Source organism: Anoplophora glabripennis, unplaced genomic scaffold (genome assembly GCF_000390285.2).
Source record: "Anoplophora glabripennis isolate ALB-LARVAE unplaced genomic scaffold, Agla_2.0 scaffold3, whole genome shotgun sequence".
Lineage (NCBI taxonomy): Eukaryota > Metazoa > Arthropoda > Insecta > Coleoptera > Cerambycidae > Anoplophora > Anoplophora glabripennis.
In genome coordinates, this window is record NW_019416486.1 from 1,144,100 (window position 1) to 1,204,652 (window position 60,553).

The 60,553-nt window shown below is 33.3% G+C and overlaps 4 protein-coding genes and 1 long non-coding RNA gene across 5 annotated transcripts; 2 read left to right on the forward strand and 3 right to left on the reverse strand.

Annotated features, from left to right (window-relative positions):
- The first annotated feature begins 14,146 nt into the window (after positions 1–14,146).
- LOC108917794 (yemanuclein) lies at positions 14,147–35,862 on the forward strand. The gene is made up of 12 exons (XM_023454685.1): positions 14,147–14,372; positions 18,283–18,393; positions 19,304–19,573; positions 19,642–19,704; positions 19,788–19,980; positions 20,039–20,221; positions 23,070–23,268; positions 23,326–23,565; positions 23,617–23,700; positions 26,434–26,779; positions 27,396–28,328; positions 35,768–35,862. The coding sequence occupies exons 1-11, from the start codon at positions 14,205–14,207 to the stop codon at positions 28,239–28,241; spliced, it is 2,703 nt and encodes a 900-aa protein (XP_023310453.1). The 5' UTR covers positions 14,147–14,204; the 3' UTR covers positions 28,242–28,328; positions 35,768–35,862.
- Positions 31,591–33,915, reverse strand: LOC108917804. Its single transcript, XR_001964809.1, has 3 exons — positions 33,595–33,915; positions 32,951–33,063; positions 31,591–32,570 (listed from the first exon to the last, which is right to left on the reverse strand). It is a non-coding gene; the product is annotated as an uncharacterized LOC108917804 (long non-coding RNA).
- A 164-nt stretch (positions 35,863–36,026) lies between the features above and the next one.
- LOC108917304 (39S ribosomal protein L19, mitochondrial) lies at positions 36,027–37,446 on the reverse strand. Its single transcript, XM_018723841.1, has 6 exons — positions 37,261–37,446; positions 36,994–37,209; positions 36,801–36,934; positions 36,539–36,698; positions 36,265–36,442; positions 36,027–36,205 (listed from the first exon to the last, which is right to left on the reverse strand). The coding sequence occupies exons 1-6, from the start codon at positions 37,313–37,315 to the stop codon at positions 36,076–36,078; spliced, it is 873 nt and encodes a 290-aa protein (XP_018579357.1). The 5' UTR covers positions 37,316–37,446; the 3' UTR covers positions 36,027–36,075.
- A 1,074-nt stretch (positions 37,447–38,520) lies between these two features.
- LOC108917751 (NADH dehydrogenase [ubiquinone] 1 alpha subcomplex subunit 9, mitochondrial) lies at positions 38,521–40,668 on the forward strand. The gene is made up of 6 exons (XM_018724504.1): positions 38,521–38,599; positions 38,739–38,938; positions 39,000–39,296; positions 39,409–39,539; positions 39,739–39,900; positions 40,158–40,668. Exons 1-6 carry the CDS (start codon positions 38,563–38,565, stop codon positions 40,525–40,527), a joined length of 1,197 nt encoding a protein of 398 aa, XP_018580020.1. The 5' UTR covers positions 38,521–38,562; the 3' UTR covers positions 40,528–40,668.
- Positions 40,669–42,868: 2,200 nt separating this feature from the next.
- Positions 42,869–46,726, reverse strand: LOC108917230 (synembryn). Its single transcript, XM_018723730.1, has 8 exons — positions 46,528–46,726; positions 46,330–46,469; positions 46,036–46,266; positions 45,786–45,981; positions 45,391–45,732; positions 44,579–44,822; positions 44,206–44,429; positions 42,869–44,142 (listed from the first exon to the last, which is right to left on the reverse strand). Exons 1-8 carry the CDS (start codon positions 46,603–46,605, stop codon positions 43,969–43,971), a joined length of 1,629 nt encoding a protein of 542 aa, XP_018579246.1. The 5' UTR covers positions 46,606–46,726; the 3' UTR covers positions 42,869–43,968.
- Between the last annotated feature and the right edge of the window lie 13,827 nt (positions 46,727–60,553).

Here is a 60,553-nt window from a genome sequence, read left to right on the forward strand (position 1 = left end):
TAGTTGTTTTCCCCATGGCACACTGCAATTAATTTATTTTGCTATGTAATGAAAGTTGAATTTGGAGCACGTTGGGAATGATTGAAATCGATTTTACTGGAAAACGGCACATCCTAGTGAAATTTAACAAGAGGACCTTTTTTATGTTAAATACTTCAAATTTCAATATTTTCGAGTCAGGAACTAGAAAAAATTGACTACAAAAAAGATATGATTAAATTTGTCCCTGGGTCCTGCATTTTCTCACGCCCCTGTAGCAAATTTTGAAATGTATTTTATGAGACTTATTAAGCACGTCAAGGTTAATATCTCACCAAAATTTCGTGACTTAATGTCGAGCCGTTTGGATGTTACGCATTAAAAACTGTTTCCGAGGTTACCCCTTTAGGAGAGCGTAGCTCCCTTAGGAGCCGCCACTGACAAAAATTGTACTAAAGTTTTCGTCATTTTTGGACTTGTTTTACAAGCTCAGAAATTTTGAATACTTATTTCAGTTACACCTTGTATAATGGATAATTAATTATAGTGACCGTAATAAATTGTACAGTTAAATAAAAAAGAAAAGAACTTAAATAGTTGATTTTAACTGACGAAGATTAAAAGTGACATTTAAAATGTTTTCGAATGGATGTTATTCTGGTTTTGCACGACAATACACTTTTTACAAAATTTCTGCATATACCTATATACTGCAGGAAGTTTTTTTGGTATTTTAATATGTACATAATATACAGTCGCGAAAGTTATTAACAATTTTGGTGTAAAATCTAAGAATATTTAGGAGGAAGTTTATTTTTTCTTAAATGTGTGCTAAAATCGATGCAACGAAATTTCTGATCGTGTTCATTTTCCTAATCAGAATGTCTGACTATAAAGATATAGGGTTTCGAATTTAAAATGGATACCTAGCCTTTGTAAAGTAAATGCATAATACAAAATAATTTCTCAGATAACGATGCACCAAATTTATTTCTTCACATCACAAAATTCTTTGTAATTATACAGAATATCCCATTTGTTCTGGACATTATTTCACTTGGCACAAGAAGTGAAACACCCTATATGTTACTAAATTTTTTTAATTTTAAAGCTTACTTTGATATACGATATTAGGTGTTAAATGTACTGTTTATAATATATAATATTACATCAATTATAGAAAACCTATTTTATTCATTACTTAGTACATGCCAAATATATAAATATCAATTATGGAAGTTTCAAGTTTTAGGCCATGCATAACTTGATTTTTTTATATATGCTAAATTTGACACAAACATGTACAGAATACAATTTTTTCTATTCTGTTAAGATACGTGGCAGAATGTTATATTTATGAATAATCAATGTTTAAGCCTTCAATAAGGTCATACCAGCAAAGAGCGACCTGCAATTTCGAAGGTACGAGCTCTCGCCAAACAAGCAAACCCATTTGTATAATTCAATTGTAGGTCAAGGCATAGTAGTTGTTTTCTGCAATATCATCAATTAACAATCTTCATTAGTTCATTATATATTCAGTTCATTATATATTTTTTTATCTTGTCAATAACTATTTTATATGTACACAACTTGTTATCTAATATGCTTCATAAAGTGTCCAGATGACTGCTTGTTATCACACCAACACAAAAAATATATATTTTTGGTATTTACGCAAAATACCAGCAGGACCACCGTTCTATTTTTATCCAAATTTTAATATAAATACACTGCTGTCTTCCATAACATATTTGGAAATAATGAAAAACGTGCAAGGTGAGTGGCTTTTAATATATATTTATTATTGCCCACAAGAGAGCGATCAATATTTTATGAGTAGGCTGACAGCTACTTCATATAGCGAGAGTGATGTATAGCTAATCAATCTTTAATTTTTTTACACAAACACGATAAAACTTGTGTAATTTGAGACTTGGTGTTATTAATTTAGTGCACATTTTAGTAAAATTAATTTTCCTCCGAGTAGATAGATAGGGCAATTACGTGCAAAATTGCTGAATAGGTCGGTTGTGTGTAGATCTAGGTGTGGGTAGTAATAAGATAGCTTCGATAACACAGTTCCACAAAATAAAAAAATAATCTTGTTCAAATGACCAGAATACTTTATTCCCATGTATTTTAAGCCGCTGAATACGAATTCGATGTCAGAATTGTCCCAGCAAATCAGCAGAATTTTCTAACATCAAAAAACCCACAAAATTGACAAATCAACATTTAAAGTCGTGGTATGATTTATCAGCGGCTGAAATGAGTGATCAGATCTTTATATTTCCATATATCTTGACCTGCTGTATGCTCCTTATGTATTTTGACGCGTTGAATTCGAATCCAGGGGATTGTAGAGACAGAAAGAATCATTATGGGCAGAAAGTATGGCCAAAAATAACAGATTTCCATCCAGGGAACATCATCCAACCCTTAGTTGATTCCAGGAACTTTAGGATTATTTTGCACGTAATGAAAATACTGGCGAGTAATTCCCACTTCGGCTGCAGTACGTCGAAAAACATATAGATACATGGTCCTGTTGTAACTTCCATCCTCTTTTTACAATTGTTCCAAATGCCCCTAAAGAGGAATTTTTCTTATTTAAGGGTGGTTTTTCGGCGATTTAAAAAAATTAGGGTGTGATGGAGCAATTCTGGCTCTGGATTCGGATTCAGCGCGTCAAAATATATATGGATACATAACACCAGTCTTTGGAACAAACTACTTTTCTCTTTTTGTGGGTCTGTGTAATTCTTATTATTCTAAAATTCGAGAATATTAGTGATTTTAAGCTATTTTTTCAGGTAAGAAAATTCTACTGATTTGTTTTGGAAATTCTGACAACGAATTCGGAATCATTGGGTCAAAATACACGGGTCCACAATTTTCTATCGTTGTTAAATCATACCTGGATCATAAAAGTTAATTTTTGTTTAATTTTGTGGATTTTAAAGATTTTCTTAAGGTTAGGAAGGATTTTTGATCTTATGGGCCTAATCAAGGGAATATAAAAATCTGATCAGCCGCTGATAAATCATATCTGAATTTCAAATGCTGATTTGTCGATTTTATGGGTTTTTTTAATCATTTTCTGTTGCTATTTACTGCGTCTCAAAGTACATAGGAATAATGTATTCTGCTTATTTGACAATACTTTTTCCTTATTTTGTGGGGCTGTGAATTGACAGAATTCAAATCTAAAAGAAATGGTTTCTTAACTGTACAAGTTGGGAGAAATCTATATTTAGATATGTATATAATTTGTTATAAATTCTTGTGAGATGGTAATTTTCTTACCTGTATTTACTTATTCTGCTTTGCTTCTTCTTTGTATCCTATTTTTCTTCTTTATTGTCTGGGCGCCAGCTCACAAGAGCATATAGTTTTCATTCAAATTTTGCTTGTTATGTTTATAGAGAAAGTCTTTGAGAAAAAAAAATTATTTAAGATTCAAGCAAATTTTTATCTAATGTGAGTAGACTTACCTCAGGGTAAGGTCCTGAGAAGATTAGTATTTTGATTTTAAAATATTATACTGATTAATGAATTTAGATACTTAATCTTGAGGAGGAAAAGACAAAAAAATTATATTTGAATTTTAACTGAACACAGTTATTCTATTTCTCATAAAAAATTATTTCTAATTCATTTAATTATTCGGATTCACTATATTTCAAATTAAAATAAAAATTATGTGATTGGCTAACACATAATTTATCTTACTATTTATCCAAAAATTTTCAATCTTCTATCAATAGAAGTATTCTTAAATTAAACCTACGCCACTTCCTCTACTCTAACTTAAACTAAATTAAATATTAAAAACACAAGTCTGTATTATATTAGGGGTTTATACCTCTTTACCACTGTCTAATACATTAATTTCTTTTCTTTTTGATCCTTTATCTCCTCTATTTCTTTCCTGTACCTGTTAGCACTACTTCTGTACCTGACTTGTCATCTGTCATATATCACCTTGTTGTTTGTCTCCTTGCTGATATTTCTATATTACTATTCCCTGTCGGTGACTTGGATTAGATCTGTGTTGACTCGAATCTGGGTAATACTCTATAACAGTTAACATTGTTTTGTTATTGGACTTACTTAAGTTTATATTGTCCGTGATCTTCAATTAATTTAGTTCTTGACCGTTTTCTTCTACTCCTTATAAATGTTTTTTTTTTATTGAATACATTTGTAACCCGAGGTATTATTTCTTTATTTATCTATCTACCGCTATGACCAGTATCACAACGGTATTAACTGATAAAAGAGTTTACTATTAACTTCTCGAAAGGGACTTTATAATTATTATTACACTTTAATTAATACGTAGGGACTTAGAAANTTTGTAACCCGAGGTATTATTTCTTTATTTATCTATCTACCGCTATGACCAGTATCACAACGGTATTAACTGATAAAAGAGTTTACTAATAACTTCTCGAAAGGGATTTTATAATTATTATTACACTTTAATTAATACGTAGGGAATTAGAAAAGTTGTATGTTCAGAGAACGAATTTCAGGCACTTACCATCCATTGCTTACGTAGAATATAATCCAGTGACAAGCTGTACAGGGTGACACTGAAGTTGGAAGAACAAAGAGAAACACCATAACTTTCCAGGAAGGGTTTCAATAACAATAAACAAAACAAAATAACGACACAACGGCTCGAACAACATTATTAATTTATTTATCTACGACTATTTAATAATAGACGCATTATAATTGTGATAGTAAGTACATAATGTAACTCATATTACACACCCGTGGAATATGAGTTTCATATTCCACAGGTGTGGAATATGAATTTTTATACGTATCCCTTATAGCTTCTGACCGCGCTACAAAATAGAATCGAGCTTGCTTGAATTATTGTTACTATGGTAACTAATGTAATTGATTTGACAACACTTCGCAAAATAAAACATTTTTGACTTTTGCAGTAATTTTGCAGTTTAATTCTGACAGTGAAAATGAAATTCGATGCACCCCTCCTGAAATTCGTGAAGCCGCGAAATTAGCATCATTGGAATTACTTCCAGAGAAATCACGAAAAAATTACACAATTGTATATAACAGCTTTATGGACTGGCGACTAAAAATTGGCACAAATTCGTTTTCCGAAGACACTTTGTTGGTATATTTCAAGGAATTGACAAAAAAATGTAAATCGTCTACATTGTGGAGCCATTATTCCATGCTTAAGAGCACACTTAACCTTAAACATAATATGAATCTTACGCAAAAGTTCGAGTTTATTAAAAAGGCAGTCAGAAGGCTACCAACCCAAGAAATCAAAGGCATTTACTGGAGATGAAATATACAAATTTATAACTGAAACACCGGATACTAAGTCGTAGATAAAGTATAGTATTTGCCTCGCGTATAATGGCTATATTACACTCGCCTACGGNGGGAATATCGGAACGCTTTGGCATAACTATGCCATGTTAATAGTTATCTAATGGACTGAATTTACATTTATATAAATAATTCTGTGACTAACTGGACTTACAAGTAACCCTAGCCTTCCTCTAGTAATTCCGTGTAGCGATACGGAACGAATTAGTCAATCTTATTTAATCTGTTCTTATAGCTTGGAAAATCCGCCTAAAAACCAGCTGTTTGATCTATTATTCTTTTCCAATTATTATCAATTTAACAACTTATTTAAATATCTTGGAATTCCTACGTGTTCTTTCGAATGCATTTCGCGCGTTATTAGAGATATCGATTTTTCTCTTTATACCAGATGCTCAACACATGGTCCCGACAGTCTAAGTGAACTTATTAAAAAATATTGCTAAATTTCATAAGGCCCTCTCCGAAGGACGGCCTTGTGGCGACGCTAAACCTACTTGAGAGCCCTTAACTTTCGATAATTAGTGTTGACTGAAATATTTAACTGTCTGAGTTGGTCCATCCGTACTGGGAACGAACAAATAAATTACCACGCGTCCCGACTTTTGTTACACATTTGTTTCTTTCTGGCAATCAAATTATCTTCCCTTTAAATTAAAACATTTTGTTTTCCAAAACTTTAGCTGTCAGCTTACCAATTTATTATTTTTCTTTCTCAGTTACCTCACTCTTTTCCATTTCATGTTCCACTAATTTTTTTAAATCACTTGCTAATTCTATTAATCCACATTTTTATTACCAATCACATTTTCAATTTCGAATATACTTATTACATTATATTTCTTTAAATTTTGTTTGAAATTAATTTTTTACGGAAATTTTTAATTGATAAAATAAAAATTAGTATATGATTTTTATTTATTTTATCTTTTCTTTCTCAATTTTAATCATCCACTGTACTCCTATGGGTCTGGTATGTAAGTTTGAATGAAAGTCGCATTTATACGGAATATTATAATTGCACATTTCTTCATATTTCAAACACATTTTGAGCATACAACTGCTATGCTTTTCTAATTAAAAACATAAGCAACTTTCCTAGAAGTAGCGGATTGTTGTATGAATTTTTACGTAGGTAATTTTTATTTGAAAATATTTGAATATTTTGAATATGTATTTGAAAATATTAATATTTATTTCTGTAAAATAAAAATTAGGTAAGTATTTTAAAGAGTCTGGACCGTATCGCGCTCTGACCACATTTTCAACTCGACCCGTCGGTATAGTAGCGATATGTTACCTTACCTTCAGTTAAGGTTGTAGAAGATTCTAACTTTTCGTACGGGCCCTTATGTGTTAATTGCTTCTACTTTATTAATTTATTGTGGTAAGGCCCAAATGCTCATTTTCCGGCAAATAATTATTATATGCGATGCAAGTTCCATATAAAGGCCTCTAATGACGGTGGTTTGTAATAGACGTAATTAATACTTTAAAGGCTAATAAGAGGTGCGGGATGGCAACTTCGGGGCCGACTCCTAGGGTAAATTAGTTTATTAACTTTGCGGAACGGGTCACGCTCACATTAGGATGCCGGTACGAAATAACAAAAATGTTTGCAACTAGAAGTTTTCAGTTATGTTCAGGGAACATTTTTTTATTAAAATAATAACGTAAATAATAATAATAACATTGACGGAAAAGTGCTCTCATTTTTTTGCTCGCAAATTATTCTAGCGACAACAAATCTTTGCATAGTACAAGGTTACTGCCATCAACAGAAAATTAATTTTTACAGATTTTTTTGTCTCTACGAACGAAACTAAATAAAAAAACCTTTAATGATGTCCGTCACTGCCTATCCAACCATTTGAATATATTTCGTTAAAATATCGCAACCTTTTACACTAAAATGGGCTGGTGCCCCATTATACAAAGCTGAGCCCTGATACCTAGAGGTACATCTTTAAGAAGTACTGGAAGTACGTCTTCAAGAAAGTGGGGGATCAATTGAGTGGAATTGAAAATTCAGAGAAGACTATTGTCGATGATGAACTTCGGTCAAGACATAATTAATTATCAATTGCCAAGGAAAAACATCGTCAGCAAACTAGATCTGGCTAGAAATCAGTTTTACTTTTCTCGTTTTAGAAAATTTTCAGTCTCTACTCTATCTCTAACTAAGAATTAGTTATGGTCCCCTTATCCTTATTATTAGGGGGAGGGAGCAGATAAATGTCCATTTTGCCCAATGCACCACACATCATTGCCCCAAGAAATTACTATGCTACTAATCAACCACTTAGTACTTTCATTCCCTTAATTCTTTAAGAAGATTAATATGCGTAACGGATACAGATATGTCACAACCTTTTTACGTAGTAGTATATGGTAATGTTTCCAGTATTACGCCTCACGCAAAGTCAGATATGGAAATAAGTGAATTTATTAAGAATATCGTTTTATCCAAAGCGGAAAAGCTAGAGTAAATACAATACTTAAATACACGTGTACAGGATGTGACAGTTTCGTAATGTACTAAGAGGAAAATTACGATGATTAACGTTTTTAAAAATATGTTCTTCAAAACATCATAGATTGTACATCTTTATATTTGTAGTAACAGGAAAAACTCCTTAAAGTCAGGTTAGTTGGTTAAAAGTTAGCCCTCCACTGAGACTTCTGCTCTATTTTAGCCCACAATTTTGGAAATCCGTTTTTATTTCCTTTCAGCCTTGTTTGAGGTGATATTGAAAAAGAATTTGTCGATATGTCCATAACATTTAATTGGAAGTAATTACCATATTTTTTTATATATATTTAATAAAAACCGGTAATTTTTTGTATATCAGTTGAGAACTAAGTATTCGCGTTAAGCGCATAAATTCCACCATTAAAATTTAATACTGTTTTTCAGCTCGGTATGCTGTTCCGTCTGTAAATAACAAAGGGAAGGAGAAAACGTCGAATCTCGGTGCTCTCCGACAGATTTCAATTACAGGAGAACCGTTTAATTGAGGCCCCAGGAAGAGATTGAAAACTAAAGCGCAGAATTAGGACCGCTGTAGTTCGTTTGTAGGGTAAGGTTTATGTCTGCAGCCAATTGGATGTGCTTGTTCTTCTAGAAGTTGTAGCTGGGCGGATGGCCAATTCAGCAATTGTCTACAGGCGAAGACAAACCGTTACAGCGACGTCTCCACCAGGACATCGTCAGATTACTTCAGGAGATTTATCGGTCTAATTAAAAAAGGCAGAGGACCAAGGACATTTGTTTCGGTTCTCGCTGATAAATACAGATCAAAGTTAATGGCAGCTTTAAGGAACGCAGCTTTAGAAATTAATGGCATCGGGATAATATATTTACTCCAAATAAATTCAAGGGATTTCTAATAAGTCAGCATTCAGCATAAGAAGAGTGAAATCATTAATTAGACAAATATTATACACGGGATAATTCAAAATCAGTGAATTAATTAAAACTAATTTACTTTGTATAACTAAATTCTTTTTTCCAATGTTTATTGATGATCAGTATCAATGCAATGTAGATTTTTCGATATCATTTGATAAATTTGATCAGGAAATATTAATAAGAGGACTGCGTTTTCTATGCGCCTAATAAACCGGTAGATATGTAACTCTCTAGTTCGCTCCATTTCGCACGACAGTGCCTCTTTTGACGTGCTCCTGAACTACGGTCCGTAAAGAAACGGTCGCCGCATAAGTCAATCAGCCAATAAAAAACAAATACGTCACCAAATTCCTCAGTTTATCTTTGTTCAACCGTCATCTCTTTCTGACTCATTGCATATCCCATAAGAAAATAAGAGGACAATTTAAAATTGTCACTATTCTTGTACCACGCTGCTTTTAAAATAAAATAATAAATTTAATTAGTTATGATTATTGTTAATCAATAGGTAATTTGAGTCTAAAATATACAAACTGAACCTCTACATTGGAATTTGGAAATAAAAGGATGAAATGTGAAATTGTACCCAAAATACCCACCACGATCGGTCACCATTGTTGACGTTTGGTTACATAATTAAACTAAAATTTGTGTTAATTTTATTACAGATATCTATTAATATCCATAATCTCTAATAAAATGAAGGGGGAAGTGAATATCAATTTAGACCTATCTTAATATTCTCTTGCCTCCAAAATAAAAACTATACAATTTATATGATCTTATTGTATCTGCTTTTGTCTTTAGTTAAATTTCAAATAACTTACCAAAGTACTTTAAATCTTTATAATATGCTACAACATAATTTATTTTTGTACGTACCAACTACAGTTATCATATTTATCCTTTTACAGTTGATGTTCTGAATTTAAAAAATTCTTAAGTTTTTACAAGTAGGTAACCTATACAGTAGTTTTTAGCCTTGAAAGAATTTTTTTCGGTGTTCGGAGTTAAATGGAGGAATAAAAGGCAAGGAAGAAGAGGAAAAGTTATTCGCACAGAACTTTTGACATAACATTTAATTTTAAGAAAAAAAGTTTTACAAAAATATAAAATCACATTTCGATAGATACTTAAAATTTCCTATCGCTTTTCTAACAATCACATCAATTTGTTATACAACAATAACAATAAATTTAGTCCTTGTGAAGTTAATGCAATCAATTAAACTAGAAATTTAACATTTAACCTGTTTTCTTTAAGTCATTTTCTTGATAAACTTAATTGCTCTGCTTGAAGATCGCGTTCAAAGTTTGAGTCTTCAAAATGTTTACTACAAATATGCCCAGTTAATGATTAAACAAATCGCGTCTTTTGCACCGTTCCACCCATAAGTTTTTTATCCTTGGGAAACACATTAAATCAAATTTTTTAATTGTCTCGTTTAGCACTATAAAAATTATTATTGCAAATTGCAACACTATACCTCACTCCTGGCATTTTTATGTGATAAATTAATAGTTTATTACAGTACAGTACATTACACCATCAACTTATTAAAAACTATTATCAATGACTAACTAATTACTGCAATATACCCAAACAACTGTGAAATATTTACTTAAATACTTTGAAAAATTAAAAATTACTAGTTAAGTCGTATGTAAACAAACATGAATCCTAAAGGTTAGAAATCTTGTCACATGGTATGAGATAAGCCACGCCCATAATTTCTGTCTATTACTCGACCGTCTTTTTTACGGACCGTGCTCCCGAACTACTTCACTATTTGTGGTACTTTAAAATCCATGTTATTTAATGTTATTTTAATTATACAGGTTACTTTGATTTGTAGGTCATTATCGTAATAAATAAAAAACAAATGCTGATAAATATTTTTACACTTTGTTTTTTAAACACCATTGAATATCGCGCTAGGATTGCTTTTTTCAATTTTTGAATATTAATTTTGCAAGAAAACGTGTACACTGTTCAAGCAAAAGTATAAATGATCCTGTTTTTTCGACTTCAATACAAAATATATTAATAAATGAATAAGGCAAAAAATAATATTGAAATAAAGAAAATACAGTAAAACCTGTTACGTTTTTATATTTTATTAAAATCGTGATACTTTAATTTAAATAAATCTGAATATTTAATAGTGTCAATACTCCAATTTAAATAAATCTGGCCCGACACCATCTCCTCTAAAGGAGCACAAGTGTCACTTGAAAAATAATAGCGAGGAAAAATCAGCAGTTGCGGAACACAGGACAGGACACCCGATATAACTAATACCAAAATTCTAGTAGAGAGAAGATTGTAGCCAAAACTCGATGTCGGAATACGCAAAAATTTGCAACAGATTTCAATATGTCGTCCATCAAGGTCATAAATCTGTAGAAATTGACGTTACTTCAGGAGTACCTACCTTAAAGTTTTATCCTTGAGTATATTTATAAAATGTGCAATCGATAATAATTTAACAGTAAATGCTTCATTATATGTTTTTACAAAATTTGTAATATCAATTACTGTCTTCGTCTTCAACAAAACCTGTGCGTTTAAATAGTGTATCAGAAATAATTTATATTTAAATCCAAATAAATGTACTGTTTCTGCATTTACCACTAAACAAAATATGACATCTTCGTATTCAGTTACCCCAATCGGTTCTACAAAATATTTTTCCCTTACCTTCGCTAGTTAATAGGCGTAATATTTCTTGTTTTACTTTTTTTATTCTCCACTATACAATTAATCGCAGAACTCGCAGATAACAATCTCTAGCAATTGGTAAACAATTTTTGAGAGAGATATTTATAATTGTTGAATTTAAAGAATATACTTTCACACTCTGTATCTCATAAACAAAAGATGCCCATGGTTCATAGGAAAAATATCTATTTTTTGAAGTTTTATCAGTTCCTGAACTTGTGGTACCTTTATCCAAAACGCCTTATATATAACTTTTTGTATTTTTGTTGCTTTTTTCCTTAAAAACAAACATTATTTTTTATAGGAAATGTCAAAATAAGTACCTTACTACAAATAAAACTAAGCCATAAAAAAATTATAGAGTGTAAAAAGTTCTGTAAATTAAAAATCTTTCGAATACACTTTTAAATAAAGATTTTTGGTTTACGGAACATTTTATAAAATATATATCTTATTATTAGCTATCGTGTTTTTTTCTCTATTGTAATAGTATATTACGTAATAAGTGTTGTAAAAAGCATTTTACGCACGAATGGAAAAGTTACGCACGACGCCGCGTAGCGGTATGTACTATACTTTACATACGACCACTACTGTAAATACTTAAAAACACACCGTCTGCGATCAATGTAAGATTCCTCTATTTCTATTACGTACGGTAAAAAAATCGCACAGCTTGGTAAAAAAATCGTACAGTTTTCCTAGCAACCACCTAGCAACGGTGAATACAAACAGTATTGTATTGACCGTTGCTAGGCGGTTGCTAGGAAAACTGTACGATTTTTTTACCAAGCTGTGCGATTTTTTTACCGTACGTAATATANTGTAAATTAAAAATCTTTCGAATACACTTTTAAATAAAGATTTTTGGTTTACGGAACATTTTATAAAATATATATCTTATTATTAGCTATCGTGTTTTTTTCTCTATTGTAATAGTATATTACGTAATGTGTTGTAAAAATCATTTTACACACGAATGGAAAAGTTGCGCACGACGCCGCGTAGCGGTATGTACTATACTTTACCTACGACCACTACTGTAAATACTTAAAAACACACCGTCTGTGATCAATGTAAGATTCCTCTATCACGTACGGTAAAAAAATCGCACAGCTTGGTAAAAAAATCGTACAGTTCTCCTAGCAACCACCTAGCAACGGTGAATACAAACAGTATTGTATTGACCGTTGCTAGGCGGTTGCTAGGAAAACTGTACGATTTTTTTACCAAGCTGTGCGATTTTTTTACCGTAAGTAATAGGAATCTTACATTGATAGCAGACGGTGTGTTTTTAAGTATTTACAGTAGTGGTCGTAGGTAAACGTATTAAACTAATTTAAATAAACTTTAAAAAATCTTTGATGTAAAAAATCTAGATGCAGAAAATATCTAATCTAACGTTGATATTGCAGAAAACAACTATTCTATGGGCTACATGTCCTATCTAGCATTGAATTACACCAGCAATATCTAGTACATAACTAGTAGTTTATCTAAAATAAAAATCAAAACTGGTATGTTTAAATATTATAAAAACATTCTCTGGATATATATTTCTAAAATAATTCACTTTCATTTTTCTATTAAAGATTTAGCTATTTGTAAAGAAGATACGTATTAGCGATGCATTCGTCAGTACCTATTAAGACAAAAACAGGAATGAATTTGAATTAATACCTTCCACGTAATGCCATTTAAAGTCTAAAGTCATGCATTTTGAGATATTATTTTCAGATCCCATGACCGTAAGTAAAAATATTTCCCCGCAGAAAATATTTTTAATGCGGTCTTCGTTTTCACATTCCCTTACCCAGGCAGCGGCAAAAGCTTTTTACCCGCAATCGTAGTTCAAGCAGTAATATTTCGAAATAATTGTCCAATAAAGTTGTTTTTCCTCAGACAGATGTACATTCATTCACATATTTCTCGAAAATTTATTTTGCCATTAAATATAATGTATATAAGAACTCTATATCCATGAAGATACCTCATATTTTTTTCTGTTTTCCACTTTTACATATTCGTAGGCCAAATAAGTAAGATACTTATTAATATACTAAAATTATTATTGTATAATAATGGTTTATATAAGATAGATACTATATGCATATGAAAAAAATTAATTTTCTAATACTTGTTTGATTGTTTTGATTAAATAGTTTGATTGAATAGTGTAGACCGAAAACTACTTAGGATATTTTTAGGTTTAAAAAAACACAGAGAATATATTACATGTATAATTCAGTTTTTTATTTGTAATGTAATGTAATAAAATGTATCACCTACAAGAAGGTATAGGTATGCATATGAAATATGCAGAAACTTATATTATTCTCATGATATATACGGATATAACAAATAGTTATACCATGTATTATTCTTATATACATTAACAAGACATGAGAAGATATAATAGCTTGCGTCATCTGTGATTGAATAACAGTATTCAATATAAAAGGGAAAAAGGATTTTATAGGAAGTTAATAGCGCCATCTATTGACCAGTACTATATTCGAATGTGACATATAGCACTGACACGACCCACATTAGAAAGTTTCTACTTATCCCATCTAAGTGCCATGCAATGCGCAAATATCTGCGCAATAGACTAAAATTCATATTGGTGTGCTTGTTTGAGTCGAGTGCATTTTAAACATGTTGGAGCGAAACCGGGTTGTGTTGTTTTAATGAAAATTTGTGATGAAATATGTCAGAAATAAAACGTGTTACTTTAAGTACATTTGAACCGCAAAATGTGAGTGATAAGGTGAATAAAAAATCGTGTAAAACTGTAAGGATATCTGTGATTTTACCAGAATCGAATGAAGACAACTGCCCTGAATACAACTATAAGGACCAACTAGCAGCTGTAAAGGTAACTTATGACAGAAAATGGTCTCGAATTGTATTTTAGACCAAGCAGAATTATATATAGAACCATATAAAATAATTTGCCGATGTTCCTAAACAGTTTTGACAGTTAACAACTCAAATTTTCTTTAACTTGTCAACGTCTGTTAGTGTAAGTCTCTGAAGGTTTTATTATTAAAGTATCTTTAAATTTACTTTAATTATGAGGTTAGCATTTACGTCGCCATGTTTAACGTAGATTTTACAAAAAAACACACATTTTTGCATGCTGCAGACGGGAAAACTTAGACTAAGAGTCCATTGTTTTAAATGATGTCCCCATCTCATCCCATTGTACATTTTACCCAAGTTTGTCTATAAACCACCTCCCAGGGCTTTTCTCAGATCGATTACGTTTATGTCCTTTTATTCCTCCCAACCTAGGATATATGCAGAATTTGCAACTGTGCCCGTCCGTGACGCACTGCAATATGCAATGGAAAGTGCAATACTTAGCAGCACCTATCATTATATCTGCAGTTAATTTTTGCGTACGTAGTCTACTTTCAGCAATAATTTATGTAATTTCGGCTCTTCAATTTTTAGATAAATAGCTTTCCGCAACGTTGCCAAACAGCAAAGCTGACAAACTTGCGGGATTAATTCTTAGCCAAGAGCGCGTGAGAACATGTTTGTCGGTACAGCTCGAAAACGTCACGTAGTACACACATCAATTAACATTAAAATTAGATAGGAATAACAATATCAGTTTCACATTAAGTTAGATTACATCAAGGTTTCACCGGTCACTTATCCTGGAATCGATAAAAAAAAAAGTCCGAAAACAGGCAAATGAATATAATTAAATCAGAATGTATAGATCATGACTCATAGTTTTTGGAATAAACCGCTTATAATTTAATGTAGTACAATGCTAGAATTGCCAAAAAAACGAATACTTGAACAAATAAATGTTTTTGGTATTGGTGGGTGCAAAAATTCACTAGCTTGGGAGATATGCATAGATAAATCCTTCGCATGAGGTCTACACCTATTAATAGTCAATAGAATGAATTTAATATTTAATTATTTAATCTCACTGTCATTTAAGTAATATGGAAAGGGAGTTTATTTATTATGCGACGAACTGGTTGGTGATGATGACAGAGAGAGCGCGCTATTTTTTAATGCACATAGATACCTAGATTCGCTGAATAAAATTAGGTGGTCACCCAATTATTTTTTTCGGGGATTATTAAACATATTCGTAATATCTGAATTTGTTTTTATATCCCTGTTTTTTGCGATATTTTCACTATTGTCGAGATTGCATTTGGGCGCGCAAGTATTGGGAGAGCAGAAAGCGAAAGTTGTGGTGGTAGACCGCTCGCAAACCAAACTTCGAAAGCCTGCCTCGATGTCTCGGCTGCAAGCGATACTAGTCCGTATGTTACCCATGGTTAAGGTTCTGTGAGGCACTCGCACTGTCCCACGTTTTATTTTACCCGGCAGATTTTATCTTCATCTCGAAATTCTTGTTTCATTAGTACCCGTAATGAATTTATCACTGCTTCTAATATAACTAGGTACATAGGTACTAAAAAATATGGAACATTTTTCTTTTATTTTGAGCTCTACAAATAGGTAAGGTATTTCCTTGCCTTATTTCAGTATCAGTAGAGGTTGTACAACAGATTTCTCCAGTGGCGTTGTCATTTATGGGTTAAAATAAAACAAATCGAAAAAAAGTCGAGAATTGTTTAGAAGGTATCTGATGACTCGTCAGTTTTATTTTATTCCTTCTACTATTTGCCTTTGCAGTGTAATAATAGGTACCTAGGTAGGCATCTAGTAATCTATAAGTAAATAACAAAAGAACTACTTTCTTCAGTACCAAACTTATTCAATGCTACGCCGCTGAGTTAGTCATTGCTCAAAATCAATTGAAGTAGGTAGGTAGATATGCATAATTTTTAATTTTTATTTATTCAAATTATTAAATTGTTACCTTTTTGTGCTACACCCATGCGAATGAATATATTAAGCTTCATTTTGTGTCGCCACACATCCTTGTTTACTGTCGCTAGAAAAAGAGGACGGATAATTTAAGCAATTAATTATATTTAGATACTGGGATAATGGCGAGGTATGCCAAGTTGACCAGTCATTATTCACACATTAATTTTTAAGTATATAGGTACCGTGTGTTTCTTGCAAAAATCTGAACTTAGGTACATTTTTGTATGCTGCACAGAGTGATCGCGTAAAGCAAGGTTTTTAATTATGTTTTCGTTGTTTGTGTATTTCCTTTTGTATCAGTATATATGTATTTTTTATTTTTGTCAAGCATTTCATCTATTCTCAAGCAAAATAGTCCCATTTAATTTGACAAATAAAGCTGGTTTAATGGTTTAATAATTAATTAATTAATAGTGGCCGCATGGCACACGCGGACCACTACGTGAGGTTGTATCAGGAAAGCAGAAAAGCATGACGTTAGACGTTACGATGAATTTATGAGCTTCTCAGATGATATCCCTGTGTTCATAATGTACCACATTAGATGTGTATAGAATATATGTAGTATATTAAAGTGAGGCATACATTTGATAAAGGTTCAGATAATTTTTTAGGGCAAAAATATTGCGACGCACCATTTTTTTTTATAAGAGCGATAATAGTTCCAACATGAGCCATCTTGTATAATATGATCGCTTTTTTAAAATAGACAATTAAAAATAAAAACTCAAATGCGTCACTTTACGGACAAACAAACCATTTTGTAATTAACTCGTTTCCTTATTAGCCTTGAAGAATCAATAATTGCATCTCCAATCAAGTTAGAAAGCAATAATTTCTCCATTTCCATCTAGGTATCTCATATTCTCTAACTGAGCAGTCGTCAGAGGCGTGCGCTTAATTTTATTTTGTATAATTTTTCGATTATTCCAGTTATCTTTTTCGTGGTAGTTTGTTGACTCAAATTACACATTTTTGCATAGATAATTAAATAAACAAAATACCTAAGTACCTACCTAGCAAACAGAATTTACCACTTCCGGTTTCCTGTTAGATTTGAGTGGGTCGACAACAATAAGTATCAATATTATACAGAGTGCATTTCGATTATTTCACTTATAGGTGAAGGTATAGTTATGCGGCGTATGAATTTTAACTTATCTAACTGTGAAGAAACCGTACAAAGCGTTCTTTTAGGTCAAGGTTACAAATCAGAGAATAATTTAATTCATTACAAGATGGAAAAAACTTATAAAAAAACTTATAAAAGGAATAGTACTGCATTTTTGATGTATTAGTACGACTTTTTATAATGCTACCTACCTAAGTATTTATTAAAATCTAATTTATTCTCCTTGTCTCTTTAAAGAAGGTACCAAGGGAGGTACATTGACATTTCAAATCTGCTTTGTTTCACAGTAAACTTCTATTTCGTCATTACATACATACATACTAAAATGCATATGGTCGTACTTGTGTGCGTGTTTACATAGTTTTATTCATTAAAGGCAATTTTTGAACTTTTAAACATAAATAATTTTAGCTGATCCTTTCTGCTCATTTCATATCATATCCTAACATACGTATTTTATACCTATTTCTATTATTTAAATTTTGCTGATATATATGTACCTTATAGGTACATACCGAGGTACATACTTTAAGTTTATAAAATATTTAAGGGTTCAAGAAATCGGGGAATCATTTTATTTTTTATTGCATTTTCCTTAAGATAAATTTAATATTTTGTACTAAATATATTGTGGAAATGGAAATATTTCTTTATCCTGCATAAAGTGAAAACAATATTAAATATTGGGAGAATATTGCCTAATAAATGCAATTGGTGATTGTAAATATCAATTAATACTAGCACATATATTTCTTTGGTTTCATGTTTAATCTTTTTTTTGCAGAAACGCTTAAAACAAGGTAAAGAACCTAGTGCAACAGAAAATGGGCTGGACCCTTTTCCCGATGATGATGATGACGTTAGAAGAATTGCGCTCGAAATGGAAGCAAAATATGTAAGCTTTATATTTACTTTCTATCTCTAATATATTGATAAAATTTGTGTAGGTATTTAATAAAAAGGTGAAACTATCCCAATTTTCCATTCAAAATGTGACTGAAGTTTGTATTCAATTTTTTCTTTTCTATTATTTTCTTGTCACCCTGTTACAGTAGAATTTATTCTTTGTCTTGAATTTTGTGTTTGTCTTGTGATATGAAAACATATATATTATTATTTTATCATGTCACATTTGAATAGATATCAACTGCTATAGTCTTTCCGAAGTCAGTTGAACATGTAAAAAAACGCCTGGCAATAAAATTTAATGACTTTCATAGGCGTCCCTAAAAAAGTTTTCTGATGAAGGTAAAACATTATAATAATTTGTATATAATGTGCAGAAAACTTCTATTATATGTTTATTTGGCCAACAACATATTTTAATTATTTATGTCCTCAAACAATTTTATTATATTGATGGTAAATTTCACCTAGTTCCATTTCAAAAGGTCTCCAAAATGCCATGTTGTAATAATATTATTTCTCCCTTTCGCAATTGTAATATTAATGATTAATAAAAGGTGCCTATAATAAATTAAAATTACCTGAATCACACCAAATTCCGCATTGCTGCACTGCACTGCTGGGCAATTTGCCGACCACTTGTCAACGGCTGAGATTTATTGCCCATTTGTATTTTGTTTGCCCGTGCTCGCATTCTTCCACTGGGCGTATACATTTCTACCACCGCCACGTTTAGTTTCACCAGACCTGTATATGGATATGGCTAAATAAATATGGGAACAAGTTTTTCAAATATCTCAATGCCGAGTTGCTGCGTCAGCGACCGAACCTGATACACACTGTCATCCTCTTGGCTCTTCATTTGATATTGGAAAGACTATAATTAATGTTCTTTTCAGGGCTCCGGAATGAATTGTGCTAAGAAGAAACGGAAAGGTAGGAAAGACGATTATGCCGACATCGGCATGGGTTACGATGAGTCTGATTCCTTCATTGACAATACCGACGGATATGATGAGATCATTCCTCAAAACGTTACTACCCTCCATGGGGGCTTCTACATAAATTGTGGAGCCCTCGAGTTTAAGACTGATGAAGAGGCCAGTTCTGATATTTCGTCTAGTTCCTCCGAAAGCGAAGACGAAACAAGGCCATCCAGTAATCGAAAGGTATGTTTGTATTATACTCTCCTAAATAATAAATACCTACTGAATAAGTCTAATGTTTTTCTTTTTAGAGGATTTTGGATACTTCAGAAGAGAGTGAGAGTGACACTGGCCCAACCTCTCATCTTGAAAAGGTAAAGAGCATTTAACTATCGATAAATCATAATTTTTGCACTTTTTTTGTTTGATTAATCATTAAACTTGTTTTTTTTTTTAGAAACCAAAATTGCAATCATCCAAAAATACTATGCAGCAGGCCATTAAAAAGAAATTATTTAGTCAGAATAAAATTCAGGTTAAGAAACGAAGGCTGATCGATCCGCTGAAGAAAACAGTGAAAGATCTCCTCCGAGAGAAACGAGAAGATCTGAATATGAGTCTTCCTTTAGAATTACAAGATGAAAAAGAAGGTATTTGGCGAAAATTAACGTCCTGAAAAAATTGCCATATATACGTACTTTTTTGCAGATAACGTGGAAAAAGATTCGCTTAAAGAAAACAAGAAGCCAATGAGTATTACCAGTGTAACCGATGCCATAGAATCCGTTGTCAAACAGGTTGTGGAGGAGACGGATTACAGTCCTAACCAGAATAGTAAGCAGAGTAGTCCGGATATAAATAAGAAAAATGATTTGGTAATTCCCAAAAATGGTATGTATTTTATTTCTTTGCACAAATTCTGATTAATTTTTGACAATCACTTCTTCAAATTCAGTTGTTGCAGCAAATTTAAGTTATAATTGTAAATTTACACTTACATTTATAAGTTTCCATGCTAAACTACATTTTTTGTCTTTATAGCTATTAAAATAAACTTTTACGCAATTTTTATGACTATCGAATATTTACTGTAGATTTACATTTACATTCGTAAATTTACAGAAGGAATGACATGTTTTGCCTTATAACTATAAAATTCAGTTATTACGGCGAATTTTATAACTAGCAAATGTTTAAAAATTTGTTGTAATTGTAAATTTACACTTACATTTTTTCATCCTATATCTATCAAAATAAACTTTTACAGCAATTTTTATGACTATCGAATATTAATTGTAGATTTAGTTTTACATTTGTAAATTCAGGGGAAACACACTTTCTGTCTTTGTAATTGAAAAGTTTATTATTACAGCAAATACAGTCACCTGCAAAAAAACCGGCCACCCTAAAATATTTCGCAAAAGTCCCCTTATCTGCTTAGTTCATAATCTAGTTAGTAACCTAAGCTAGTTCTTTTTCATTATCAGTGCTTTAAGATGATTGTTCCACATCTACGTAAGCCTAATTTTAATTTTACAAGCCAAAATTCCCTTTTCAACGACATTAATATGCTCGCGTAAATCACACAGCAGCAGACTATGCATCATCTCTTATCATTGATGTTCTCTAGAAGGCAAGTACGCTTATGTACATTGTTTTTGGAATTAAGTTTGACAGTCGATGAAAGTTTTCACCCGATAACAATGCCGTTAACTGTGTTGCTGACGCTTCTGAAGTTTTTGCATTGATTGAAGATGGACGTAGTCAGTGTTATGTGTCTCGTTCATTGGGAATATTTCATACTACCATTCAGGATGCGTGGAATCGGTATCTGGAGACTGGCAGAGTCACGAGACAACCAGGATCCGGAAGAAAAAGAGTAACAACAGTGCTTCATGATCGTTCCGTTGTGTTCAACACACTGAGGGATCGCAGTTCAACTTCAGCATCGCCTTCTAACAGTGCGAGGGGTTCAAGTAAGTAAGAGGACAATTAGGAGGAAAATGGTTTATCTTTGTTAAGGCCAGCCATAGGACCACAATTGCTACTTAGGCATCGAAGGGCACATCTTCAGTTTGCGCGATTACATGTAAACTGGATTCCTCGGCAATGGAGTGAAGTTGTTTTTACTGACGAGTCTCATTTTTGTCATCATCTGATGGTCAGGAAAGGGTGTGAGGAAGACAAAATGAACAATATTCAGACTGCAGCATCCCTGAACGAGTATCTTTTAAAGGAGGTTCTGTTATGATGTGGGCAGGCATTTCTATGGAAGCACGTACCGACCTTATATTTGTGGATAATGGAGCTTTGAACGTCCGCAGATATGTGGAAGATATTCTTCAAGAAGCTGTCGTTCCATTTTCGTATTTTATTGGGGATGGCTTCGTTTTAATGCAAGACAATACCAGACCACACACTGAACGAATCGTAACTGAATACTTAAAGGAGGTCGGTATTCGTAGACTTGATTGGCCCGCATGCAGCCCGGACCTTAACCCAATTGAATATCTTTGGAAGGAACTTCGGAGGGCTATTCGTCGTCGGCCAGTCATGCCACAGACTCTTCAAGAGCTAAGACTGGCCTTTCAAGAAGAATATTAAGCAATTCCCCAAATACGCTTAAGAAATTTGATTGACTCAATGTCACGACGGTTGAATGCTGTAATTAAGGCTCGAGGAAGAAGATATATATGCTATTAACATATATATCTATATTATTATCATATATTATTAACAACTATTAACAACCAGGAGGTCCATTAAAAACATCCATCATAATTTTTTAGGCATAAGAAAAAAAGTGTGTTTTTGTTCCGGTTCTGTTATTGTTTTAATTAAATTTAATTTTGTCTTAAACAATTTTATTTCGTAGTTATTCGTTGTAACCTAAATCGATAATGAATGGTTCTGCAACAAAATATCAATTCTAAGTTACATTAATTAATACTTAGGTGCTTTTATGAAATATTTTAGGGTGGCCGGTTTTTTCGCCGGTGTATTACAAGTAAATTCAAATTTACTAAAAATTCAATTATAGCAAATTTTATAATTATGCAATGCTTGAAAATTTAATATAGGCAGTTATAAAAAATAATTACTCTTACATTTGTAAATTTAAAGGGGAAAACACACTTTTTTGTTTTTATAATTGTAAAATTATTGAAAATTTGTAACTGAATTTCCACATGAATTTTCCAGTTTGCAAATTCAAGTCACAATCAGTGAAAAAATGTATTGCTTATGTCGGTAACATTACCAATTCTATCTTAATTGTCTGTTTGTAATTGTAAATTTTTACTTGCAATTATAAATTTCCTACAGAATGGAGTTACAATTCTACACTAAAAGAAAATCTACGAGTATATTTGTGTTGTTTGGCTAAATTTGTACTTTGCCAGTTTTATAGTGACGACAATGACCTTCATTAATGAAATATTTAATTCACACTCATTTTTACTTATAACTATACAGGCTGTTACAAATTCGCTTCTCACTACAGGGATCTAAGAGGTATGAAGTAGCTTAAATGGGGGCAAAGTTGAGTAATCAGGGGACCAACAGTATGCCTCTAAAAAATCGAGGCCCCCCATTTGAGCTACTTGGTATCTCTTACGGTTTTCAACATCCTTGTAGTGAGAATTGAATTTGTAACAGCCTGTATATTTGCATTGTGGAATGCAATATTTTATATTTAATTTTATGTGAAAACATATTACAGATTTGCAAATTTTTTCAGTGGATGTTCCATCGTCCATAGAGGGTGGTGAATCTAGTCAAGAGGCAAATAAATTGGAAAAACCCGAGGTGAAGTTACCAGAAAATTTGCCAGCGGATATTTTAGACCTAATAAATAGAATAAAACAGGCAGCACTGGAATATAAAGGTGAAGGGAAGAAGAGGTTCTTTTCAGATGAGGTCAACTTGATGCTTCTGAAGTATGTTTTGAGAGAAAATTCTAAAATCTTTTATTTACTGTTTTTTTCTGTTTTCAGTTTGGAAAGGAAATGCAAGATATTGGGTAAATCGTCAAGGGTCAGGATATACGATCATCTATCCTTATACACAAAGGTTAGGAAAGAGACTTTAAGTCGCCGTGCCAAAAACCTCTTCATAGAAGACGAAGAGAGGAGGCTCAAGAAATTAACGATTAAGCTGAAGGATAATATCGACCAAATCATGCCGTCGTTGATGATGAATTTCGAACAGGAAAGCCAAAGAATTCTACAGAAAAAGTAAGAACTTCATATTATTGGTGATATGTGTTAATAATTTCTCCGTTACAGATTTTCGAAAGAGAGTGCTGATTCTGAAGAAAATAAAGCATTGAAGATGCCCAAGAGGCGCTTCAAGTGGACTGATGAATCCAGGTAATTAATTTCAATATTAATAATTGTGTTAAAATAATATATTTCAAGAGCATATAAAGGTCATACTTTTTTATTTAATTTTGTTTACTGAATTTTGACTCGAAATTTCGTGTTTTTGTTCAAAATTTTTAATTTAAAATAACAAAAATAACACTGAACATTTAGATTTTTTTAGTAATTTTAGTAGTTGAATAGAAACTACAGATCCAAACTATAAATTTCAAGTTTCAACATCATTCTAATTTGCAGTTTGGAGTTTTATCTTCATATTTCGAATTTGAACTTGAAGTTTCAAGTTTCAAATGTTTGATGTTTTTATTCTGAAGTCAACGTTCCAAGTATGAGCATGTAATTTAAATTTTTTTCCAACTTCGAAAATGATATTTCTCATTTGAACCAATAATTTTAAATTTACATGACATTGCAAGTTTGAATTAGAAATTTTTGGTTTCAGCTTATAGACTAGGCGGTATCTGTTTTGGTTTGGGTGAATCGTAATCCACTGAGACTTTTAGCTTTCAAATATTAAATATTGGGTATAGGACCTTCATACTTGGCCCAAGAAAACTTCATGTTATGCAGAATCATCACACCAAATTTCATCAAAATTGGTTAGATAGATTTTGCATAATAATTTTGCAATCCAGATTTTGAAAAAAAAATTGCAAATTTTCAAAATCTTGCACAGCAAAAACCAAGGCCCTTAGATACTTGAAAATTTAATGACATATCGAAGGGCTCTCAAGCTTTCCAACGCTTTTTGAAAAATTTGAATCCGTCAATTAGGAGAGCTCTGGCGCTTGTTTAAACATTGGTTGAATTTTTGTACTTATAAACAATTAAATAACTTTGTGAATATTCAATTAATTCAAATTTTTTAAAGCAGGTTGTAAAAGTAATTAAAGTATAATTCAAATATTATTTATTGTTTAAAATATAAGCAAATGAGAAATTAACTCATTATATTACTAATTTTTGACATATTTTGAAAATTGTTGTTTAAACAATTTTAGAATATTTAAATAAATTTGTTTTTGATCTTTGATAAACAGTATATAAGTTTATGCACTTACCTTTGAAACAATAAAAAAATAAAGTTGATAATTAAAGGAAGTTTAAAGATAAATAATTATCAGACTGTTGAAAGAGGAAAGACCAATAATTATTAACGATAGGCATTTGAAAATACGTTAATTTTTTTTTTAAATCGCAAGACATCGATTTTAAACAAATGTTCAAAATCGGACCTCTAGAAGCTGAGATATTAAAAATTTTTAAGCACGTCGCAATTTTGAACTCGCCGATTCAATTTTGAGCAGGCCGAAGCGGCCGCGATCCCTGCTTCCCCCACCACCACCCGTACGATTTTCTTGAATTTCTCACTTGCATAAATAACTTTAATCACTTTTTAAAGTAGGCTGCCAATGAAGAAAAGTATTGCAAACTTAGACTTGGTAAGTACTCGGAATACCAAAGGTATTTTTCGAAAAATTAGCCCGGATGTCCCAGTACTTTTAGTGTAAATGACAGTTAACTTTGATCGGATATAACTATGTAACTAATTGACCAATTGATCTGTTTTTTTTAAAGAAGTGTCTTTTCAATAACTTTTAAAACCTATTTTAAAAAATTTGATTTGGTTGAATATTCACAAAGTTATTCTAATTGTTTATAAGAACAAAAATTCCACCAATGTTTAAACAAACGCCAGAGCTCTCCTAATTGACGGATTCAAATTGTTCAAAAAGTGTTTGAAAGTTTGAGAGCCCTTCTATATGTGATTAAATTTTCAAGTATCTAAGGGCCTTGGTTTTTGTGGTGCAAAATTTTGAAAATTTGCATTTTTTTTTCAAAATTTGGATTGCAAAATTATGTAAAATCTATCAAACCAATTTTGAGGCAATTTGGTGTGATGATTCTATATAACATGAAGTTTTCTTAAGCCAAGTATGAAGGTCCTATACCCAATTTAAAGACCCCAAAAAATTCCCTGAAGAGTAATGTTTTTTAACCCCATTTTTGGCGATTTTTTCGAATTTTACAATAATAATCATGATTCATTCAATTTGTAACTTGTCATATTTTATAAAAAATTTGATTACAAACATTTTTTTCCTCTTCCGTTTTCGCCTAAAATCAAGTCTTGAAAAGATACATAGGTAATTAAATAGGAAGAAAAATATGACATTTTTCGAATTTTTTCAACATATTGTGCCGCCAAAAGTTAAGCCCACATTTTATTTATGCACATTGAAAAATTTTCATTTCTATTGATATTTGAAAACCAAAAAGCCAAAAATCTCGGTGGATATACGATTCATCCAAATATTGTTGTCAACTAAACAGAACGATGTCATACATTTAGATTTTTTTTATTTTGTAAGTTTTGTGTCAGATTCAAATTAGAAATTTTAAATTTCGAGGCCAAATTTAATACTGAGAAGATGCATTTTGAAACTGTAAGTTTGTATTGCGAGTTTCAACTCGGAATCTCAAGTTTCAACTTAAAAATTCAAATTTAAACTTGAAATTTCAAAATTCAGTTTAAAATTTCAAATTTTAACCGTGAAATTCCAGTTCGGGTTTGAAATTTAATAAACACAAAAGTGTAGAAACTATGCAAAAACTTTTTTTTTTTGACTCTTGGATAAGAGAATAGTCAAAGTTAAAAACTATAAAAATTGAAAAAATAATGCTTGTTATCAGTATGTTAAGAAATTGTAATTGTTTCAGAAAACTACTGAAGGATATACTAAGCATAAAAAAGAGATGCCTCATACTGGAGGGCAAGCAGAAGGACAACCTGGAAGACCAAGTCTGTCAGTATTTGAGGAAGGAGATACTGCCGCTGTGGCCTGAGGGGTGGATGTACCTAAACTCTCTAAAGAAGGTGTACAACAACATGACGGAAAACGCAAAAATGCTGGAAAACAACAACTCGAAGAATGATACACCAAAGCAACATTCCGCTATTACGATAACACCAGTTTCGAATAACAAACCACCCAGTAAAATGGACGTTAGTCCCAACAGTGTCACCTTCAGCAAAATCGGTTCCAATGAAGCGAAAGCCGGCCCGNTTTGTATTGCGAGTTTCAACTCGGAATCTCAAGTTTCAACTTAAAAATTCAAATTTAAACTTGAAATTTCAAAATTCAGTTTAAAATTTCAAATTTTAACCGTGAAATTCCAGTTCGGGTTTGAAATTTAATAAACACAAAAGTGTAGAAACTATGCAAAAACTTTTTTTTTTTGACTCTTGGATAAGAGAATAGTCAAAGTTAAAAACTATAAAAATTGAAAAAATAATGCTTGTTATCAGTATGTTAAGAAATTGTAATTGTTTCAGAAAACTACTGAAGGATATACTAAGCATAAAAAAGAGATGCCTCATACTGGAGGGCAAGCAGAAGGACAACCTGGAAGACCAAGTCTGTCAGTATTTGAGGAAGGAGATACTGCCGCTGTGGCCTGAGGGGTGGATGTACCTAAACTCTCTAAAGAAGGTGTACAACAACATGACGGAAAACGCAAAAATGCTGGAAAACAACAACTCGAAGAATGATACACCAAAGCAACATTCCGCTATTACGATAACACCAGTTTCGAATAACAAACCACCCAGTAAAATGGACGTTAGTCCCAACAGTGTCACCTTCAGCAAAATCGGTTCCAATGAAGTGAAAGCCGGCCCGAAAGTGACGGAAATCAGTCCGACAAGCTCTCACCTAAGTTCGTTCAATATTAACAACTTAATCCCTTTAAAAACCTCTCAGCCGCAAAAGCCTAACGTTGTACAACCCGCCAGTACTGTTAAAGAACTCGAGAAGCCTAGGCCCGAGAAGGAGCACGATTTCAAAAAGGCCGCTGCATCACTGCCAGAGTCTTATAAGTTCAGTAGGAATCAGGAACCGACAAAAACACACCCTGACAGCAGCGTGATCATAATGAATTCCCGAAAGGACGAAATCAACAACTTACTGAAGGAGAACAAGGAAGTTAACGCTGTGATATCCAAAACCCCACACTGCCAGCTGATCGATCTCACCGACGCACTGGAGGACAAACGCAAATTGAAAACGGAGGAAATTAAAACTTACAAGTTCAAGAAAGAGCCACCCGTGCCCAGTTTGATCAGTTCTACCAATTCCAACGATTACACGGATGTCACGAAATTATCTAGCAAGCACCCAGAACTGAGCGTTACGCCCGCCTTCACCCAAAAACCTTCTTCAAAGTCGGACGGCGACGAGATCCAAATGGTTATGGAGAACCTGAAGGCGCTGCAGAAGCTCTCGTCTCCCATCAAAGCCGATAACCCCACCAGTTCCCCCGTTTCCGTTATAGCGTACAATAGAAGCTTCTCCCCGAAATCAAACTCGAGCCAGAGTAGTCCCGGGCACCGGGGCAGCGAGTTCAACCCCAAAACCGACTTCTCGGGTAGCTTCCAGGACGAGTTCCAGAAACAGTTTATCAATTCCCTGCAGCAGATGGCCACCGCTTCCAGTTCGAGCAAGCCGAGTTACAATAGGTGCAGTTAGTGGAACATTCGTTTCGTATCGTTTTGTTTGTCTGACAATTGGTATAGAGGAGTAGCCGTCATATTGACGGTATACCTACATGTTCAGGTAAGAGATCGGTGTTTGTATAAGTCAATCATTATTCATGGTTGAAATGGGAAATTTCCTTAAAGTTTGCTCGCACATATCTTATAATTATTATTATTATTAACCCACCGTAATCAAACAATTTCATTATCAAGTCGCATCGCTTAAGGGATTAAGTCACTGTAACGGCCTAAAAAAGCGTGTTTTTGACAATTTTTTTTTTAATAGAAGGAAAGGTAATAGAAAAAAACTCTAAGTACGTTACTAGAGATGTCGGCAAACTCCGATGATGCGGAGTTAACCTTTCTCTCGGGCCTCGCTATGCACGGCATGGGCACCGCTATACGGTGCTTTCCTCGTCAGTTGGTAAATGTAACATTTTTTGGAACACCCTATACAGTGTAAACTCTTTTTAACGAATTTTAAGGAACTGGGGATTTTTTTTCTTTATAAAGAGTTTTTGTTATATGGAGGGAAGAAGGAAAAATAACCAAATTTCTCCAATTGCAATAATTTCCAATTTTATTGTGTATTTTCAATAGGTAATTAAATTATTCCAAACACATTCGAGGACTTCATAACAAAGGGGCGTATGAATCAATTTACCATTTATAACAGGCGTATGTTCATACGCCTCTATGTGATGTTCGAGAGATGTAAGATGGTTCATGCACCTAACATAATAACGCCTATAAAATTTTAATTATTGTAAATACCGATACGCCTGACTAAGGAACTATGCTCCACCTTTTTTGTGGCTCATACGCTTGAAAATACAATTTTCGTGATATAGGTTCATACGCCCCTCTGTTATGAAGCCCTCGATATATTCTGTTAACTTTGCCTGTTGTGCTGTGCCAATATTTGTTTTGTATTTTCTTAAGTATTTTATGCATGTCTTGGGATGTGATGGAATCATCTTCATGAAACAATAAGAATTTTTTGATGAGTTTGGCGGCATCAAGTGCTTGTTGAACAGTTGGTGATGGTTCAGAATCGCCCACTTGATCATCTTTATTATCTTCATTTGGTTCCTCTTTACTTTTTGACACTGAATCAATAATGTCTTCATCAGTGAGTGAAGCGTTTGTGGCCAGGTCCTGATCTATATTTTCGTATGTTTGTAAATCTTCGCAGAAATTATTCGGTTGTATGCTGAACTGTTTAATCTAATCACTCAGTGGTAGATTGTCCTCACTACCAAACTGTTCTGTTTCCACTGTCTGACTGTTACATAGTCCCGCGTGACCGCTGCTATTACCTCTTTCCAGGCTTTCGATATGAAATGTACTGCATGTAGTATATTAATCGAGGTCTTGCCGTCAGTGCAAGATACTGGTTGTATATGCTGGGAAAAATGCTAACTCTATGTTTCGAAGATTGGTTATAAAAGGGTGGGCAGGGAAATTGTCTACTAGAAGTAAGATTTTCCGTCCCTTTAATTCAGCATCCCATTTTCTAACTTCTTTTTCAAAGAACTGCGATGTCATCCAAGGTGACTTGTTCGCTTTATATGTGACTGGCAAGTGTTTTATGTTCTTGAAACACTGAGGGTTTTTCGATTTGCCTATAACCAAGAGCTTTCTCTTTTTCGTGCCGCTCATATTGGCAGCTACTAGAATGGTAATATGCTCTTTAGAGAGTTTTCCTCCCACACATTTTTCTCCTTTGAATTTAAAAGTTTTGTCAGGCGTCAACTTGAAAAATAGTCCCGTTTCATCAGCATTGAAAATGTCATTTTAATTTAGGCCACACGTTATTAATCCAGTCATAAGTTACATTCATATCGACATCTCGCGCCTCTCCGTTCATTTTACCATAGGTATTGTTATGACAGTGCTTAAATTTTTCAAGCCAACCTTCTGATGCTTAAAAGTCAGTTGTTCATCTAATTGTTTGGCAAACTTCTCAGCCTTGGCTTTAACAATTGGCCCCGAGATGGGTACATTATTCTGGTGCTGATTGTTAAACCACGACAACATTGCTTCGCATTTTGGCTTCCTTAATTTTTTAGTGGACACTCCCTGCAGTTCCGCCTGTAGAATTGCTTCTTTGTTTTTCCAAATGGTAGCAACAGTAGATGGACTGAGGCCTAAACGTATTCCAACATTACTTTTCTTTTCTCCTTTTTCTACCGCACGTATCAAACAAATTTTTTCGTTAACATATAACACTTCTTTTACTGGCCATCTTGACAGTTTTAAAGTAGGTTTACGACTGATAATTCACAATAGGTGTCTAGTGCGTTTAGTAACTGAGTGCAAAATTTCCTAGAAACAATGTAATCCAAGAGTAATGGCACACGTGTTCCAGGCAATTAGCAATAACAAAAGCAAGGCAGTTGTTTACGACCTCAAGGTCTTTCTTAGAAATTTCGGCACCTCAAAGATTTAGTCGGAACCTTTTGTAAGCTGATTATAAAAAGAATTACACTATAATATATAAATATTTGCTGGCGTCTAAATATGAACATATTTCTTCGTAATAGAGAATGGCTGTTGCGCTATAAAGAGTTTATTAATGTGTGGGTTTTGACGTAAACCAACCAAATTGACCTAATTTCTATGTTATAGGAAGTTTTTTGTTATGAAGAACGACGTTATAAAGAGTTTACACTGTATATAAAGGTCATCAACATCGTAACTTCATAATTATATCTGGACCGTTTAAAGTTCAAAACAATATTTTTAGACCTCCTGTGTATAAAAACCTATTTAAAAAGTTATATTTTCTTCTTATGGAAAGATTTAAAAAGAAAACTCCATAATGAACGTAAAATATGGTAATAAGTAAAAAAAAATCATAGGGATCTCGTGCGAGATTCAAATCGTCGACCTCCGGGTTGCAACGCAACACTTTTACCACAGCCATTATTGCCTCTAGACAGAGTTTGTCCGTATTAGTATTTGAATTCCTGTTCATAGCCGAAGTAAACAAACATTTTCGTAATGTTAAAAATTTTATTTTTCTGTAGTAAAATCGTCCGTGAAGGACTCTGAATAGTATAAAACATAAAAATAATCGCCCATCGCCGTACTGGCGTCGCGTTGTACCAGTCGCCATTCGTAACAGGCAAAAAGTATTTGTTTTGGTAGGTATTTTGTATATTTTAAATACTCAAAAGTATTTAAATTACATTTAGTAGATTTTAAATACTTTTTTAAAATACAAAATAGAAAATACTTTTATTAAAGTATTTGAAGTACAAAATATTTTTGGGGTTATAACAAAAATATTTTAATTACAAAATACTATTTTATATTTAAAATACTATGGTGTTTTTCTTGTCAAAATACTCCCAGCTCTACTGTTGATACTGTGCATTAAAGAAATACATGTCAAGAATCAACGATCAATTATCGATACTGGACTATACAGATAACCCCCATGGCTGCTGTACAGGGTGAGTAGGCATACGGCGCCAAAATCTCATGCCTTTTCACGCCTGGGGACACCTTACGCATCCCCGCCCTTCAGGGCTCCCGTGTAGGTCTTTGCTCCCGGAGTCCACCACGTAGGTATGCCCCATGTTTCCGCGAGGCTTAGGGCTTCGCCGCCGTCCCCATGTAGTTCTCCTCTACACAACATCTAGGGCCCCTATTGAGACAGTGCATACAATTCTGCAAACACGCCGCCAGAGGGCTTTGCCCCGTTGTGCCCAACGTACCCCATTCAGAGGGCGCCTAGTAGTCTCTGCCACAACGACCAGTCTATTAACGGCTTGTATGCGTGGCCGGTGCGGTTACCCTGTGATATTTACTAACTTTAATACATTTAATAAAATCAGGGTCTAGGGCTGCGCTAGCGTCCAACGAAGCAACAGGCAGCGCAGGCGTAGTTACAAATGTAGCCACACAGTGCTCTCTGCAAATAGTTCCTAAAGGGGACGAGCGCTTATCAGTAGATGGCGCAGCAAGTGGAGCGCGGACGATGGTCCGTTAGAATGATAAGCAACTTTGAGAATCATCATCAGGAATTTGCGCAGATAAGCGACATGAGCGTCATTCATCAGAATATTGTTATCAGTAGAAAGCGTTATCAGCTAATAATGTATATTGAATAATACTTAAATATAGTGGCATTACCTACTTGACACATAACAACGAATTAAAATCTAAGTGTTATCATAATTCGTGAGTAGTGCTGTGTCTGCCGCTTCTTAGCCCATAGAACGTCCTTGTCCTGCAGACATGGTGCACGACAGTCTGCTGCTTCTTAGACGGTCTGGATATTCAGGGTATTCGTCAGGTACAATGTAGGAACCTAGAGAAGAGGCATGGAATGAGAAAAATCTCAATATGTGTACAACATTTATTAATATAAATCAATATTCTTTCTCTTTTTATTTTTTAATAACTTTAATTTTAAAATATATAAAGTAAAGGAATGTAAAAATATGTAATGTAATGTTATGCTAGTTACTATGCAACGGATTTTTCAATATACCACTCATTCAATAGTAAAAAATGATTTAGAAGTTGTAAGACGTTCACGTTCAACCAACTAGTGTTTCTATACTATGTCATTAAAAATTAGTGCTCGCATGACCTGAGAGTATCTTTTCAAACTAGCATATTTTACTATTTATTGAATCAGTACAACAAAAATGACGACCTGAAATGCAGAAACTCTAAGCAACTCACCCCGTTTTTGTAAACTAGGTCGTTTTGTAGCTTCTCTCTCTCATCAGAAGTTGTTGATTCCTCCCGCTCTCACCCTCTCGCATTGTTGCTCTTGTCTATCTCCCTCCATCTTACTAAAAAAAACATACATTTCTTTAATGAATTTGCTTTTACATCCTTTTTTTTTTGTATGCCTATAAGTTTTTAGCGTTCAATTTTTATGTGCTGAAATACTGTGCTTTATTTTTCTTTATAAGATACCTAGTCTATTTTGTAGTCATGAGAATTTTTTAATTTTTTCTATTGAAATAACGCGCTGTATATCACAATAGTAAAATTTTAAAATAGGAATTTTTTGGTTTGTTGTTAAAATAACACACTATATTATACGATTCTTATACTTTCAGGATTTCTAGAAATTTATATATGATTTTCGGTTTGTATTTTTCAGATGCTAAAATAATGATGATACGGATAAGATTTTTATGGTTTGATTTTCGCTTGCATACAGATTTTTCATTCTAGTGAATCGTAGCTGTCTTTTTTTGCTAAAGAATATTTTTCTAGTAATAAATGCAACTAACTTATATTTATTTCCTTGTTAAAGTGAAGTACTTTAATGTTACTGTTTTTGTGAAATAGTTTCAATCGTTCGTGCAACTTACCTTTTATCCAAAAGTAAAGCACTATCATACTTATTGGATTATGCACGCCACCACCTGTAGCACTCACTAGACGCACCTTTTTCATATATATCACCAACATTTATTTGTTGTGGTCAACGTTTTAAATTGACATGGCTTTTATTAACTATTTTGCTTCAAACAGTCTATAGGATGTTGATAAAAACTATCACATATGTAGGTGTGCAGGCAATGTTAGTTTTCTTATCGCACGTAGCCAGACCTAGGCATTATTTTTAACTGAATATAATATAGCATTAATAATTTAAACTCTCTTTTGTAAAATAAAGTTATTTCAATACAATTGGCGTTCTAAAAATAAACATTAATTTACTATTTAAAACTAAAAAATGATAGACAAATAAAATATTGTTGAAATAACTAATAGGTATTAGGTACTATACAGTGTGATCTTGATCACATGGGCTTTAACATGGCATGACAGTATTAAGAAGTTACAAAGCTTACTATACAGTTTAATCGTATACAAATATTTAACATATGCTGCCACTCTTAAAACAGAATAGTTTCTATTTTAACTCTTACATATTAAATTGATTTTATTAAAAGTATTAAAGTTAGTAAATATCATAGGGCAACCGTGCCTCCTACGCAGGCAAGTGGTTAATAGACCGGTCAATGTTGGTGGAGATTACTAGGTGCCCGCGAAATGGGGCGCACCGCGGCAAAATCCTAGGCACGGGCCACCCGGCGGTGAGTTCACGGAGTCCTACGGGCTGTCTTAATGGCCGCCCAAGAGACATCTCGACGTTGTGTAGCAGAGTCCTACATGGAGACCATGATGGGGGCGAAACCTTACACCTCGCGGAAACATCGGGCCTACCTATGTGGTGGACTCCGAGGGCAAAGACCTACATAGGACCCCTGAGGGGCAGGGGTGCGTAAGGTTTCCCCACGTGTGACCTTGAAATGTTCAAAAATGAACAGGATGAACCTTCATAGAAAAATCATGGGATTTTGGCGCTGTACGCCTATAGTATACCTACTAGGGTAAAAGATCACGTTTTAAATTGGAAAAAAAAATGTCACATTTAGCGCCATCCCAGGTGACCTTTAATATCGAAGCTGTCGTATGTCGCAGTGCGAGAGTGCTGATGGCGGTGTTGACGGTTTAAATTTCGTGTTCAAAAATGGTGAAATTGATTGAAATTCTGTTTAAAAGTAACACAAAAATTAAATGAATAAACGAATTATTTACCAATAGACGATATGCTCTACAAAAACAGGTATTTGCATCACACAAATAGTGAATGTTGTGAAAATTTAGTATACCATCTCCCGAAAAACAACATTCATCCATAAAAAGCACCTTGCTTGTAAAATCCAGATCTTGTGCTATTTAATGTCGAAACCACGGGCAAAATTCCACACGGTGCTCACTTTGTTATTTAATGCCTGAACCATTTCTACATGACATGGGATGTAATAACTGTTCCCGTAGTACACACCACACGGTACTGTTAGATACACCCACTTCTCAGCCAATGTTACAAGTAATACTGCATTACAACGCACGTGCACAAGATGCACATTGTCGGCTTACATTTATGGTTAATTTTCTTGAAAACAGGCATTTAGACAATCGGTTGCTTAATAAAAGTTGCTCATTTTCGTATCCTCTCTCCCTTTTCAAGGAACCCACTTGTTTCAGAAACACCCTGTATATAATAACTACTTTTTACAGTAAATATACAAATATGTTCTGAAAAATATAAATTTTTGGCAATTCCTAGTAACATGTTGAATCCTTATTCTTTATTATCGTACTTATGGGCGATGTGGATCATTGACCAAATTGACCACTGGTGCCTTTATATTTTCATAATTTTTATAATAAGTATGGTTTATTAACTAGTTGCTAGTTGGGACATGTAACCCATAGATATCTGGAAAACTGATGGATTTTTCGATAATATCTGTCCATTTGAATTTGAGTTAAAAAAATTAAATCACCCTATTTGCACATTTTAATTTATAATAATTTAATTTCAGTAACTCGTCGCCTGTTTTGTCTCCATCAAACAACTTTCTATTGTAATGAGAATTCTGTTCTAAGATGGAGTCAAAACATAAAATTATAAATTATATTTTATGTTTTTCTTATTTCAAATAGTAATAATTATTTTGTTTTCAGCTTCTTAATCGAATTATCGACAGCAGAACTGTACTTTTTTTATGTAAATATATATCATACTGCCTACCAATATAAATATATATCAATATTGTAATTATTCCTTTGTTTTGTAAATTAAAATTGTTCAAATTAGTTTTTTTTAGTCATTCCTTTGTAATTAATTTATTTCAGCAATGTATATTATTAAAATATGTTGTACTTTTTAAATATATTTTTTTACCCGACTTTAAATATTCCAATTAAAAAAAAGTACCTAGAGTTAGCTTCTTTATTAACAGTTTATTTTTGGACAATTATAAGGATCGTTATTATGCCAGTTTAGTTGGTTTTACAAATACCCTTTTCCTCTTTGATTTTTTCCTATCCACATCCAATTTCTGTAATTTCGACTGAATTTCACTAAATATTTCTGTTTGTTCTTCCTCTGGAATTGTCCTCCTAGGAAACAAAGATGTAACAAATTAGAAAAATGATGTATTATGTATTTAATTACTTACATATATTCTTTCATAAGGTCATATTTCTCCCAAGGCTTAGCAAGTTCAGCAGCTCTTTTATAGAATTTCTCAGGTAACTCCAAATCCTGTACCCCTTGCAAATTTTTCCTTTCCCACCTTTCCAGCCATGGTTTAGGCTTAAGTTTCACTTTGATAGGATTTACTGGTACTAAAGATCCTATTAAAAGAGCCATTTTATTAATACAATACACTTTTGAACACTAAAATTATTTGTTCTTAAAAGCAAAATATTCCCGTTTATGGGAAATGTTACCTTCTGGTATAAGTTCTGCTTCCATATTGGGATCAAAAGTACTATACTCTGGTAAAGCATCCCTTAAATAGAATAATTCATCGTCTAAACGTTTTTCTAATCTTAAAATTTCAACTTTCTGTAGTGAAGGATCGTACATTTCATACATAACTTCTATTCCCTAAAATAAAATTTTATATGGTTTCTTTAAGTGCCCTGTTTATGTCAATCAATATTTATCTATACGATCTAAGGTCACAAATACAATACTAATTAAACAAACCTGGTGGTCTATAACATTTCGTAAGATAAAGTTTGCTCTAAGTCCACAACCACCACGATATATACAAATTCCAACAAAGCGATGAGATTTTCCTGGGTTATGTTTATCTGAAGATGTAACTGCTAATATAGAACCTAAATACAAAATAAATATTGCTTTGGACTATTCCCTATTTTTACATTATTTTACTCACCAACATAAAATTCTGGAATATCAACCTGAGTCCTTCTGGCTATCATATCACTTCTTTCCAGTTTTTCTCTAATTTGATTCCTAAACTCAACTTTTGGATCTGGTAAAAATTCGGGATATACATATCGAAATTCCGAAATTTCCTTTTTTAATTTTTCTCTTTTCAATCGACTCAGCTCATTTTCGGTTTTTGGTACTGCACTAGAGAACCTCAAAACTAAATAAGACCTACCATTAGATTTTTTTTATTTTCATTGCAAGAAATTACCTTTGCATGATTTTGAAATCTTACTGACGGAATTTCTTGTAAAGATTGGTAACATATTTTTAACCACTAATCAAACACAACAACAAAATATTGTTAATGATAAACATAAATTCACATTCCAAATAAATTCTAGCTTAGAGCTTTCAACTTCTACTAGTTCTACTATTTCTAGGTTATTTTTTTTTAAATCATTTCTGACATTTGACAATTTTGACTTGACATTTGGATCAGATATAACCCCTGAAATAGTGAAATACCATTCGATTTTTAATGGTGTTTCATACTCGGGTTCGGTTTGTGCAGTTAAGGCCAAGACCATCGAGTTTATAACCTACGCTGTCGAGACGTGGTTGGAATTCGTTGATCGAGACTAATTTGTAAAACAGGTGATTGTTTTGTTTTTCATTCGCGTAATTATTTCGTTATCCAAGTTATTTAATTTTTCATTATCGATAAAGAAACAGTGAACAATTAGCAAATATTAATTGAAGTTAATTTGTAAAGTCAAAATATGCTTTTCAACAAAACTAAACTAAAGTAGCCATGAGGCCTTTCGATTTAGCAAAAATAGTAGATATTAGAGATATGTGGTATTAGTAGCTAATAGCAACTTAGAGTTACTCTGAACTGATATTAGTTGCTAATAGGTTCTATTTTTGCCAAAACGAAAGCCCCCATGTCATTGACTACACCAGCTCATAAGAAATTATAGCCGTTTTCTTTCGCTCTCAGCTTTGAATCATGATCACTAAATCAAGATCAGACAAACACGAACTTGATCCATGAATCCAATTTCGAAGAGAACAGGATTTTGTTTACTGTTGACATTTGATTTGATTTTAAATATCGTTTAGGTATACCTATTTTTGTGTACACAATTAAAATAAGAGAGCTTTCTTATAGAAAAAAGAAACCACTACAATTTTAAGATTATATTAAATATGTGATCGTGATCAAAAGTTCGAATCACTGAAAAAGTTTGATTCGTAGGGGAAAGGGGATTACCGATCCTGATCATATAATCTGACAAGATCCTGAAACAAGAAAACGACTACGAACATAATTTTGGAATCATAACGCGTTTAGATCCGAAAACGGCATCCGAAAGAAAGCAGCTTATGTTGCAAGCTTATGTTTTGTGTTGCAAGCGTTTGAAGGGCGGAGTTGAAGTGTGTTCTATTGGTGATAAAATACTTATGACTCTATTATGGGTTATGACATTAGCCACGGAACTAAAATCCAAAATAAAAATTATTAAAACTTAAATTGACGTGTGTTTGACACTTAATTAAAGAAAATAAAATGGCTGCTGTTGTATTTACTGGATCAAAATTATTAAGTAAGATTAGACTCACTCCTTAAGTCTATAATTAAATATTAAGATGAACAAAGAATCATGAATTTTGTTATTGACGTTACTCTCTTTGATAATATCAATTGTATGTATATTACATAACCTAACCTTAAAATATTTTTAGGGCAACAATCGGGAATCATAGGCATTGCGTATGTGCGATCAAATAACTATAGTTCTGAAGAAAATGTTTATAATTTGGCTACATTAAAAAGAGGAACAGGGGGTCGTTCCAGCTTCAATGGTATTGTAGCGACAGTATTTGGTGCTACTGGATTTATCGGTCGATATGTTTGCAACCGATTAGGAAAAATAGGAACTCAAGTAATTATATTAATATTAGACACTACTTGTATTAGTTATGTACATCTTACTTAATTTTCAGTTAATTATTCCTTATAGAGGTGATAGTTATGAACCTATGAGGTTGAAATTGGTTGGTGACCTGGGTCAAGTATATTTCCACCATTACCATTTGAAAGATGAGGAATCGATAGCAAAATCCATTAAATATTCTAATGTGGTAGTAAATTTAGTCGGGAGGGACTGGGAAACCAAAAACTTCAAATTTGATGATGTTCACGTAGAGGGAGCAAGACGATTGGCTAGAGCAGCCAAAAAGGCTGGTGTAGAGCGTTTTATCCACTTATCAGCTCTAAATGCTTCTGAGACTCCTGAAGAGGTAACTACTTTTGTCAAATATCGTAATTATTGGCACTTTTTTTAAGCCCGTTTGAAAATTATGAATTGCACGATATGGATTTAATTGAACCTAAATGCAGTAATTTTTTCAGGTTATTATTAAAGGGGGGTCAAAATTTTTAGCCAGTAAAGCTAGAGGAGAACAAGCGGTTCTGGAAGAATTTCCAGAAGCTACTATAATCAGACCAGCTGATGTCTATGGGCAAGAAGATAGATTTGTGAGGTAAGAGGTTATTTTTAAAAATATTTACTTTTTTTAATTTCCATTAAGTTGATTTTCAAAGTTGTGTTTAAAAGTTCAATTTTATTGTTTAATGTAAAACCTACCATTCCTAAGAAACATTTATATTTTTAATTTAGGGAACTATCAAAATTTCTCCTTTTATGTATTTTGTTTTTCTTATATTTAACATCTTATTTAGATATTATGCTCACTCTTGGAGGAGGCAAGGCCAGTATTTTCCTCTTTGGTATAAAGGAGAACGGACAATTAAGCAACCTGTTTATGTCGGAGACGTAGCTGGAGGTATCGTGGCTGCTATAAAAGATCCCGACACAGCTGGGAAAATATACCAAGCAGTTGGGTAAGTCTTCAGAGTAGAGATGGGCGGAACATCCTCAATCAATGTAGTCAGATTTTAAGAATGATCCCAGTGAGTCGGCTCCTTAAAGATCCATCTCAAATCTCAGATCTTTGCAGGCACAGGCAGATTGAAGGTGCCGGGTACCAACAAATATTTTGAAGTTTTAGCCAAATCAATCAAATTTGTTCACTATACTGGCTACAAACATCCAAGCTTCACATCTCTTCTTAGTTTATTTAATAATCAATTTTTTTTAGTCCCAAAAGGTACCAGCTCTCCGAGTTAGTAGACTACTTCTTCAGAGTGATGCGGAAGCACGAAGAGTGGGGCTATACGCGTTACGACATGCGTTGGGACCCTCTTTTCCAGCTTAAAGTCACTTTAACCGATAAACTGTCCATCAACTGGCCCATTGGTAATTTACATTGGGAGAAAATCGAAAGGGAACACTTGACGGATTGCGTCGTCCCAGACATTCCTACCTTGGAAGACCTGGGTATCACCCTAACGACGGTAGAAGAACAAATTCCGTGGGAGTTGAAACCTTGGATTTATGGAATTTACCAGGGACGGGATGCCGACGAGCCCGCAACGTCAACCGAACCCCCCAAGGTGGCCGTTTCTTAAAACGATTTTAAGTTTTGTTTGTTTTATTTATTTACACCAATAAAAACATTAAGTACAGAGAATATGTAATACTATATAAAAAGATAGATAAATTGTACTTCCTGTGTTGTACGTAACTAAAGAAATATATGTTAAATATTACATGTGTAGTGTAAATATAAAACCCGTATTTGTAGGCTAGTGTAACGGTTAAATTCTAAAAAAAAAATTAATTTTTAATCAAATTGGCGATGTATATTTTATTTTTCCGATAACGGTAAAAGCTGCCAAGTTAAAAAATGTACTCATATTGGGTGTCCGGTTTTCAAGCCGCACGATTCAGGTCTTGGTTATCTTAACAGAATCAAAATTTCGCCTACCCTCTTATTTTCAAATACGCTGAACGCAAATCTGAAGTTATTTGTATACAGTCAAACTCGGTTTTCGAACCGGTACACTGCACAGAGCACTCAAGTCCTCGCTGCTTACAACACTCAAAAATCAAAATAATAGTATAAAATAATTGTTTGAATATTGAATATTTCGCCACTTGCCATTTCCATAGGCGCGGCGTTTAATACTGTTACTCCCCACTAGTCCCCACCACAGTAAGACCAGAGGTTATTTGCTTGTAGGTGTGTCACACTTGCCTACAATACAGTTCCCCCTCCATGCGAGGCGGTTAAAATAACGTGATTTACGAAGGAACTTAGGCCAGCTCAAAGGTGCTTATAGTTTCAGTTTGCGGTTAATGTACGCATCGCATAGTACGCAGGTAGTGTCTGATGTCAGTGTGAGAGATAGTACAAAAGGCTTTAAGGGTAAGGACAAGGCAGGTATTAATTTAAAATAAATAAAAAACAACTTCCTTACAACAAAACAAGGTAAGACTAAATTTAACATAATTAATTGATACTATATTATGGATGTACATAGATAATAATGAATCTCGCTCATGATATTGTTTTATCTGTACTTGATATGCCTCTTTCAAGCCGTAATGAAGTACAGAAACAACAAATTTTGAATAGTTGGCCAATGCCGAAACTAACGGCAATTTTTAACGAAAAGAGAAGAGGTCGGGAAAGTTCGCGAAATTTTCAACATTCTTGGTGTGATACTTATTAATGGCTATGTGGAAGTTCATATAAAGCAAGTTTGTACTGCTGGCCATGTATTATATTGGGTAATGCAAAAAGTTTGTGGTATTCAAAAGATGGTTCAAGTTCGTAGCATGGCCGCTTGGGGGCGCAATCTACATATCAAAACATAGAGTTGTAAGAAGTATCCAATTAACGGACAATTGTGGCGCCCAACGTGGGGCGCCACAATTGTGAGGTTGGGGTTCAGGTATCCTAAACAGCAATGGTTTGTCACTAACTTAATTGTAAGATATACCCAATAAAAAAAAACTAGTTTAAGTTAATGACAAACCATTGCTGGTTAGAATACCTGAACCCCAACCTCGCAGAGTTGAATTTTTCCCAGAAATGTTTCCTTTTCAGGTAATAGTACAAATATGGATAGCCGGATTCATTGCGCATAATTTTTGATATTGACATTTTGTTCTATCCCTCGACAGAAAGGGAATGTCTGATAAAAATACATTCTTCTAAGGATAGGCTCTTCAAAAGCCCATAGTGTTATACCTCGTTAGAAAGGTCTTTTCATGCTTTATCTTCTTTTAAAATGCATTTTGTTTTGGTAAATGTAAATGTTTTTTCGTTGGCGTCGTGTTCCTCAATTCATTATCATTATTTACTTTTTGCTCACTAATTTGTTAATAACTTGATAACAAAACATATTGAACCCTTTTTGGTGTCAAAATATAGTTATTTTTATACCCTTCAAACACCTAAAAAATAAAATTTATCCTGCTATTTCACTTTTTTGAGAAAACGTGAAATGTTGGATAAATCGCACCAATAAATAAACAACACTTCCGATAGAAATTTCAAACTTTACTATAAATTTTTTGTGCTGAATTCATTTATGCAAAGAAAACTATAGCATTGCATTTAAAATTTTTGAGAAAAATCCATAAAACTGCATTCTTTTGAAACAACTACATCTAAAGGTTTCCATATTGCGGTAAATGACATCACGCATTCATCACGAGATAATTTCTGTCGAGAGATAGAACAAAATGTCAATATCAAAAATTATGCGCAATGAATCCGACTATTCATATTTGTACTATTTAATATACCTGAATAGGAAACACTTCTGAGAAAAATTCAATTTTGGTATGTAGATTGCGCCCCCTAGCGACCGAGCTACGAACTTGAAAACTATTTCCAGCGATTTCTCTTGGTCGATTTATTGATCAAAAATTTTTTCCCGGACCTCTAGGGCCTATACTTTCTCTAATATCGTACTTCGCCAACCTTAGTGGGACACCCTGTATAATGAAAATGTTCGCAAAAATCAATTATTAATTGGCTATTTAATTGATGTGACTACTACGTTGGGCAAACAAGAACTAGCTTTCCGAGGCCATAATGGAACGGTAGTCTTCAAATCATGGAAATTTTAAAGAAATATTTTAAAAAATGCTTAATTAAACGAAACCAGGAACTTACTGAACATTGCGAAAAATTTTGCTTTTAAAATAAAAAATAATTTTATTAAATGAATCGAATGAAGTATTCCAGTGGTTTTTATTGAGCGGATTAGTAAAATAATCAAACAGTTGCGTAAATATTTCTATTTCTTATAAAATCTGAATGAAAATCCTCGTGAAGATCAGTTTGAGGTCGAAGGGGGAATTTAATAAATTCAGATTTATTTGAGAAGCTGAGCTGACACAATGGGTATGTTTTTGTCAGGAATTGGGCAAACTTTTGGCGATAGAATCAATTGTCTAAAAGTATCGAAAGAGGACGTTAGCGCTGAACGTGTTATGATAATCAAGATGGTGCGGCTTCAAGAATGGGCACATAGAATCAATTGTCTAAAAGCATCGAAAGAGGGCGTTAGCGCTGAACGTGTTATGATAACCAAGATGGTGCGGCTTCAAGAATGGGCACACAATGCACGTTTATTCAAGTTTTAGGTAGAGCCTAATTATTTTCATACACTTCTTGACAGACAAACAGATTTCCACCATTTAACAGAATCAACGCAGAGGTGCAAAATCAGAAACAAATTAACTTAAAATCTATTCACTACTTTTTTATCAAGGTTCCTACCGGCACTTGCCGTTAATTTTTACATGAACTAATGTATTTCTCAACTCCTAACTGGTTAAAATCTAATGTTCTATTAGGCCTACAATAAACTTCACATTTAAAATCTAGTATAAAAAAACTTTATGACGTTGATGAAATTTAACGATATCTAAAAATGATGTTATTCATATGTTCTAGTCTGTCCCGTTCTACAGTGTACATATATTTAGGTCTAGACATTTATTATTCGTCACATATTTGGAGCTTTTACGATATTAATTTGATATGATATTTAGTCGCTGTCTGAATCGACACGAACCTGCTGGGCCCTCAGTCCTTCCTGCAACTGCATGACATGTTCGATGGGCTGCGGCTTACCATCCTCTCCGATCCTGCAAGGTTTGATGGTACCTGTTTTTAAGAGACTGTCCATTAAGTTAACCAGCTTCATGGCCTCGTACTCTTTCTGAAAATAATTTTAATTGCAACTAATGTGATTGTGAAAAAATATTCGAACATCTTCACAGACCTGTTCTTCGGTCATGTTATCCATAACGTTTGGATGAGGTTCCTCGTAGCAGCCTAATACAGGGTTGATTCCGTGTTTGTGGTCCGCGTATTCTTCCGTTTCGCTATCGCCACTGTCAGAACTATACTCTTCCTCTCCTTTGTCGTGGCCCCCTGCTAATAGACCTCTTTGGGCGAACAACCCAGCAGCGTTTCCGTATCCAGTGTACTTGATCATTCTTGAAACTAAAAAGATTTTCACTATTAGAGGAATTTAATGGTGTGCAAAATGCTTAAAAAAAAATAAGTCACCGTATTTGGGAGAAATATTTTAGCAGAGAAAAACTTATTTCTGCACTTTCCGTAAAAAATGTAAAATCAACAAAATCACGTACCGCTTTTTTTACACAACACAAACAACAGCTCGGCAACTAGATCCCTCAGCTGAGTAATTGGCGTTGTTAATAAACGACACAAATGGTTCCTTAAAGTTGTTCCCTGTTCCGGTCTAGAATGGACGTCTTTTAACGGGGGCAGTATCTGATTTCTCAGGAATTTTCTGATAGGCCTGTTGCTTGTAGCACCTTTGAGGACAACAGTTACTACAGGCGATAAGACTTCGTGTTGGTTGGAAACTTTCTACAAATAAAGTTAAACATAACGATGTTGTGGAAAATAAACATTAATTATTAAATTTAAAAGAGCGTTCTCAGTTCATATTTTAAGTTTTACTCGAAAATCAGGCTTTTTTCGAAATACATAAGAGTGTAGTAATTTGTAGAAAATTGAAAGATGAATACGAAAATATCACAGTTGTTACCGTAAGGCAGTAGCGTACTATTTTATTTAGAAAAATATGCCACCGATACCCTGTGTATCTCTGCCACTGACGCATGTAAATTTTAGGAAAAGCCCTCAGATTTTGGACAATGTTTACATAAATACATGTGCCCAATTTCAAATTATTTCACTTACCAGTTTTTAAATTATTTAAAAAAAATTAAAAATATTTTTTAAAGTTTAACACCCTGTATCTTTTTAACGAAGCGTCCTAGATAAAAACTTTATAGGAAAGACTCCCTTAAAATTCACCAAAGAATAGAAGGTTTCATTTTTGGTCACCATTTGTGAATTACCCTGCATATTAAAAACCATTAAATACCTACGATACACATACTATATAATTATCGAAACAAACTTTACTCACAGGTTCGTCATTGAATTTAGCCTTGAGGAACATCAAAATTTCATAGATAGCTGTCATGTTCTCCCCCTCAAATTGTAAATTCTTTGGCACTCTATGGCTGTCTTCGACTGGTATAAGAAGGTACCTGTAGCATTCGTTTGGTATATTGGTTAATAGATTGATAACGTTAGTCCTCAACATCCAGATCTTTTCTAAACTATTTGTAGAAATAAGCAAATAATTGCGCAAAATTTCAGTCAAGGTGATGACTAGGGCCATGACTTCTGCGTTTTCAGTATCGATATGCACTGTAAGATTAAAGAGGGCTTTCAAGAGCTCACATACTAAATCTGCTTGTTTATCCTGAAAAATAAATCTTAAATAGCATGAGAAGTTTCTTCAAGTAAGAGACTTACAGTTAAAAATATTGGTGGCAGTTCATCGTTGTGAGCGTGATTTTCAGCAGCTTGTTGAAGATTTAGTTCTAAAATCTCAATCAATGTTTGTAATTCTTCGTCTCTTAGTTTATTTCGAGAAGCTGGACATAATGCAGAGAGTAAAAACAAAAGTTTCATATCGAAAAACTTGATGTCTTCGGGAATATCTGCATTCCTAAAAAGGAAATCAAATCAGTATATACTTGCCACAATTTAAATAACTACTTACTTAAATTTTTTAATTCTTTCTACAATACCTTCCAAAATGCCATTTTTGCAACACTTGTCTGCTACAAGCCTACAGTTATATGCTATATTGCATAAGCTCTTTTGAGCTTCTAAACAAACAGAGACAGTTTCACTGTTGAACTTAAACTCATTTTCGTTCAAACCGATATGTTTTTTAATCAAATCAATCCAATCATCGGTGATCAATTCATTAAGGGCTTGCTTCTCTCGACTGGAAAGACATTAACGTTTATATAATATACATTTCAAATATATGAAGTGTAAAAGTGTTTACCTCAAAATTCTAATGGCAACAAAACAGTTTTTCAGAATATTATTATCCTGTGTAGTTTGAGCAGTACTACACAAACATTTCCAAAGTTCTTGTCTTTTAGTTCCTTCGCCGAGTTCAGGAAAACTAAATACTTGATCGACCTGGAACATAATTCATAGGTAATCCTAAACTATTAACAAAATATTTGGGTCTGTTTACCTTTTGTACGAAATTTTCCAAATGCTGTCCAAAAGAATCCTTATCAGCTTCTAACAGAGCATCTATTTCATTAGACATCTTAAGGAAATCTCTACGATATCCTTCACTAAAATAATAACAGACGATTACCTATTTAAGATTAATTTGTTGTCTTCTATTCTTCTAAATCTAAAAGCAGTAAAATAAGCCGTAACTTGTTTCGAGATCTCACATCTGACAAATCTGCCATCTAACCGTAACCTATAAAAATCAGAAATTAAAAAAATAGAAAATGTTTTCGTAATTTTTGCATACGGAAACTATGTTTTTGGTTTGGTTACTGTTGCCGTTGTAGTTTCCAAATAAGAGATGGCGCGCGCTACAAAAGTAAATGTTTTATGTCTAGGGCTATGAATCACGTAAACCAACTTTTAAACAAAAACAATTTTTTTTACGGTTTTAAGATAACAGTTCTTAGCCGCTAGTTGTTAAATTCGTTGTGCTTCGTACATAACTTTAATTTTATATCTAAACAGTAATAAAATTAAATTATTTTAAAATACTTATGTGTTTATGTGCTTTATCGAATGTTAAAACAAAACGAAAACCCCAGATTAATTCAAACCTAAAACTACCCGCATCAGTGAAACTAGAATGTATGAAATGAAACTGTTTTATTGTCTCTTTACCATATTGATTTATATGTAGGTATCTGATCTGTGATAAGGATGAAGTACCTATTCAAAACTTAATGGTTAGAGACCGACCGATTAATCGACTTCGGCATCCGCTTCGGCCACATTCGGCCATTATTTAAAGCTTCTGCTAACAATCGGCTTCGGCCAAAATTAAGCCGAACTTTTCGCCGAAGCCGAAGGTACCGTTCGGGACGCCGCTGGACTTAACAAATCTAACCAAATTAGGGTTAAATTAGCCCCTTAACACTACAAATAATACTGCCAAATTACAACAAAATTGGGTAAAGGGTGATTAAGATATTTACGAAATAGCATTTTTTTTATAAAAGATTAACACCCTGTATCTTGTAAACGAAGCATCTGCGGACTAATGTTTATATGAGCTTTTTGTATTAAAATCACTCAAATAATCGTCTGTTGAATTTATTGTTCATACTTAATTAACACCCTACACTTATATATTATATTTCCAAAACATTATGCATTTATTTTTGACATATTATCTTATCATATTTTTGTTATTAATTCAAATTTTCAAGTAATAAAAAAATGTTCGGCTTCGGCCAAAGGTGACCCATAAACCGAAGTTCGGCTTCGGCCAAAAAAATCACATTCCGTCGGTCTCTATTAGTAATAGTAGGTATTTAGAGTAGGTACCCGTTAAAACTTAACCCTTTAGGTTTAATCGACTGATTAGTTAGTAGTACCTACGTATTAAATATTTAAATATTCACAGATAATTTGGTAATTTTAAGGGAAGAAGTTTCTACGGTATATAAGAGCTTTTGATTTAAAACACAAGGTATGCATGCACATTTCTAAACAATGTTCGGCATGAGTAGATTATTGAAATTTTGGGGGGAATAGATACTGGAAGGCACTGTCACAAACATTTCGGAATTTTTGCATCACTATGTATTTTGGAAATTAGATATGTATATATTTAATTTCGTATCATATATTAAAAAATATATATTTTCCATTTTATTCGAAAAAACAGGGCAGTTATTAATATTTTTTTAGCATAAAATAAGCTACTACGGAGTGTTCGTTTTAAAGTTTAAAAAAGTCTATAGAAATATTTTGTTGTAAATACAATTTTGGACATAATGTAATCATTATCAATTTTGAATTTTCTTACCACCAGTAGGATGAATGTCAATGATTTAATTTCAAGATATTTTAGATTTATATTTTGTACGACAAGCTTATTTTAAACTAAAAAATAATAACTGGAAAAGGAGTTGGATTGCAAATAAAACGAAATAGAGGTTTTTTCTTTGAAATATTAAGGATTCAAAATAATCACTGGCGTCGAATTCTGGTGTTTTTACTGGGGGTACTTGTTTATTTTTCAGTCACAGGTTGATATAGTTTCATTAATCTAAATGAACATTTTCAAATATTTGCGCAATCTATTTGGCCTCAAAAAGGCTTAAGGCTTAGAGGTGTTTTAAAATCTTATGAGCTTTGACCTTCATATGCGCAGAAACATAATTCCGACCGTCGCCTAAATTATTCTGCGTGCTAAAAACATTACATTCATTATTCACAGTCTATCTCGAGCTCTCGCAGCGTAAACAAGCCTTTGCTCCGATTACAAATATCATAATAAAATGTTCTATTCTTTATTATTTTAATTTAAGCAATAAAAATATATATAACGTTCGCTAGTTGACTTATTGATGCCCGAGCGTCTTAGTTCATTTCTACTTGTAATGATGCACATGGTCTAGTTCTGAGTCAATGTTTTCACAACGTGCTTATTAGAAAAATTATGCGGATACACCACGCCTTTCGCGCATTTCGCGGGTCATGAGATATTGAAACACCTCTAAGAACTTACGTTCATAAGTTTATTTTTTTTTAATTACAAAGAATCATCCCCCTTATCATTGGAACGCAATGAGGATGTGCCCTTTATTTACAGAATGTACCCAAAATAATATTTTTCGTTTTTCAACTCTTCTTTTATATAATCGATGTAACTTTTTCCAAATTCTCTCGATTTTGATGAATGTATCTACAAAAAGTTAACTGGAATAACGGGTGAAATAACCTTTAGGAATAGATTTAGGAAAAAATCTTGTTATTCTTGTACTTTTATTTGTTTTGAGAAAAATCGGGCCTGTTTGTCGCAACAAGATGTCCAAAATTTCCGGAAAAATTAGGCGCTGGAGCATAAAAATTGCCGTTACTACTTTTAAAGATAGATATTTGCAATTTTCTATTTTTTCCACATTCTTGAAATTACTTTCACATTTTCCATAAATAACAAACCAATTAAAATAATCCTCATTAGTATAAGTTAAACGATCGCCAGGCATTTTTATTTACATTTTTGGCAAAAACTATTCAGACAATAATAATTTGACAACTAATAACTTGACAAATTAAATGTCAAGTTATTTCAATTGTTTTTGGAGTGTTTCTGGTCATGGAGTAATTTGACAACACGTCTGATACGAGAAAAAGTGTCCAAAAAACAGAAAATTTCAAATATCTCTAAAAGTAGTAAGGCAACCCTAATAATGCTTATATGGCTTAAAAAGAAATAATGCTTATATGGCTTAAAAGGAAATTTCAATCTACATACGACAGAGTAAAATACAGGGTATTCCATTTAAGTTAACAAAGTTATAGCTGTTTGAAGAATTTAGTATTACCTATGCCCTTTACATGTACCAAAAATCCACTTGATATCATGCTCCTGAAAAGAGTTACTAGCATCTCCGCGGATCCTTGCATCTGTCAAATTTTTTTCTTTAAATATTAACATGTCAAATTCTATAATTCCTAGGTATGGGGAATATTTAATAAAGTGACCCTCAAATTTCACGTAAAATCCTAAAATGCAATAACTTATAGTGTCCCATTTTAAATAACGAAGTTGGTGTCGACTTCCGGTATAACCGGAAGTGATGGAGAGTTCTAAATATTTTAGTTGTGTTCGCACCAGGGACATTGCCATGTTTCGAAATTTTCAAAATTTTCGGAGCAGTACTTTCTTAGATATTGATCAACGCAGTTCCCGGTAGGACACCCTGTATATATAAAAAATGTGTTTTTAAAATAAAGAACTGATATTTTTTCTTTTCGTTGTTTGCTTATCAAAAATTTGGGTATTTTTTCTATTTATATATTTGTATATTGTTCAAAATAAAATGTTATGTTTGTTAATTTGTGCTCGAGATTTGTTAAAAACATATTTTTCTCAATTTTTCGGTTTTTTTTTCAGAATTACTAAATCTCTAGTGGCAATGTAGTCGCTGTTTCATTCTGTATAATATGCATATATATAGTAGATTCCGTACTTCTTTCTGGTTTTATAATACATTTGTTTTTTTGATCAATTGTTGCAATCAAAAGTAAACACTTGCTTTATAGGTCAGAATTAAATAAATACCTTAAAAACAGTTCAACATGAAAGAAATTAGTTAGCAGGTTATAAATTTGTTATTTAGATAATTCACTAGTCACATAATTTAGTATTCCCCTTCGGAATAACAAGTTTTTCAAAGCAATTCAAATAAATCTCATTAACGAAAATACAGTCAGCATACAAAGTCGGCTCCGGCAGCGGAGTTCGGCGAGGTACCTGAATAACTAAAGTGTTTTTACTAATTCATAATTTAACAAACTGCTGAATATGCTTTATGGAAGGTTAATTTAGGTTAAGTTATTAATATTCAGGTGGTATATAAGTGAGTTTGAAAACTTAAATTAGTAATAAGGTTTTAAGCTTTACGGCAGGAATTAATTCCGACATAAAATGAATATGTGGGGAATACGGTACTCCACGCAAAAACACTGCCACTCGCCTATTTAAAATTCATTCCGTACAAAGTACTTAACAACATAATTGAGAAACTTTAAATACGGCGCGCCTTTATCGTCACATTTCGGAGGGTTTGCTCCGCCACTTAGGTACCTTCCTCCATTCGTCACATAATTTAAAAATGGCGCGGGGGCTCTAGTGTCATTAATGGTGCACTTAGTAGGCTTCTAATAAGCACTTGGTCTTCGGTGCTCAACAGGGAACAGGGAAAGTTTGTGAAGTTTGTCACACATGGCATTTGACAACAGATTGACACTCCTTTTTATGGATTCAAACTTGCAGTGATAACATAAGCAGATTGCTTACTTTATAAAGATGGCTCAACAGCATGTGGGCATGATGAAGTTAAAACACGTTTTGATAAAACCTTTAATTCTCTGTCATACCAGTTGTACGTTGAGTGCGGACACAATAAAATACACACTGTCTATTACGAGTTTACTGCAATCTGATCTATGAATTTTCTTACATCTGTCTTTATAGTAAGTTTTACCTTTTGTTGGATAAGCATAAAAGTCTACATAGCGTTCTGGTTATATAAACGTAATCTAATATCATGATAAAAAATAATATGACGATGGTTTTTTGAAGATGACATTCATCGGTCCTTCTTTTGGAGGTCGTTGGAATAGGTTGGGACATCGGTGTGTGCATTTGATGTGGACAGCAATGATGATGACTCCTAAACTTAACACAATGATGATTATGAAAAGCCAAAGGTTAATTGAACTTATGGGGTCAGCGGGTTTCCCATTAAATTGGTCCACTTTTCACTAATTTTGATATTGAATGAATATGGTCGAAGTCGATTTCTTTTAAACGTGGGGATGCGTTTTCTGTTTATTGTAATAACTGAGGAATTTCGATTTTTGGTAATTGGAAGATAGTCAGCTGGATCCCAGTTTTTGTAGCTGAGAATCGCTGATTGGCTACGATTATACTACAGCCTGTGGTTAGTCTCAGGACTGATGGTTGATTAATAGTTAAAATTCCTTTTTCGCAATTTTGAATTTGGAACGTGCCAATGGGGATGACTAGGGATGACTTAGGTTGACTGGGCGTGCAGCAGATGTAGACGTCTTCGATTTTTGGACATGCCTGAATCGTCCAAGTTTCCAAGGCGTTGAATTGACCACGATGGTCCTATTAGTTGGCCTCTAAGATCTCCAGACCTCACAGTACTAGATTACTGTTTATGGGGCTGGTTCAAAAATGAAGTGTACAAAGTTAGAGTGAACACTCAGGAAGCACTAATTCGACGTATCATCAATAGCACAGTACTGTTTAAAGAAAGACATGCAGCGATCAGGAGAGCTACATACGCTTTTCGTAGACGAAGCAGAAAGTGTCCATGGTCCAAGAAATTAATTTTTTTATTGAAATGTATTTGAAAACAAATAAAAATTGCATAACAACATTTGAGTTTTTTACCTAACTTACAGGATATATGCTTACGTCAGATGAACACTCGATATGTAGAATAAAAAAATTGAACTAAAACTATAGTTTACTCACCGCAGATTTCATGTAGCCGGTATAGAGAGAGAAGAAGGAGATGTATCATGTGACATGCTGTATTTTCATTTTATACATTCTATTGTTATGTCTAAATTCTGTCTATGGAAAATCTTCTATTTTTCATAATACTGTATGAAAACAATGCACGACTATGGAATGTACGGTTAACTCACGGACATTATTGTTAATTATAAACTTCCTTACTTTTTATATTAGTTTAGAAAAATTGCATAGTTGTAACTGTCAATTAGTAGTCTATAGTTGATTTTTCTACAGAACATGTTTGAAAAGCGTTTAAACTAAATTGATGGGTAATTATTTGGAATATTTCAATACAATGCTTTACTTATCGACATCCGGGCAAACTTCTACCCAAAAAATTCGTGTTCTGCAGCTCAAAATACAAAAAAAAACACTTGGGTAACTCCATCTAAATGAAGGAGGCAATTGGAACCTCCCTGGCTACAGGACTATTTCATTCATTCGGCGGCGGCAACTTCCGCCAATTGTTACTTTAGCAAATCGTGTTTTATTTACTGAGAAAGTTCATAAGCAAACATCGAAATAACGATTCGTGGACTTTTATCTGCTCCTGTGGCAGTTTTATATGCAGATCCGAACAACGATAGCGACCATTTGTTTGCTCTGCAACGGCGAGCGGACATAAATGGTCTAGATTTTATGGTCAAGTAAGGAATTTCTACATCTTTTATACCAAATTGGGTGCACGGTTCCTAGTTAACCTAAAATAAAAATAATATATGACGCTCTCGGTTAGTGCGGAAAGGTCCGAGCCGCTTCCACGGAGGCGGGATAAGGAGACCCTCTCTGATAGATGCGCCGTCCCCTGGTCGCATACTAAGTGGCCCATATGAAGCTGAGCGCTCCCGAGCTCCACCAGCCTAACTTATAACTAGGGGGTCCGATTTTTTACTCACATTTCAGGTGCGTACTTGGGCTTTTTTTATCGGTTTCTCGCATAGTGTATCAAAATGTGACTAATGTACCAGAGTTATAGTTTGAACTGGGATGCTAGGCTCTAATCGGTGACATTCTCTTTCCATATTTAGATCTCAATATATAGCCATTGTGCTGACGCTCTAAATCGTTGCTAGAGAGCTCTCGAAAGTGACGTAAGACCTAGAGTAACTTTACTAAGCTCTACGTCAAAACCTGCATTAAATATGAAGTAGATATATACAGGGTGTTTGTAAATAAGAGCGAAATATTTTAGGGGGTGGTTGCCGAAGTTATTTTGTGAAAAAAAGTTCATATAAACGTAGGTCGAAATATGCTTAGTTTCCTAGATACAATGATTAAATTTTAATTTTCAAAGAGTTTTAAAGATATTGACTCAAAATTTGAAAAACGCTTCTGAGGGATAAATGTGCATTTTTTTATGTGATCCGAATATTCCTACTTGCACCAGTGGCGTTCGTGCGAGAATGCTACAACCTTTTTTAATAAAAGAAAATGATGCGCCACTGACTTTTTCCCGTTTTGGTATTTTTATTTTTTAGAAATCCGCCATCAATTCTGAATGAAATTGTTCTCTTCAATTTTTTTCGTAGGATGCACCTTTTTTGAAGAAAGAAATAAAACATATTTTATTGCAAGTTGTGTATTTTTTATTTCTATAGATACATTATCCAGTAGATTGCTGTCAATATTTCTAAATAAAATACGACCATCAATATCTTTAAAACTCTTTGAAATAATTAATAAAAATAAATAAAAAATTAAAATTTAAACACTGTATCTCGGAAACGAAGCATATTTCGACCTGTGTGTATATGAACTTTTTTTCACAAAATAACTTCGGCAACCACCCCCTAAAATATTTTGCACTTATTTGCAAACATCCTGTATATTACAGTTGTTTGTCATAGGACATAAGAGTAGTGATAAAAGTGACGAAAAAACATTGACTTGAATTTTTTTAATATAATAACATAAACAGGAAAACATACAAAATCACTGACTGGACTATTTCTGTATTTATCAACAAGTTGTTGATAAATAAAAATGCGCCGTTAATAGAACGAAAATATGTAAAGAATGAAGTCTCACCCCACTCTTATATGTCATTTGAAAACGGTATATTCTCAAACTTATTATATAAAAGCTAGCTTTTACTTAGCTGGGTAAAACTCAAAGTAAAACCATATACTCCAAAAGGCAATACTTCGAGGAAAAGCATCATCCACTACACCCGAGAAGTAAATGCTCCTTTTGATACGAATAAAACCAAGCTTCTATCTCTTACATAAAGTAAATATAATCGTATGCAAATATTTAAGTGGTATGACTGTCTGTAAATTGTGGCAAATTGCCCAGAGGCAGCTGCAAGAAAAATAAAGACGACAGAGAACATACCCAGAACAGCAGAAATTTAGAATGGATGGTATCTTATTTTTTAGGGGAGAGCAAATGTAGGGCCTTAATTAAGACCGGTGCAAAAAATTAAAGTATTTTTAAGGTAAGTTGGACTTAACAAAATATGAATATTTAAATAGTTATATATGTTTCTATATAATACCCGGCATTTGAGAGTTCTTCTGAGTGACTTCCAACCGTGCACCAGAACGCCATGAACAACAAATATAAGTACCAGTCGGAAGACAATCTCCAACCAGCCCTGAAATTGTTTGCTTCCCTGTGCTAAGCTACACCGAAGTAAAGCATTTTAAGCAGTTTTTACTCTAACCTTTCAATAGGAGTATATACTTTTACTACTAAGCACATATTTGTTATATTAAACGCACTTCCACATAACTAGTACTACTACTACTACTACTACTACTACTACTACTACTACTACTACTACTACTACTACTACTACTACTACTACTACTACTACTACTACTACTACTACTACTACTACTGCTACTGCTACTGCTACTGCTACTGCTACTACTACTACTACTGCTACTACTAACTACTACTACTACTACTACTACTACTACTACTACTACTACTACTACTACTACTACTACTACTACTACTACTACTACTACTACTACTACTACTACTGCTGCTGCTACTGCTACTGCTACTGCTACTGCTACTGCTACTGCTACGGCTACGGCTACTACTACTACTACTACTACTACTACCACTACTACTACTACTTCCACTTAACTACTACTTAAGCATGCGGTGAACGGTGTGGATACATGTAAAACTGGATCTTTAAAAAAACATGGTCTAAATCTTTCACGTGGTGTAGATTGTAAATATATCAATGGATACACCGATCGTTTTCCAGTGTGACGTGTTATAATTACATTGTGGACTTCCATGATTTTAGGGTTCTCCAATTTTCTTTAGTCTTCTAAGTAGACTCCATAGACTTGTCAATGCTATTAATTTGATATATTTTTTCCGAATAGTAGATGCACTTGCGCTTTACACTCACACATTAGGTGGGCTACGGCCTCTTCTTTCTGCTGGAAAGAACCTTCATAGGATCTGACTTTATTGATCTGAGACTTTGGTTCAGTAGGTCTCGACTTATCTTTATCCTGGGGTTTCTTGACACCAGTTTTGGGCTTTCTCCTTCATTCGTTTCTGCATGATTGTGTTAATTACGCAGCTACCACAGGAGAGTTTGGGCCCCTATAGGGCTGTAGACGCAGCGTTGTACTAATTCCGGCCCTGTGAAATCCCACCCCTAAACTTATAACATATATCAGCTATACTTCCACTTTCCGTTTTGTGAACAAGGCCGACCGGCAACTTTGCATAATTTATGTGTATTCTTAGGAATTTCCTTTTATGCGCCGAGGGCATTATCGCTAAATTTCCTAATCCGAAAGGACCATTCGTAATAAAAAGGGTCATTCGTTTTTCGAGGAGCGGACTGCGTTATGGGCGAGTCTATTGGGCGACGCGCGTGCTGGTCCATTATGGTAATGTTAGGTTTTTTAGTTCTCGGTTTGGCGAATCGGAATCCTTAAATTTGTTTTCGTCAGGTACTCGGGAATATGTGTTGTAAACTGGGATGGGAGATTCGCAAGACCAAGTAGAATTGATTTAACGAACTTATACGGTGTTCGCCAGAAAGTCCGCAACATACTCATAAAAAACAAGTACACGCCTACTGAGATAACCTTCTAAATATAGAACAGATAACCTAGTTTTTTTTTAATAATTTGAAAACTGTTTTTCTTAGACTCTTAAAATTTGGTACACAGGCTGTTCTCTTTCTAATGCCTGTACGCCTCTGGCTATCCCATATCTTTTTTGAGTGTACGCCAGTGACGACAGAATTTATATTTTTAAAAATAAGCACTATTTTATTTTGCCTCTTACAAAATTTTGATATCGTTTATTGATCTCGTGTAAAAGTGGCATTTTTTACACATTAAATAATATAAAATCAGTTTAAGATAATTAGGTCAGTCTAGTACGAGGTGCCACATAACAAAGAAACAAATTCATAACAATAATGGAACGGTTCAGGTCAAGTTAGTTAGGTGTCATTTAATTTTGGCTTACTTTGTTTTTTAATATATTCTTTACTATGGCTACAATTTATACTTTTGCTGAACAAACTGATATGTTACTAGTTTTGGGTTATTGTGAAGGAAATTGTTCTGCTTAACATATGCTGAGAGAATTCCTAATCGAAAAATTCCGAATCACAAAACATTTGCTAATGCGGAGAGACGCCTTCGAGAAACAGGACGGCTGGAACTATTCAGCTGGAGGAACAAATTTTGGAAGAAATTTCGCAAGTAAGTACAAGGCGTTTAGCAGCAGAGATTGGTTTTCAAAATTTTACCTACCAATAGATCCTCCGTCATGTCTTGCTTTCAGTCAAAATATTTAGGAATCCAGGAAACAGAGACGATAATATCCACAAGAAAATCATGTTGAAACCGTTTTTACTAGAAAGGGTATTTTTAAGTCACATAATGAACATATTTATTGTGATGAAAATCCACGTGGAATCAGTAAAAGACGGTTCCAATATGAATTTAATATTAATGTTTAGGCTGGTATTATTTGTAGTATTTTAATGGTCCTGTTATATTGCCTGCTACCCAGAAAATTAGTTAGGAATTTCTCCAAACGAGATTACCCTAAAGAGTTACCCATAACACTACGAATGAATACGATTTTCATGCATGAGGGAACCCTGTTCATTTTGCCTTATCGGTAAGGCAATACTTAGATGAGCACTATCCTAACAGGTCCCTTTAAAATGGCCACCTCGATCCCTGGACCTAAACCCATGTAATTATTTCTTTTGGGGAGCGTTGAGGACCACAGTTTACAGCTTTTTAGTAAATATAGAAAACAAATTATGGGAAATAATACAAACTGAAGTTAATGTTATGAGAGGTAGGTAATAGATAGAATTCATTTTAATTTCCTAAGAAGAAGCAGAAGCAGAGCCTGCGTTCAAGAACAAGGAAGTCACTTTGAGCATTTACTATACCTAATATTTTTTAATGTGATTATAAATATCAATTTAGGTTTATTTAAAATGTTTGTGTTGACTTTCTTATATTATTAGTTGATATTGTTTATTTAATATGCTGTTTTACTTTATTGGTTGATCATAGTAAATAAGACTAAAAATGTGCAGTTAGTTTTGTTTTTCTTTAATGTTAAGTTATTTCATTATTATTCCCTGCTTTGAGGCTGCAGTTACAAATTATTTTTTTAGTAATCGGAATTTTTGCCTATACTTTATGTATAAAAATGCCAATTTTACTCAAAATCCATAAATGATATCAAAATTTTGTAAGAAGCAAAAAATCTTCTAGAATAGTGCTTATATTTAAAAATATAAATTCTGACGTCACTGGCGTACACACAAAAAACTTACGGGATAGCCAGTGGTGCACAGGCACTAGAAAGTGAACATTCTGTATATGTATTCTTACCAAATTCTTTATATACATTGCCCTTATTTAAATAAATATGTGTACCAAATTTGAAGTTTCTAAGAAAAATAGATTTGAAATTATTTGAATAAACTAAGTTATCTATTATACGTATATTTAGAAGGCTACATCTTAGTAGGCGTGCACTTTTATGTATAAGTTAATTAGGCTAAATAGTCTTATTTTCATCCAAGGAACCTGCGGTCAAGCGTTGTCCATCCTTTTCAGGGACACCCTGTATATTTTCGACAAATGTTTCTATACTATAATATACTCGTACATATCTGTGTCATCTCAATGTTGAACCAGTGTGGCGTAAAGAAACGTTTGTTCTCTTCATATTCATATAATCTCCAAAGAAAAGCTACTGAAAAAACTAAGCCTACAAATTGTTCTCAGAATTTTTACCTGGATAGTTCTTAAAAAAATTGTAAAATGTACAATTTGAAAACCTATGACTTGACTGGCCTTGATTATAGTAATCGGCCTATTTTGATATTTTTTGTTTTGTAAATCACTAAATTGCAAAATTAAATACTATTGCCAACAAATTTGGGAATATTAACATACACGTTAATTCTAAATAACCTTTAATACATTTATTCACTTTTTTACACAAAAAGGACGCTTACAACAGAATGAAATTGGAAAAAAAAGCAGATCAACTGTTTTAATTCTGAACAAGTTTTCCGAATGAATTTTGCTGATATCTTATTCAAAATAGGCACTTTACCTACTTACTGAAATGTGAATATCGACCAGTCTATTGTAAAATTTAACAAAAATAACCTATCTTTCACGTTTAGCAAGACAGAGTAAGTTGCCAAACACCTTGAAACCCTACAAATTTCAGAAGTGTAGGATTTATGATAATGAAAACTAAGCCCTTGCTTTAATGTTCCTAAAACCTTTCATGAATAGACTTGCTAAATAACATTAGCCTTACAGGCCTATGATCACGCAGGTTAGAAATTTAATGATGTGTTAAGATTCAAGCGTTCAGCAAAGTTTACCGTGCCATGTTGGGTTTTTCGCATGCCACGTGATAGTTCTTGTTACTTCAAGATTGTAATTGTAGTTCTCCTAGTTCTCTGCAGTCTCAATCCTATATGATTGGTCACTTAATTACTCTGTAAAGTTTTGTTAAAATATCAATCTATGTTTTTTCGAATTGGAGAGTCCCTTCTTTGATTGAAACAAAGATAAGTATCAATTATAACTTCTTTTCAGTAACTTCGTCTCCGTAACTTTTCAGTATGTAACTTCGTTGTTTTTCAATGAATCTTGACGATTTATTTTTAACTTAAAGCTCTTTTCATAAGCTTTAAGAGTATGTAATAATATATAACAATATCACGCGCGTGCGTCGTATATTTCATTTTGCAACTAAGGATAAAAAATAAAAAAACTTTGCAGGTTGCAAATTTGAAATTTAAAAAAATGGTAGATTTCAATGTATTATTATGAAATCTACCATGAAAAAAATGTGCGATTGTGGAAGATGCTCGGGATCGTCCAGACTAATAATTAGTTAATTTGTTTATAAGACCATAATTTGTAAACTATTCAACTTACCGATTCCAGATTTCGTGTGAGTTATTAGACAGTGATATGGAATGGGAGGATGCGATGCCAAAACGTTCTGGTAATAATAACGCAGTTTATAAATGTTTAATTCAAAAGTCATAAATGAAGTTCTTCTGTTTATAACTTTTGATCTAATCAATATTTTTTTACGCTTTTCGTGGCCTTTCTCGTGGAAATGAACGGAAAAAAGTTATAAGGGAAAAACGAGAATTTACGTAAAAATTATACAATTAACAAACCTGTAAACAATCTTCCCCCCATTTTTATGACTGTGGAAACTAATATTTTATTGTACAAAATATTTAGCACCTATGGTGATAAATTCAGCTTGCCGAAACAAAAAGTCGCTTCCAACTCTACAGGGTGATCCATTAACGATATCGAGCGGCTGTATATAGAAAACTAGACGTGCTACGATTATGGGGTTAAAAATATATTAACAAATACGACCAAAAGAAATTGATTTTCGAAATTTCGCTTATAACCTAAGTTGCAAATACATTTTTTAG

What these genes read in the sequence shown, in the direction of transcription:
- LOC108917794 (XM_023454685.1), top strand. Translation starts at nt 14,205, where the DNA reads ATGTCAGAAATAAAACGTGTTACTTTAAGTACATTTGAACCGCAAAAT. An exon ending in GGCCATCCAGTAATCGAAAG is followed by an intron (nt 19,574 to 19,641) that starts GTATGTTTGTAT and finishes TTTTCTTTTTAG; the next exon opens with AGGATTTTGGATACTTCAGA. An exon ending in GTCAACTTGATGCTTCTGAA is followed by an intron (nt 23,269 to 23,325) that starts GTATGTTTTGAG and finishes TTCTGTTTTCAG; the next exon opens with TTTGGAAAGGAAATGCAAGA.
- LOC108917751 (XM_018724504.1), top strand. Translation starts at nt 38,563, where the DNA reads ATGGCTGCTGTTGTATTTACTGGATCAAAATTATTAA. An exon ending in TAGGAAAAATAGGAACTCAA is followed by an intron (nt 38,939 to 38,999) that starts GTAATTATATTA and finishes CTTAATTTTCAG; the next exon opens with TTAATTATTCCTTATAGAGG. An exon ending in AAAATATACCAAGCAGTTGG is followed by an intron (nt 39,901 to 40,157) that starts GTAAGTCTTCAG and finishes AATTTTTTTTAG; the next exon opens with TCCCAAAAGGTACCAGCTCT.
- LOC108917230 (XM_018723730.1), bottom strand. Translation starts at nt 46,605, where the DNA reads ATGTCTAATGAAATAGATGCTCTGTTAGAAGCTGATAAGGATTCTTTT. An exon ending in GTTGCCATTAGAATTTTGAG is followed by an intron (nt 46,267 to 46,329) that starts GTAAACACTTTT and finishes ATGTCTTTCCAG; the next exon opens with TCGAGAGAAGCAAGCCCTTA. An exon ending in CTAAATTCAATGACGAACCT is followed by an intron (nt 44,823 to 45,390) that starts GTGAGTAAAGTT and finishes CTTTATTTGTAG; the next exon opens with AAAGTTTCCAACCAACACGA.
- LOC108917304 (XM_018723841.1), bottom strand. Translation starts at nt 37,315, where the DNA reads ATGTTACCAATCTTTACAAGAAATTCCGTCAGTAAGATTTCAAAATCA. An exon ending in GAAATGTTATAGACCACCAG is followed by an intron (nt 36,699 to 36,800) that starts GTTTGTTTAATT and finishes ATTTTATTTTAG; the next exon opens with GGAATAGAAGTTATGTATGA. An exon ending in GACCTTATGAAAGAATATAT is followed by an intron (nt 36,206 to 36,264) that starts GTAAGTAATTAA and finishes TTTGTTTCCTAG; the next exon opens with GAGGACAATTCCAGAGGAAG.